At 39.0% G+C, this 51,896-nt stretch overlaps 1 pseudogene; it reads left to right on the forward strand.

The window, feature by feature from the left end:
- Positions 1 to 14,748: 14,748 nt before the first annotated feature.
- On the forward strand, positions 14,749 to 40,926 carry LOC117301792 (annotated as a pseudogene).
- Positions 40,927 to 51,896: the final 10,970 nt, after the last annotated feature.

The following is a 51,896-nucleotide window of genomic DNA, read 5'->3' on the forward strand; positions in this document are numbered from 1 at the left end:
ATACGGGTGATGTTTGTGAGTTGGCCGCGCTGGGTGTGAAAGCAAAACAAGAAACGTCTTGCACCAAGACTAACTACGCACACACCAAACAATGCATCCGAAAACTGTCTCAGTCATTAAAATGCAACACATGTCAGGTCATCAAATAAGATACGTAAAAGAGGAAACAAGAGCGTTGAGAATATTGATCCAGATCCAGATCCAGATCAAGGGCTGAACGACCACGACCCTGCCTGTTTTAAACGCCTTTTTAAGAACTTGTAACCACTCATTTATTCCCTTAGTTTTTGTCTGCTTTATCTTTCAGATAATTACTTGTGCATCAACATGCTTCGTGACAGGACTCATATTGGAAGCAGTTATTCTCCCAGTTCTGTGTTCACTCCAAAGATGTGATCTGTACTGTTGTTTTGTGGACTCGACCAACCACATCCTACTTCTTTTGCTGCAGGAGAGCTCATTGACCATCTTCTGAATTGACTAAAGGCTGTGTGTGTGTATGTGTGTCTTCATGCTCTTGAGGCCATTTTTGACTGATGACACGTAAATTGGCGATGAAAAGATAAATGTTAATTGCAGAGTGAACTGTGACGCAAGCGAAGGTATCGCAAATGCTTCTTAATAATATTATGCCTGTGCGTGGCGTCCTGCGGTTGTAGGCTACAATTCTCAGAGAAAGTAGAATAATACAATACAATACAAACAATAACACTGTCCAAACGTCCATTTCCACTGTCTTGAAGAGTTTAAAGCTTCATTTATTCTGGTTACTTAAATCATACAATAATACTTCATAATGCAAAGATTTAAATAATACCAAGGGTTGCAATTGCAAAGATCTAGAGGGTTGTAGTTAACCGCCTCAGTACAGTCAACATGAACAATACCTGAGGCAAACAAGGGTAGATAATAATTGAGTGAAGTAAACTGCAATGTAAGTGTTTTTAAGGGGCCATGAAAATACCAAGTGTGTTATAAAGTTAATATTACCAATTTAAATATTTGAAGAAAAAAATTAAAGGATGGAAATTGTAAATAAAAAAGTGTTTGTAAACAAATATATTGAACAAAAAGTGTGACAGGTTTGGATTTATTTTCAGCAAGAGTTAATTATGTGTACCCACAGTTATCAATGAAACCTTTAAACTCTCACCATAAAATGGGTCAAATAATTACAGATGCTGGTTAGATTGTGAACAATTGTTTTCACACCAACCCCGGGAGTTAAACTCACAACATGCATGATATAGCATTCACAAACAAGAATTTGTCACAGGTTTTATACAAAGCTGCAGTTTTATCATGGCACTGTCATCTTTAGATTCCATTCCAACCTGTGGGTGTAGAAGATAGTCTGATCCCTCTTCTAGAGTCTTTTTGTGAACAAGGACTCTGACATGCATGCCGTGTTTGCCAAAGGTGGCTGCAGCTTAATAAATATCAATTGTTTTAATGTTGGCTTTGTGAAGTCATGAGACAGCTTAATACATTACAAATTGCCTCTGGCAGTACTGAACCCATTATTAGTGGGCCCTGAACCACCTGACCACAGTGCCAGTCAACTTGTTAATTTAAATCCAAATTTTTAAGATGCAGAGTTTGCAGAGAATCACATTTAAGTGCTCACAATACTTCTTCTTTGATGGCAAGGTTTGAAATGACTTTTCACCCACTTACTACAAAATGAGACCTATCAGTATAATTAGTTTAGAATCGTTTAGAATCAAAAATGTATTAATTTGGATAGTTGCCCCCAAAATAATAAAGTTAAATGGTAACAATTTCCAAGTAAAACCAAAAGGATTTATTTTTTGAGGATGCCCAATGCAGAATCTATTTTTGTTGTTGAATAAATCAAACTTATTTGAAAACAAAAATTAAAAAGAAATTATATTCTTTTTTTAAATTCCTACCTTAAGAAGGGTTTCGCTCATGTGACCTAGTCCTTGCTTTTCGAATTACAAACCTACAAAAACTCATAGTCTCATATCATATGATAAAATTATAGGCATAACAAACATACCATTATTACAGTACCAGTAGGGTCTAACAATAAAGCTTACAACTTGATGCTTTATGGTACAGTGTACTAAAAGTATCATTTTTGTAATACATGCACAAAACAAAGCACAAAGTATGTAATTATATTATGCACAGAATCATGTTCGTACAATACGTGTACATCAAACTTGTATAAACTGAACCCTTGATAAAAACATGTTTATGCTAGGACTACTTCTAAGTTCTAGAAACTAGAAGTATGCTAGGACCTACACAGAACCTTGTCGTACTTGTCATGTCATGATCTACGGTATAACCATGGAGGTAGAAATAGATTTATATTAATAAATATAAACATAAACCACAATTACTTAGTCACTTTTGGTCACTTTAATTTTGAACCATATCAGTGGTAGACCTAAAAAGTTGATGGTGTGAGAAATAAGGAAAAAGTATCATCTGCCACATAAAGTTTTAAAAATGTACAACTACCATGATTGAAAGCTATTCTATTTACGTCCACGTCATTGCTGATTAGTGGCATACAATTACAGATACAATCGAATCAAGACAATGTCACCATTGATGGGCTTTATCCATAGAGCTACATGTATATCTAGACTCTATCTAGACCAGGAATAAGAAATGTTTTTATTTTTTGTAAAACAGTCATGACAGTCCTCGATCATCATGACCTTGGCAATGTTTCTCTGTTTTGTAACAGAAAACAATGTCTTACTTTTGTCATGGAGGTCGTCCATGCTTATGTCGAAGTATTTATCAGCACAAATCGGAGTCACTGGTGGGAAGTTTTGGTTGTTATTTCCGATCCTTCGAGGGTGACTGATGGTTGCGGGAGGGTCACTGATCCGTGTTGCAACTTCTCGCCATTGACCTTGTCAATGACAGTCTTCCGACGCCCTACAGACGTATAGACGGGCAAACCTAAAAACAGTAATTTTATCGCGAAAAAATGTCGCCTTTGGAGTTTGTCTTTAACTACTGTGTCTTGGCACATTCACTTTAGCTAAAGATTAGTTCGTCTATGCCAGAACTATTTATTCTATCAGTCAGCTCTTTCTCGGTCACTCCTGCCACATCCATTTTGCAAACCGATCGATCGTGTACGAACGTTGAACATTGTTTACTTTTTTGAGCGAGGTGCCAAATTTTTCCCACAGTCCTTTGCGCGCACATGCGCAGTTGTTCAAAATTGCTATCTGCAATAAGGTCTATTGTTTACGTAGTTCTGAACATGCACATAATTCTGAGAACAATGGATTTACCCGGTAAGTCTGCTGCCCTCTATCGTCCCAGAAAGTCTCCCATTAGATTGGCTTCATACTGGAAAACGATAAGAAAGTTGGGACGCTCTGAGCGCTCCTCAGCAGCCACCACAGCGGGATTTTGGTACACAGAGATTACAAAGAGACGATCACAAGTTAAAGGCAGTGGACACTATTGGTAATTACTCAAAATAATTATTAGCATAAAACCTTTCTTGGTGACAAGTAATGGGGAGAGGTTGGTGGTATAAAACACTGTGAGAAACAGCTCCCTCTGAAGTGCCATAGTTTTGGAGAAAGAAGTAATTTTCCACGAATTTGATTTCGAGACCTCAAATTAATGGTATTGTATTTATAACGGCAATTTTTTACAAAATTATTTTGTAACATTTTGGTGTAAAATTAATGAAAACTGTTGGCAGATAGCTGCAATTAAATCCGTAACTCTCGATGTCGAGAATTGATAATTTTCCACGAATTTGATTTCGAGACCTCAAGTTTAGAACTTGAGGTCTCGAAATTAAGCAACTAAACGCACACAACTTCGTGTGACAAGGGTGTTTTCTTCTTTCATTATTATCTCGCAACTTTGATGACCGATTGAGCTCAAATTTTCACAGGTTTGTTATTTTATGCATGTGTTGAGATACGCCAACTGTGAAGGTTAGTCTTTGACAATTACCAATAGTGTCCACTGCCTTTAAACCAGGTCATATCACCCCTAGAAATACGCTCGATCTGAACAAGTGCCATACCAACGGAAAGCCCATTTCGAGGACTAACTTTTTTGTAATAATTTCATTGCTGTGACGATTTAGCAGGCGGGGCCAGCTTTGCCAGAAGGCTGCGCCAAAATCTGTCCGCAGGAGATTCTGATGTCCTGCATACTATAAATGGGAACATGACGCGGGATGAAGGAGTATGTTTCAACAGAGGGCGCTATCGGAAGTATTTTGTTCACAGGACAAAATTTCCTTCAACACCGGGATATCGTAGGCCTACCCCACATTGCGATGAATCAGCTGCCACTGGTTTAAGACCGCTCGGCCCCGACACGCTACTAGCTCCACTTTGTCAACCCATTCGTGATCGTGGGTTGTAATTCAGATTCTGTGGTTACAGTTACACATCTTAATCTCTGGACTAAGAGAAACAGAGTCGGAAAAGTAACTTCTGGAGTCTGTGCTTTATTCTGCGTAGCAACGACTTCAAAGGCAATGTCACAATTTCACCGAAGAACGACGATGTTGTGCCTGTATACTGCATTGTTTTTGGCTGTACTAAAAGGTATGATTTGGGCTTCATTTGTTTGTTTTAACACACTTAATCTCCACTGAGTGTAAGTAAGGGTTTTTTAAATATTTTTTAGGTTTTTGATATCCTAGATCAGGTTATTGACCATGCAAGAATCTGTAGACACTGTGAATGAAGATGTAGGAAAATGTTAATGTATAATCTTATACTGTACTGTTGTTGCTTTACTAAAAAGTATGTTTTGAACTTTCAGGTTTTTGTTTCTAAACAAATTCATCTTCAGTGAGTGTGATTGAGGCTTATTAAATATTATTACGCTTGAAATTTTCTAAACAGTTGGATTTTTCTTGTAAGTTTAAGCAGCAAATTTACTGAGATGTCTTTTTTCGTGAACCTTTATTGGAAGAAGTTCTTGCACATTTTTTTTTACCCAGAAAATTCATGGTATTGTATTTATAACGGCAATTTTTAACAAAATTATTTTGTAACATTTTGGTGTAAAATTAATTAAATTATTATCATTTCTCAAAAAAAAACATTGGCAGATAGCTGTCATTAAAATCTTTGTAACAGTGTAATTCTCTTTAAAGGCAGTGGACACTATTGGTAATTACTCAAATTAATAATTAGCATAAAACATTACTTGGTAACAAGTAATTGGGAGCAGAGGGCGCTAGCCATGCAAGTTAAATCAAATGAATACGTAACATAAAAATAGACGGGGGTTCGCATCGCACCCGTGACATCAGTATAACACATTGTGAGAAACAGCCCCCTCTTAAGTAACGTAGTTTTCGAGAAAGAAGTAATTTTCCACGATTTGATTTCGAGACCTCAAAATTAGAATTTGAGGTCTCGAAATGAAGCATCTGAAAGCACACAACTTCGTGTGAAAAGGGTGTTTTGTCTTTCCTTATCATCTCGCAACTTGGACGACCAAGAGCTCAAATTTTCACAGGTTTGTTATTATATGCATATGTTGAGACCAAGTGAGAAGACTGGTCTTTGACAACTACCAGTAGTGTCCAGTTTCTTTAAGACGAGGTTACCATGACCATACTGTTAGAAACATCGAGACTTGGGGAAAAGGCGTCTTTTAGGTACATGTTTGGGGCTACATTTTGGTCCGGGCTACATTTAGGTACATGTTTGGGGCTACATTTAGGTCCGGGCTACATTTAGGTACATGTTCAGGGCTACATTTAGGTCCGGGCTACATCTAGGTACATGTTTGGGGCTACATTTAGGTCCGGGCTACATGTAGGTACATGTTTGGGGGTACATTTAGGTACATGTTTGGGGCTACATTTAGGTCCGGGCTACATTTAGGTACATGTTTGGGGCTACATTTAGGTCCGGGCTACATCTAGGTACATGTTTGGGGCTACATTTAGGTCCGGGCTACATGTAGGTACATGTTTGGGGCTACATTTAGGTCTGGCTACATTTCGGGCTCGGGCTACATTATGGTACCGCACAGGCGTCTCATTTAAAGGCTGATATGTATGCATGTAATTGACTGCATTCGACCGAACAGTTTTTAACGCTGTTGCCATCTTGCATGGTAAAAAAAAGTAAAGTCATAATTAGGGACCATGTAAGAAAACACAATTGTTTGAATCATTCATATACATGTATATTTTATGGATTACGGAAGATCACGACTCGGCTCATTAAGATCAAGATTATTTGTGATCTTTGGCTACCCTATAAACTTAACTCAAAAATCACTCAGGTCCAACAACTATGTCTAAAAGACCAAAAAATTTGTAAAATTAAGCTTTTTAAAAGTGGATTTGTGTCAATTTGCTTTACTTTCTATTTGTTGTACCTTTTACACGCACTCACTATTTTATTGTTTGTGTAAATTCTGCAAATTTGTACTTTGTTTAGTTCTTGTTGTCTACTGTTGTTATTCCTTTACTTGTATGTGTTCTCTTACACACACGAAGAAAGTCTTCTGTATTTTGTATCATTACATATGCTTAATCTTTTTTAATATTGGTCTTATCCTTCATTATTTTTCAATGCTAGTTTCGTTAGGTCAAACAGTGACAGTGAGCATGGAACCACAGTACTACAGTGATCCTGCAACAGATTCGGCAACATTGACGTGTGAATTCAGTATTGATGATGCAACGTACACCTTTTCCAATCTGGAGTGGAGAACAGATGGAGTCTTAGTGGCAGACTTCTTCAATGGTGCAGTAGATCCAACATACTTTAACTATTGCGTATCCTCAGGTGTCTGTGCTATAACGAGTACCAGTAGTGAGAGTTATTTCACCATTTCTTCTTTGGATATGACTAAAAATAAAGCAACCTTCAGCTGCCAGGTGACTTTTGGAAAAGGTGCCGATAGGAGGAATGGTCAAGACAGTGCATCTTTAATAGTGGTCGGTGAGTAATTTCACTCTGTACATTTACTGTGATACAGTTTTGTAAACATATAATTATTATGTCATTATTGAACAATAAAACTGAGGCAATGAAGTTTATCATGAAAAATCGATTGAAAATTAATAAAATACTTTTTTTTTGTACACGGCAAATCCATTGTACACTTGTACATTCACTTATAACACATACTATTATACAAATATTGACTGCCTCGAGTGCTATGGTTAAAACTATGACTCCCGAGGTGATCCCCGGAGCGTTCTATTTTCCCGAGGCGAAGCCGAGGAAAAATAGAACGCTACGGGGATCACCGAGGGAGTCATAGTTTTTAACCATTGCACGAGTAAAAGCAGTCAATATTTGTTTTATAACACCCCAAACATTTCTAACTACTGTACTATTATTATTAAGTTACTGACCTGAATGCTACAATCCACGGACGACGCGAATACAGATTGCAAACACTTTTACTGTGCTGCATGTAGTGTCGTGCAATCCGAAATGGTTACAGACTATTAATTTATCATTCTCGTACACGCAACGGACGTCTGGGTACTGCACGCTGTGTGCTAGTCTTCGGACTAGCGCATGGCAAACCGACGCACTATCACACGGCCGTCGTCTAGCAAAACTAAGACATGTCATGTGACGCGCTCTAAACCAATGAGCAGGCAGAATACTTGGAAGGGGTGTTATAAACATTAATATGACATCCATGTATAGTATGTAACACATTGATTTGATCTCTTCTGGATTGATATGCAAGTCCAGTGGCAGCAATAACGAACGATCCAGAAAATTGGCAATGATACGCGATAAATGCGACATCCAGAAATCGGAGAAGAATTGTCGATCCATTAATACCGCTACTTATTTATTTTGTACAATTAATATTCTAAGATATCCACATTAAAAACAAATCTATCCCTCGTTTACCCAACGTATGGAATTTATATAATCATCTTCTAACATAAGAGCAGTTTTATGCACTCGTTTCATCAGTGTAATTATGGTACACACAAAAAGTCATTTTATACACAAAGCAAACCGTTGTTTATCATGCTGTGATTTGTACATACATGTAGAAACTTGGTTTCTTTATTTTGTGCATTATTGTATTTTCAGTCCCAGCAACCACCATAGTCATGTTAAATGGAAGCCCATCAGATTCATTTTCTGATGGCAGTGAAGTAGTGCTAAGCCTTGGTGTGGCCAGTCACATATTCCAGTGCGAAGTTTCAGGCATCAACCCACAAGCAACATTCACCTGGACAGTTGGTGGTAACCAGTTGTCATCAGACATTACAGAAAATCATGTTGTTGACTCGGGCACTGGCTTGACAACGAGTACAAGTAAAGCCACACTGAAACCAGACCCAAGTTACAATGGTAAAGACCTCATTTGCGAAGCAAAGAACTATGAAGGTGATCTTGGAGTTACGTTTCGCTTGCGTCTCAAAGTGGCAGATTGGATACATTAATCTTACGAAAGATATGCAGGTTGAAAGAGACATTGAGGAATTTGAAAACTCGTGGCTTCATTATGGTTTACAAACTCAATTGTTATCAAGACTTTTACCATACTTTTATTTCTAACCCTATGTTTTTTAAGCACTGTTTGATCATCTTTCGTAAAAATAAAAAAATAAAAAAATCAAACATAGATTTAACAAAAAGAAAACAAAAGATTCGAGTATGATTGGAACCCACAGCATTTGAATTGCTAGAGCAGATGTCTTACCACAAGACCACCGAACTTGTGTGTTTTCATTGTGCCCACATTACGCCAATTAACAAAGCCTCAAGCCAAATCAGGCCGCGTGGAATTTCTGACCAAACGACCGTCTGATCCGTCTGATAAATTGTGTGGAACAGCCAGTCACAAATTTGAATTTGCGTATCTAAGATTTTCCTTAATCTTCTCAAACAGATCCTTGTGCTGGTGCAATGTGAATGGTGGGAAAATCGTCATCTATACCAATGACTCAAGCATGTCGATGTGTGAGTGTTCTGCCAAACTCGAAGGGGAATTGATTAAATTAAATTTCAGAATTTGTATCTACTATTCTGTTGTCAACACCAGGGCCCAATTTCATGGCTCTGCTTACCGTAAGCACAGAATCGGCGCTTACGGAAGCAGGGAATTATGTGCTTGCGAAAGGCGTATTTCACGGGTTAGCAGCGAATTCAGGCTTCTGCGCGTACTTCACGTTACTAGCCCGGCATTCTACGCTTACAAGGCTAGCGCAGACATTTGTCGCTTGCACGTAGGCGGGGAATCGCGATCGTAAGCGCAGAATTCGGTGGTAAGCAGAGCCATGAAATTGGGCCCAGTAGGTATAGGGATAGTGGTAGTTCAACGCAGCTCTTATCAGAACTAAGGGCTCAAAGTCTGTGACTCTTCACAATCAAGGTCGGGCTTCATTGTGATAACCAGGGTGTTCATTGCAGATAAAAAGTTATGTTGATAATTGTGATCTGATGTTGTTATAATAATGGTTGGACTTTTCCATATAGCTGTACACTGTCTGATGATGTAAGGGGATTTCCCTTTATATTCCCTCGAATCGACGACATTCTCATCGCTTTTTTGAAACGTTTTCTGCACGTAATTTGCACACATGAGCCGTGATAAACTTTTAACAAAGCGTGAATATCATGCTAAGCTGCCATAAGCAAGCTGCTAATTTTTATGCATTATTCCTATTCCAATAAGCAAGAGCGCACTGTTTATACATGTGTATAAGTACAAGAAAGGCCCGACCATTCACAATTCAATATTTTTTAATGACACTGTACACATTTGGTAATTGACAAAGACCAGTCTTCTCTAAACATATGCATACAATAACAAACCTATGAAAATTTGAGCTCAATTGGGCTCAATTGGTCGTTGAAGTTGTTCTAAGCAACAATAAGGCGGATACCAGCCACAAATTGAACATAATATGACATGGTATTTTGGCCCGTAACCTTATTCGGGTAAGCATGATTGGTCGTTGAAGTTGTTCTAAGCAACAATAAGGCGGATACCAGCCACAAATTGAACATAATATGACATGGTATTTTGGCCCGTAACCTTATTCGGGTAAGCATGATTGGTCGTTGAAGTTGTTCTAAGCAACAATAAGGCGGATACCAGCCACAAATTGAACATAATATGACATGGTATTTTGGCCCGTAACCTTATTCGGGTAAGCATGATTTTGTTGTGCTTAGCTGCTGTTGTGCTTTTAGAGGCTCCTTGAAATTGTGCCAATGTGTGAACAAAAGAAAACGTCTTCAAATGTGTAGGTTCAAGTGGCATGGTTAGCTTGTTTGTGCGTAAAGCGCTCGCCTCTCACCAAGTGCAACCCGGTTCGATACCTGGCTAGGGGCCGATTTCACGAAACTTTACGCAACTGCGTAAGTCCACTTGCGCAACGTTTATGGCGTAAGTTGCGCCTTAAACGTTGCGCAAGTGGACTTACGCAGTTGCGTAAAGGTTCGTGAAATCGGCTGCAGGGCCATATGTGAGTTGAGTTGTGCGTTGGCTCTCTGCTGTGCCACAAGGGTTTTCCAGACCATCCGATTTTCCTCCCTCGGGGAAAAAACCCAAACAATTTCGATCTTGGCTGTGCTCCGTGGTCATAATGGGTTGATGTGGCTGGCAGCCAAAGGCGCCCTTGCATGCCTGCCTCTCGAACACGTTCTAGCCGCGTCCTTCGCAATTCAGCTCTTAGCTGCGAATAAGGATGGTTAGCCCCCCCCCCCCCATTTAGGTTATGAAAAAAATGCAATACTTTCCCGCACTCTTAATTATACTTGCTAATACAACTGTATTTTTTTCACAAGATAGTAATTTGTGTTGCCGTTATTGTCATAACCAAACTGTAAAGACCCATTTAAAAAGTTTCCGTATCCCGCCAGCACTTTTCATCCTCAAATTCCTTTTACAATGATTGAAAAGAAATGACAGGATACAGAACGTTTTCCCTTTACCAAAGCAAAAAACCATTAATGTGAAGGTATTTTGTAAATCTTACTTTAAAAGAATGCTTGGCCTCTTCTAGGTCCCTCACAGCTGAACATTAATGTCCGTAATTTGTCAGTCTTTACTCTTAAAAAAACAACTCGTCGGTCCGCCATACCACTCTTGCAAAGAGCCATAATATGGCAGCTCTTTTGTATATAGAGTAAAAGACAAGTACTTTTATCTCGATTTAGCCTGAAGTACGCTCAAATTTTAATCAAAATGAGTGACATAGATTGACTTTCATTTTCAAATGAGCAAAACTTACACCATTTGGTCAAGAGAGTGAAATGTGTACTCTCTTAGAACTACAATAGGAGAATAGTATACAAATATTGACTATTGGTAATTTCTCAAAATAATTGTTAGCTTAAAAACTGACTTGGTTTACGAGCAATGGAGAGCAGTATAAACATTGAAATAACGTAAAAGTTGTTTTGAAAAGATGTAACTTCTCATTAAAAATTAAAAGGCTTCAGGCCTGAAGCGTTCTTTATGAATTATTAAAGCACGCAAACTTTGTGCAACAAAAGTGTTTTTGTTTTATTGTCTTGCAGATTTGACGACAAATAGTTAAAGAAAAAATGTTCGTATAATATTTGTTATTATGAAAGTTGGGTTACACCAAGTAAGATGTTGATAGTATAAAACATTGTGAGAAACGGCTCACTCTGCAGTGGAACAGTTTTCGAGAAAGAAGTAATTTTCCACGAATTTGATTTCGAGACCTCAAGTTTAGAAATTGAGGTCTCGAAATCAACCATGTCTCGAAATCAATCATCTGAACGCACACAACTTCGTGTGACAATGGTGTTTTTTTCTTTCATTATTATATCGCAAGTTCGATGACCGATTGAGCTCAAATTTTCACAGGTTTGTAATTTTATGCATATGTTGAGATACACCAACTGTGAAGGCTAGTCTTTGGTAATTACCAATAGTGTCCACTGCCTTTAAAAACTATCAAACAAGACAAAGGGATACAAGATATAATCTGGTAACAAAATATGTTTTAAAGGCAGTGGACACTATTGGTAATTACTCAAAATAATTATGAGCGTAAAACTTACTTGGTGACTAGTAATGGGGAGAGGTTGATATTATAAAACATTGTGAGAAAGGGCTCTCTCTGAAGTGACGTAGGTTTCGAGAAAGAAGTATTGTCCACAAATTTGATTTCGAGACCTCAGATTTTAAATTTTTAGGTCTCGAAATCAAGCATCTAAAAGCACACAACTTGGTGTGACACAGGGTGTGTTTTTTTGCATAGATCTCGCAACTTCGACGACTGATTGGGCTCAAATTTTCACAGGTTTGTTATTTATGCATATGATGAGATACACCAAGTGAGAAGACTAGTCTTTGACAAAATACCAATAGTGTCAGTGTCTTAAAGATAGAACATGCTTTGTTTTTGAAAGGGCAAGGGCACAATGCATAATCGCCTTGGTAAAGGGCACCGTATGAGAAAGTTTCTATCGGAGCATCTCGAGGGCACCAGGGCAATGACCAGGGGGCATGGAGGCAATTGCCTTCGTTGCCTCTTTAGAGTATCATGCCAGAACCAATATTTGCTCAAATAGACATGAAAAACCTGTAACAAACCAAGAGTGTCAACTTATATTTTATTATGAAGGAAGTCGTACCCGCAACAGCAATCATTGACCTAAAAATGAATCACAATAAATAGTGACATAGTTTTCGAGAAAGAATTAATTTTCTACGAATTTGATTTAGAGACCTCAGATTTAAAATTTGAGGTCTCGAAATCAAGCATCTGAAAGCACACAACTTCGCGTGACAAGGGTGTTTTTTCTTTTCTTTCATAGTTATCTCGCAACTAAGACGACCAATCAAACTCAAATTTTCACAGGTTTGTTATTTTATGCGTATGTTGAGATACACCAAGTGAGAAGACTGGTCTTTGACAATTTACCAATAGTGTCCAGTGTCTTTAAAAATGTTGTTGTGTATAGACGTATTACGGAGCTCTGGGAAGTGCCATCCGACATGTTGAGATCCTGACCCAAAAAATATATCCAGATGACGACATCCTATAAACGCAAAGAAGTCGACAAACCGAGAAAATTATGTTGGGATGTCGACATCCTAAAATTAGGATGGCGTTTTCTGTGATAATTAATTTGATCTCGGGATGTCGACTTTCTAAAATTATGGTGTCGTCTTTATATGATAATTTATCTCGGGATGTCGACATTCCAATACTAGAAAAAATGGGCCAACAACTCTTGCTAAAGAAACATGTCGAAATAATACCATTGCTATCCATTAAGACGTTTTGTAGTCACTTTTGTCGGGAGCGAGGAAACTAGCAAAACACACACAAAGTCCCAAAGCTGGGACATCATTTTATGCATGAGACAAATCTATGTATGGATATTCTTTTGAATATTTTGATTGCTCGTAGATTCATGGTTCGTTGGATATAAGTGGGTGGTTTGGGGGACAACATACCTTTATCCTTTTGATCATCATGAGCGCTTGGAAACAGAATAACTGTAACTTCAAGGGCTGATGGCTGCACTTTTAGTACTGAACTTGTGGTTTTCTTGTGTGCTGTCTGTTACTCAGATTTGTTGTTAAAAATAACGTTATTTGTTTTAAAACTTATGGTTCGATGGACATAATGGCGAAAACAAACTTTTATCCTTTGGAACCGAATCATGTTATCCAAGTTCGTCTCACGTACTTGTAGTAGTAAGGTCAAACGTGAGGCCACAGAACGATATTATTTTAGCACGTACGCACGTAGGCCTACATCGTGTAGTTTATAGCTATGAGCAGTTTGCTTATCAGCCATTCTATAACCTTTTAAAATAAAATGAGTAAATTAATAAGTTTATTTTTTACCTAAAACGAAATTGAAGTATCCGAATTGACTTCATACAATTCGAGTGGGACACGAGATTGTGCCCATTTTCATGTTTCTTTTACCGTAAGCACAAAATCGGCGCTTACGGAAGCAGGGAATTCTATGCTTACGGCAAGGGTATTTCACGGGATAGCTTAGAATTATGATTCAGTGAGGGTAAAATAAGCAAAAAGGATGTAGGATAGGCCTAATTAAAACCTGCACGAAACAGTTATAGGTCTGATGATTGGATTGATTAAGTGTTACATCCAAATATGATGGCCAAATGTATCTTATGGGGTATACAAATTATTATGTTGGATATTTTTAGGAGTAATTGTTTGGTCTTGTGCCGCATAGTATCATGACCAAATTGTTATTATTGTATTAAATTATTGTAATCGATCTGACTGATCAACTTTACCCCAACCAATCAATAACATAGAGCTGCTTGTAAACACAAAAAGTAGGTCTAGCTATAAGCAGAACAAAGTTATAATACCAGAACAGGGATACCTGTTATTATCTGCTAAGCCGCAGCGAGCTCTCAATGCACTCTCCAACAATCAGTCAATAGAGGGCGGTATTTACAATCCATCAAGAGATTTGCAGACGAACACGCACGAACCAACTTTTAAGTGTCCTCTTTCTTCATTCTGCACTCTTCCTATAACATGTTGTGGAAGCGGTAAAGTATTCGAATTGACATTTAAAATAGTACAGAGAGAATACTGAGGTGCTTTTGGGGTGGACACTTCATCAGGAAACTGAGATGCGAGAGCTTTTGGGGCTGATTGTAAAAGAGCGAGCAAGGATGTTGGACTTTCACAGCGTACATACAGTGTGCCATGCTGTGTGTATGTGTTTGTTGACATGAATGTTTTCTGTCACTGGACACCACCTACTACTACTAGACCACTGTTACTGTGACCATGGCGGTAGAAATGAGTGTCACTGTGTCAGCTGATCAGTGTCACGACAAAGCCCATGGACATGATGGGGTGACCTGAAACCTAAGACTCTAGGGTAGGAGTAGAAGTTGACGCACAAACCCACAAGCTCGGCCTCCCCCCTCAGAGCTGCGCATAGTGCTACAGAGCTCCACCTTGCAGCAGTGTAGTAAGTTTGGTGTTTTTTATCAGTTGTACTTGTAAAGTTGTAGTTGTTTGTTGCAAAACATACTCTCCTCAGCTCAGTAAAGACCCAACACTTCTTTCTAAGATTTAAACACATGATAGAGTACAAGTTTCTTGTTAAAAAAAAAAAATCATTTTATTAATTAGTTTTTGATTGTAAACAATTTTCCTGTAGTGTTATACTATCACTATCAGAAACCCATGACACCATGTATAGCACTGTCAGTGTCATTTTTGTACATGCACTTTTTCATTGAACTTCTTTAAAGGAACGCGTTGCCTTGGATCGGTCAAGTTGGTCTTTGAAAAGCGTTTGTATTCATTTGTTATAAAATGCTTTATGATTAGAAAGCTATTTTTAAGCCATTGGACCCTTTCGGTTCAGAAAAAAAAAATAAAAGTTCACAGATTTACAAATAACTTACAGGGTTTACAGAAGGCAATGGTGAAAGACTTCTCTTGAAATATTATTCCATGAAATGCTTTACTTTTTGAGAAAACAGCAAAACAATATAAATTCTCGTTAACGAGAATAACGGATTTATTTTAAACACATGTCATGACACGGCGAAAAGCGCGGAAACAAGGGTGGGATTTTCCGTTGTTTTCTCCCGACTCCGATGACCGATTGAGCCTAAATTTTCACAGGTTTGTTATTTTATATATAAGTTGTGGTACACAAAGTGTGGGCCTTGGACATCACTGTTTACCGAAAGGGTCCAATGGCTTTAAAAGTAGAATATAATGATCCACACAAGCATCACTCGAAATTGCATGGTTTTCCTTTTACCTCGTCGACAAACACGGTCGGCCATTTATGGGAGTCAGATTTTTGACTCCCATAAATGGCCACCATGTTAGTTTGCAAGGTTTTATGGGAGTCAAAAATCTGACTCCCATAAATGGCCGACCGTGTTTGTCGACAAGGTAAAAGGAAAACCATGCAATTTCGAGGCAAATGTGTGTGGATCATTGTATTCTACTTTTAAAACACCTTTCTAATGATGCATTTTATAACAAATGGAAACGATTTCAAAGACCAACTCGACCGATCTAAAGCAGTGTGTTCTTTTATAACAAACTTGCTGACAGACGTCTATAAAAAAAAATATGCAGTGAGTATATTTACGGGCTAGGTGCTGTCAGGGATAACTATCCAGATGGCGCCACCACTTTTTCACTAATTTTTAAAAACAGGGATATCTCAAATTCCATCAAAACTTTTAAAAGTGCATCCAGGCCAGGACCAGGGGCAACAGAGGAAATGGCATCCAAGGCCTCTGTGGAAATCAAGGCCTTTGGCAATATCATTTTATTGCGGTATTATTGTGATATCATCCAGCGCCAGTGGTAGCCACGGTGGGCGGTGTTGGGCGAGACTGCCGAGGACTCACAACTTTAGCCCGTCATTCTGAGCACAAAAAATGTGCCGCACAGTACATATTTCAAATAATTGTCCACAAATTATTGATGATCTGAGATACAACTAATGATAAGAAGTATCAAATGTCGCAGAGAAAAAACGGGGTCAAAAGGCCATTCAATTTGTTGCATGGCCCTGTAACAAAATTAAATTTGAAACTGGCATCAAACCTGAAGCTTGCACTTCAGCAAAAATGGCCCAACTCAAACTGGTCTAGCTACATGTACAGCCCTGTCCACCGCTTTTGTCATGTTTGAGAAGTATTAAATTCAGGACGACTATGTTTTGTCATTTGTTATTCACAGATACAAGACATCATGGAGGAGACATTGCCACCAGTGGTTGCCCGGGAAAGGTATTTCTTAGCCGCCCGAACTGGAGACGTCAAGGGCATCAAGGACAGTCTAGAGAACAGTGCCAAGCATAGACAGCGTCGATGCTAATGGGCGCTCTGCACTCCACATAGCGATAGCAAATGGAAATCTGGGTGAGTAAATGACTGTGCAGTGTTGTAGAAGGTATGCAGGGAACGATTTCCCTTTTATAGCTGAGCAAAATGCTTCACAGCATGTTGCTTCTCCAAAAACAGGATTTGCTACTCAATGTTTGCATTCAGTGTGCACAAAATAAGTGCAGTCTAAATTGATTGCTACATGTATACATGTAGACGATGTGACCTCTGATGTCACTCGAAAACCATATCGTGATTCGCGCGCGTACCGCCGGGCAAAACCTTTGTGTTTTGACAGCCAGCTAGAAAGTATAACACAATCTTAACATGACTACGCGTGCCCAGCGAAATATGACAAGACCAGTGCTTTGTCAACAGAGGGCGGTTTGAATGAAGCATAGGTCACATCGTCTATACAAAAGTGCTGGACGAAATCGTCCCCTGGTACAACTGAGCTGGGGCTGCTTTCAGTTTGTGTGTTCAGTTATGACAAAAGTAAATGGACGGACCTTGTCCATGTAGGGAGTAGGGTGAACACCAATCTAGACCAACCAACTGTAGTGCTTAGGGTTAGAGTCAGGGCCCTACATGTACAAAGCTGTCGGCTTTATAATGAAATCTCTGATCTCCTATCAACACTTCAGTCCCCTGGGCCAAATTAAGCTACCTGCTAAGCACACAAATTTGCTTCCCATGAAATTTCTTCATTGATAAAAAAAAAACAGGATTACCAACAAAGTTTCCATTTGTTGCATACTGCTTGTTACTGGTATTTAGCTGTTGTTTGCTTACAATCCAAACATTATTATCTCACAACTTTGACAACCAATTGAGTTAAAGTTTTCAGAGGTTTATTACTTTGTGCATGTTGAGATCAAGTGAGAAGACTGGTCTTTGACAATAACCAATAGTGTCCAGTGTATTTAATACTCATTACATGACTAATATACACATCATGACTGGCAATGAGGTAACTAGTGTATGTCTATTCCCCCGAGGGACTTTGAATGACCAGAAGAGGGACCTATTTCCTGAGGCTGAAAGCCGAGGGAAATAGGCCTCTCTTCTGGTCACTCATAGGCCCAAGGGAAGAGGTAGGTGCTTATTTAAGTTGCCCTACATTTCGTTAAAGGAACACATTGCCTTGGATCGGTCGAGTTGGTCTATGAAAAGCGTTTGAAACTGTTTGTCATCAATTGCATGGTTTGAAAGATGTTTCCCACAATGTTTTTTTTTTTTTAATGCATGCAAGTTGCTTGACACACAAGGCCTGAAGGCCACTTCAATTATATTTTCCAGAGGCTGTGCCACCTATACTCCTAGGGCTGAAACAGGGTTACCCCTTTCACAGTCCATACGCAAGTAGGCTTGGGTATCATCAATTTTAAGCCTGGCCGGTAGAGCAGAAAGCACTACCACCCAAATTTTATGTAGCTAGTGTCACGACCGGGATCCGAACCCACACCCTGCTGATCAAACACCAGTGCTTGAATCCGGTGCTCTTAACCGGATTTGTGAGATTTATGCTAACAATTGGTTCAAGTAATTACCAATAGTGTCTAGTGCATTTAATCAAAATGTTTCAATTAATTTATTCTTATATATTTGGTTTGCGGGAACACCATGATTGTATCTACTTACCAGGTAGAGTTTGTCCTTAGACGATGACTAGAGCAAGCTAGTCGAACTGTTGAGACCAATGAAGCGATCCAGCCTGTCAATCAAACTGCGGGTTCACCCATTTGACCAATCACAGTACTGTTGATACCAATTTAAGAACTCACTCCGCAGTAGTGCAGTTAATTATGATCCTATAAAGCTAAAGTAGTATAGTCCGAGCCAATTTTCTTTTCCTTCCGCCCGGGTAGTAGTTAAAAAGCAGGACAGTTCTTTCCAGAACGGAGAAGTCTCCCGAAGACAAGAACGCTGCGGTAGTAGAATAAAGAAAGACAGTTCTCTAAGAACAAACTTTACCTGGCAAGTAGATACACACATGGTGCTACTGCAAACCAAATATACATTTTTACTCACCATGCATTAATTGCCACAAATCCTATTGTTTAAAACTGAAATATCAATGATATTATCTTCCTGCCGTCACAAGAAAAAAAAAAAAAAACTTCTTGATGCTTATTCGTAGGTTTGAAGTTTATTGTTAACATACTCACCATCATATAATAGCCTCTGTTGTGTATTCTGTTTGTCTAGTCTGTCTTGTGTTTTCTGTCTTCTGTGTAGTATTTTATGTTGTTTGTCTGTCAATAAGTTAAGGCACAAAAGCCTCTGCCTCACCCTAACCTAGTTGTTGTCCTACTTTAAGCATGCTTATAAGCTTCCTAATATATATAACTATCTAAATCATTGTAAACTTTCATATCATAAGATACTAAGTAATACTGTAAACTACTCATAATTTGAATATAATGATTAAACTTTGTAAAATGTGTAAGTGTACGTGTAGGGCAGCATGGAAATAAATGTGTGCAAAAAAATAATAATAATAATAACATTGAGTGATTATTTTGTTACGTTTGCAGATTATGACGGTCCTGTCCCACCCTGATGAAGACAACCCAATGAGTAGTGAAGAGACTTCACATTCACCTCTACCTAAGATACCACGCGCCCTCGATCTGGGATTGCAAAAGGTAAGGAAGTAAACATCCCTTTCTACTGTTGATAATGGCCAGCCGGTTGTTAGCAAAACACTTGTGTTAAAACAAATTTATTATTGTCTGTCATTATTCGTTTGCTGAAGTATCTCTATTATGATTTGTTTCCAACAAATTCAAAACATATTTTGGAATATTTGTGTATCATTTAGAACTACAAACTGTGGCCATCTGTTTTTGATTTGCACGCATGGCTTTCCCAACCTCGTTGGGCAAAAAACTTGGGCTTTGACGTTGCATTAAAAAGGTCTACATCGGGATCATGTGAATGCTCTGTCGCAGAGTGGACAAGCACACTGGACACAAGCTCATCCATGTCGTGGCCTAGCGGTTAAAGGGATGGTACACGTTTGGTAATTACTCCAAACAAATATTAACTTAAACACTGACTTTGTAACGAGCATTGGAGAGTTGTTGATAGTATTAAAACTTTGTGCAAAACGACTCCCTCTGAAGTAGCATAGATTTTGAGAAAGAGACAATTTCTCACGAAAATCATATAAAAGACTTCTAGCCAGAAGTCTTTTTTTTATTTCCTTCTGAAAGCACACAAATTCGTCCAACAAGGGTGTTTTTTCTCTCATCATTTTCTCTACCAATTTGTTATTTTATGCTTATTTTGGGATACACCAAGTGAGAAGACTGGTCTTTGACAATTACCAATTGTTTACCTTCCCTTTTAAAGGGCACTGGTCTCCTCATCAAGCTCTGGGGTTTCTGATCAGAAGAGTGTGGGTTCAAGTCCTAGTAGTTTACCTCGACGATCTTGTGTCCCTGAGCAAGACACTTATGTAACCATTATTGCTTTGTCCTTTGGATGGGACAAAAGCCATTGGTCCTGTGTGTTGTTTAATGCACATAAAAGAACCAAGTGCACTAGTATTGAAAAGATAAGTAGTTCGCCCCCGTTGTTCTTGATTTGATTGGCAGCATATTGCGTCGCTGCATTTTGTAAACCATTACATGGTGCTATGTTAAAGGAGTAGGTCTTGTAATTCTAACGTAGTCCACCTTGCTGGAAATACTAAGGGAATCAATGTGTGGTGAAGAGGTTTTCTGGACTGGTTCTTGATAATTTTACCGAGACGATCGTTGAGGTAAATTATAAAGAACCAGGGGTGGATTTCACAAAGGTAGTCCTAACTTAGGACTATTCCTAGGCAATGCTAAGAGATGGGACCAGTCCTAAGTTAGGATGAGTTACTCGGACCAGTCCTAAGTTAGGATGAGTTACTGGACCTAACTTAGGACCAGTCCTATCTCTAAGCATTGCCTAGGACTAGTCCTAAGTTAGGACTACCATTGTGAAATCAACCCCAGGTCCCGGCGGGTTTAAAACTAGTTGAAAACCGATTCAACACACTTTGATTCCCATTCATAAATACCTTTTCGGTAAAAAACATCAACACTTTTTTAAAAATAAATGCAAAAATTATAATTGTTAAATGATTTCTTTCAACACAACACCCCTCCAGCTATGAAATGGTAAAGACCTCAGCCGCCCTCAGGTAAACAACTCCTTATAAGGGAATGCTGTGCGCGTATCGCGTGATGTGGCACAACTTTTTTAGCCATTGCTCTCGACCAATAGGAATGAAGAAACTGTCTTATAAGAATAGGTGCAAGCTCGCGTGTCACGCCCATGTTTCATCACTTTTTACTGGTGTTATATCATCCGTTCAAACAACCCCTCGTGATGCCCTCTCGACCAATCAGAATGGATAGGTATTTATGAATGTATGTTAAAGCGCCTTCAGCAGGACTGAGTGATGGATATGCCTGCTAAATAAGAAGCCACTCTTTTTTTATTATTGTTATATCGCATGCATGTGAGTGCTTTGTCGCAGACTGGTCTGGTTCATCAAACCAAAACTCTGGTGTTGTCAGCAGCAAAAGGGTAATCGCTTTTTCACTGTTTTCTCGTGACCCATATGGCCAATCAATTTGATACGTGTACTCATGTGTAGTTTTGTCAGTTTTGGACCACATAAAGTGCTTACATGTACACTACCAGCTTACACTGCCAGTAACTGTTTTGTTAGCTAAAACCAATTCGGTACATTGTTCCGTAATTTGTTTTGTATTTTCCAATTTCTTGCCCAGTTCATCGCTCATCCAAACTGTCAGCAAGTCATCATAAGCCAGTTCTACAAACGACTTCTCTTCGTCAGAGACAAGTCTGTCGTCTACCGAACTTTTCTCTTTGCTCTACTCTTTCTTCTCTACCCCTTCCTCGCTGTACTCCATGTTTACTCCGACAGACAGAAAATAAAAACCTTCGTCAGAATTCCGTAAGTATTATCAATTATATCTGAAAGTCTTTTGGGGGTCTTTTATACAGTTTAATAGTAATATTTATAATAACAATTTGGGAGGGCTAATCATCCTTACTCGCAGCTAAGAGCTGAATTGCGAAGGATGCGGCTACAACGTGTTCGAGAAGCAGGCATGCAAGGGCGCCTATAATAATAATAACAAGACTTGTAATGTGCACATATCCACCCTGCTGGGTGTTCAAGGCGCAGTAAAACCAAAAACAAAACAAAAACAAAACACAACACAAAGAAAAACAGACACAACAAAATTAGTAATTGAAAACTTGTGACATAATATAAGTTTTGAGAAGAGACTTGAATTTTGCAGTACAAAGACAAGATCGAAGATTAAGTGGTAGAGAGTTCCAGATGCATGGCGCGGCTGAAAAAAAAGACCTGTCACCCCATGAGTGTCGAGACTTGGGTTCAATGAGGAGAAGCATAGAACTTGATCGAAGATTCCTTGATGGAGTGTAAACTTGAAGTAGTTCAGAAATATAGTGGGGAGCCTTGCCATTAAGAGCTTTGTGGACAATGAGCATCAGCTTGAAGATGATTCGTTGAGAGATAGGGAGCCAGTGTAGTTGTTTCAGAATGGGGGTGATAGAACACTAGGATTTTCTAGACAGTGTCACAATGCGGGCAGCAGTATTTTGGCTGCCAGCCACATCAACTTGATTTTATTCCTGGTGGAGGAAAACCGGATAGTCTGGGAAAACCCTCGTGGCACAGCAGAGAACCAACGCACAACTCAACTCACATATGGCTGGCCGGAAATCGAACCGGAGTCACTTTGGTGAGATGCGAGCGCTTTAAGCACAAGCCAACCATGCCACCGAGGAGTTATATTGCCACACCCTTTTAAAGCAAACGTAATGATTTCATGGTCTGGCCATTCCAAGATATTAACGCAGAGTGCAATCAGATCCCCCTTGTGCATGCCGAAGATTACTGTACTAATAATTCAATGTATGTTTTTCACCCTGCCTACAGCATTGTGATGTTCATCATGTATCTAGCGGCTGATCTGACCTTCGTGACCTTACTAACCTGGGAAGCGGTTAACGATAGCGGAACGGCTCACAACCTCAGCTTCACTCGGCCCTACAACGTGGCTGCACTGCTCTGGATTCTAGGTAATATCATTTATTCTGTTTGTCTGTAAATGTCATTTGTCATGTTTGTTGAAAGGGTTTTGATACTTTTTGTTTTGTACTATCAACAGCTCTCCATTGCTTGTTACCAAGTAAGTTTTTTGGTAACTATTATTTTGAGTAATTACCAAAGGTGTCCAGTGCCTTTAAAGGCAGTGGACACTATTGGTAATTGTCAAAGACTTGCCTTCACACTTGGTGTATCTCAACATATGCATAAAATAACAAACCTGTGAAAATTTGAGCGCAATTGGTCATCGAACTTGCGAGATAATAATGAAAGAAAAAACACCCTTGTGTGTGCGTTTATGTAGATGGTTGATTTAGGGACCTCAAGTTCTAAATCTGAGGTCTCAAAACCAAATTCGTGGAAAATTACTTCTTTCTCGAAAACTATGGCACTTCAGAGGGAGCCGTTTCTCACAAAGTTTTATACTATCAACCTCTCCTCATTACTCGTTACCAAGTGAGGTTTTGTGTTGATAATTATTTTGGGTAATTACCAAAAGTGTCCACTGCCTTTAATAACTAGAGAATTGAACGTGCTTGTCAACATGCAGGGAAAAGGTTTAAGCATAATGCTTTTGTGCATTTCCCTGAGACAGAAAACATTGAGTGGGGGGACGGGGGATGGGGGAGAGAATGTTTATTGTTAGGGGGAATTGTGGGCATGGAATGGCTTTATGTAACGTTAGGAATGGGTGGCCCAGGGGAAACATTTTGGCCGGGATTGTACAGGAAAGAGATTTTTCAGTCTTTTGGCTGAACTCAATCTTTTTTATGTCGACCTGGTGAAGAAAATCAGACAATATTTGTTTCCACAAATAGAGAAATCCTGCTCATTTGTCTACTTTTCTGGTGCTTTGGATACTGTTTCCAAAGGCTCCTTGGAATCTATAACCCCAGGGGTTACCAAACAGTAGAAATGCCAACATTTCAACATACCTTTGAATTTGTATCCAAGTTTCAGACTTTTTCGCTAGTAATGACTCTCACCCCTGATTGTAGCAACGATATAATCCAGTACGGACCGAGTTTGTCATAGGCGAACTCGGCTGTGTTTTTTATGGGTGCGTTCAATTGGCTTGCCTAGGTCTATCCCGGTCTGCCCCCGGTACGTTCAATTAACTCGGACGTCATTCCAGGGGCTTTCCTGGGTCAGCCCCAAGTGCCCTGCTTGTGGGACGGGTCACTTGGGGCTGGCCCCAGGTGCATGACGTCACCACAAGAGGGTGAGTGATCATTAGTTTAGCGCAGGGCAGGGGCTCACTTGATTGAGCACTGCGGGGTCGACACAGGGAAGCTAATCGAACGCACCCAATGTAGTTCATAGGAAAATGATAACTCAAGAAGCTCAACAAATTTCTGAAAAATCAAACTGTAGTTAGACACATATTAGTTTTAAAAATACTTTAGACAATATTTGAAGTGGTTATATAATTGTGATTAGAGATAGAGACCAGAACATCACTTTTCCTCTAGCGACTCACACCTGTTATCTCCATGTTATTCCCTTTTCAATGACAGTGGATCATGCACAAACCTGGAGGGGCTGCTGACGGCCCTGGCAGATTAACTGCTCATCCATTAAGTTTAATGACCTAAGTATTTCAACTTAAACACACCTACTTTACGAGTTTTTGTAGCCAAACTCAAAAATTCTTTAGTTTCCCTTAGACCAGCCTTACATCTTTGTAAAATCAAGCTCTCGTATACTTTGTAAAATCAAGCTCTTGTATACTTTGTAAAATCAAGCTCTCGTGAACTTTGTAAAATCAAGCTCTCGTATACTTTGTAAAATCAAGGTCTCATATAACTCTTACTCATTACTTTTTAAAAACTTCATACAGACAATCCCGTTTGCAGCAGATGCCTTGATGACGACCACCGAGGGCACTGTTCGTTTCAGGAGATCCGCAGAGCTATCGTCGAGAGAAATTTCACAGATGTCAAATACGCTGAAAATGGCAACTACGTTATCGGTGAGATCGACAAAACAGAGATGCAAATCAATCAGACGACAAAGGGACAGATCAAGGAGCATGTGCGGAGGTATATGAACTATACGGCACGACGCCGAGCCGGAGGGCGCGGGGGAACGTCATACAACACCATCGATAAGACCCTATTATTAGCTGACTTTGACAACAAAACTGAAGACTTCCTCAACCGGACCTGGGATCACCCGCAGATCATGGGGCGAGCTATGTTTGCCCTGGCGACTGCGTTTATGGTTCTGCGCATGTTACCGTATTGCGTGATCAGCGATCTGATTGGTCCACTGCAGATCTCCCTCGTTAGTATGATAATCAGGACGTTCCATTTCTTTTTTGTCGTTGGGACCATGCTGGGATCGTTTGCTGTTTTGCTGGATTGACGTTGACGTACTCGCACTATGTGGATGAAAGCAGAATCGGCAGCTTTTCAAGGTAAGTTTAATAACAGGCAGTTACACCCAAACACATGCTTCATCATCATCATCATTTAGCCTGTGTTAAAGGAACACGTTGCCTTGGATTGGTCGAGTTGGTCTTTGAAAAGTGTTTGTAACTGTTTGTTATAAAATGCATGATTAGAAAGATGTTGTAAAATAAGAATACAATGATCTACACAAATATGCCTCGAAGTTGCGTGGTTTTCCTTTTATCTCGTCGACAAACACGATCGGCCATTTGTGGGAGTCAAACATTTGACTCGGATAAATGGCCGACCGTGTTAGTTCGCGACGTAAAATGCAAACCGTGCAATTTTGAGTGATACTTGTGTGGATCATTATATTCTACTTTTAAAACATCTTTCTAACCATATTGCATTTCATAGTAAACGGTTTCAAATGCTTTTCATAGACCAAATCGTCCGATCCAAGGCAACGTGTTCCTTTAATCCAGTGTAAGATATAGCTCTCCTCATGTAAATACCTAGCTTTTAATCAAGGTGCACGCGGCAGCGGCACCCCCAGATATCAAGCATGAAAAAAGACCAGCGCGAGTGGCGAAGGTGTGAAACGCCTGCAGGTATAACTCGTTTATCTGATCAGTTCATATGCACTTTCTGTGTGTTGCCCTCGGCATGTGACTTTGCAGTGCACCAATATTTGTGTGTGGGTTATGGGCGTGCACGCGACGTGTGAACAATGGTGATTGTGTCTTCTTATTGGCCACTTCTCATCACACTCATGCATTGTGCGTTACATTTCTCCCACCAAAATCTGTGGCAAAAAGTAAAGAAAAACATCATGCCACAAAACGAGTTGCTAAAAACTTTGTTGCTCGCGCTGGTAATTTTTTGGTGCTTGATATCTGGGGTCGTGCTTGACATCTGGGGGGTGCAGCGTGCGCCTTGACTAAAGGCTAGTAAACACCGTTCATTTCTATTTCTTGCAGTTCTGGTCCATGTTGTTCCTGCATAAACCCTGATGTCATCTCTCCATCTTCTTCTCTGTCTACTTATTTTCCTTTTCCCTGTCCTTTGGTTGCCAATCCATTATTCTTGTTGTCCATCTCTTGTCATTTCTTTGGGCAGTTTGCTCAGCCCATCTCCATTCAGCTGTTTTATTTTTGTCCTAATGATGTCTCTTACTCTTTTCTTTCGTATTTCTGTGCATTTCTGTGCATTTTATCCTGTCCTTAAAGGAACACGTTGCCTTGGATTGGTCAAGTTGGTCTTATGTAACCATTTGTTATAAAATGCATATGATTAGAAAGATATTTTAAAAGTAGAATATAGAGATCCACACAAGTATCATATTTATTTTTGTCCTAATGATGTCTCTTACTCTTTTCTTTCGTATTTCTGTACGAAATGTTATAAAATTCTGTTATAAAATGCATATGATTAGAAAGATATTTTAAAAGTAGAATATAGAGATCCACACAAGTATCATATTTATTTTTGTCCTAATGATGTCTCTTACTCTTTTCTTTCGTATTTCTGTGCATTTTATCCTGTCCTTAAAGGAACACGTTGCCTTGGATTGGTCAAGTTGGTCTTTGAAAAGCGTATGTAACCATTTGTTATAAAATGCATATGATTAGAAAGATATTTTAAAAGTAGAATATAGAGATCCACACAAGTATCACTCGAAATTGTGTGGTTTTCTTTTTACCACGTCGACAAACACGGTCGGCCATTTATGAGAGTCAAATTTTTGACTCCCATAAATGGCTGACCATGTTAGTTCGCAAAGTAAAAGGAAAACCACCCAATTTCGAGGCAAATGTGTGTGGATCATTGTATTCTACTTTAAAAACATCTTTCTAACCATATGCATTTTATAACAAACGGTTACAAACGCTTTTCAAAGACCAACTCGACAGATCCAAGGCAACGTGTTCCTTTAATTGAGATATACATGTACATGTACGTAGCATTTGCCTCTCCATTGCTCTTTGTGCTCTTCAGGCCTGAAGCCTTATATTATTTGAGAGTGTCATTACCTTGCTCTTTTACAACATGTTATTAACTATCAACAGCTTTCCATTGCTCGTTACCAAGTCAGTTTCTATGCTAACAATTATTTTGAGCAATTGCAGCTAGTGTCCACTGTCTTTTAGATGCCCACAGGACATGGGATCAAACTGTGTTTTATAAAACTGTTTTTTTTTTCTTTCCACAGTATTTTCCATTCTTTGATTACCCTGTACTGGTCAGTGTTTGGTATGATGCCGATGACTGAGTTACATCTACCCCCGGAAGCTGTAGTCGCAGAAACGTCCGGCTCTCTGCTCTACGCTTCGTTCTACGTCCTGGTCATTATTGTACTCCTCAATGCTCTGATTGCTGTATGGAGCAACGTTTACAACGAAATTGAGGTACAATAAATAACTACTGTGATTTACATTATTGATATTTATAATTAATCATTTGGGGGGCCTAGTCATCCTTACACGCAGCAGAGAAGCTGAACTGTGAAGGGCGTGGCTACAACGTGTTTGAGCTGCTGGCATGTAAGGGTGCCTCTGGCATCTAGCCACAGCAACCAATATATGAACACGGCGGCGGAGCACAACCAGAAATGTGTTTGATTTTTCATGAAGGGGGAGAAAACTGGAGGGCCTTGAGAAAAACCCCTGTGGCATACATGGCATATGGCATAGGAGAGACCCAATGCATAACTCCTCAAATAGGACCTCAGCTGAGAATCGAATCAGGGTCACATTAATAATATCGAAGTCTTATATAACGCACATATCTACCAAACACAAGGTACTCAAGGCGCTGAGTGTATACAAACTTTCAGAAAGATAGGTAATTGCAGTGATGAATTCTGAGACCCAATTATTTAACACCTTATCATGGTTTACAAGGTGCTGCGGCGCATACAGCAGCCACAGCCAGGAAGACCGGGGCAAACCCCTTCTCTTTTCGATAAAGTGCACTGGGTTCTTTTACATGCGTTACACAACACATGGGACCAACTGCTTTACGTCCCATCCGAAGGACGAAGCAATGGTTAAGTGTCTTGCTCAAGGACACAGTGTCACGGCTGGGGATTCGAACCCACACTCTGCTGATCAGAAACACCAGAGTTTGAATTCGGTGCTCTTAACCGCTCGGCCACGACACTTCCACATTAGTGAGAAGCCAGCTCTTTACACACCAGTGGTCCATATTGTACCACCCAAGTTGGGTGTCATGGCCGAGTGGTTGAGAGTATCTAGCTCTTGTGGTTAAGTCATTGGGTTCGAATCCAAGTCATGGCACGTGTGTCCTTGGGCAAGATGCTTTACTTTAAAGGCAGTGGACACTATTGGTAATTGTCAAAGACTAGCCTTCACAGTTGGTGTATCTCAAAATAAACATAAAATAACAAACCTGTGAAAATTTGAGCTCAATCGGTCATCGAACTTGCGAGATAATGATGACAGAAAAAACACCCCTGTCACACGAAGTTGTGTGCGTTTAGATGGTTTATTTCGAGACCTCAAGTTCTAAATCTGAGGTCTCGAAATCAAATTTGTGGAAAATTACTTCTTTCTTGGAAACTATGGCACTTCAGAGGGAGCCGTTTCTCACAAGGTTTAATACCATCAGCCTCTCCCATTTACTCGTCACCAAGAAAGGTTTTATGCTAATAATTATTTTGAGTAATTACCAATAGTGTCCACTGCCTTTAACTGCTTCTCTTCATCCCTAGGGGTAAGAATGGGTACCTGCGATGGTAGAGGTTGAATTTGTGTATGAAAAAGTCTTTGGAGCACTACTGTTGCCCAGGTTGTATACTCCCCAGGGAGCTGAGAAATATTAATGGAATGTTTATTGGCTCAATGACCAAGGCAAGAATGTCCAGTTGGCCACGACAAGCCATGCAAACTTAAAATCTCACTTAATTTTTTGTTTTTTTGCGATCAGGAGAATGCGGACCAGCAGTGGAAGTTCTCCTGCACCGCAATGTGGATGACGTTCCTCCAGGATGACCTACGGGTACCTCACCTTTCAACCTCCTACCCACGCCCAGTGCCTTCCGGCGAATCTTTGATCTGTTCTCGAAGCGGGGTCGCTGGGCTGAGGTTGCTGTTGAGGAAATGAAGCCGATTTACGATGATAAGTGGCTACGGACAGAAGGAGTACGACTATTTGTAAGTTTGTTTTAAAGTTTTAAAAAGGCACTGGTCACTAATTGGTAATTGTCGACGACCAGTATTCTCACTTAATGGTGTATATTAACATATATAGGCACAAAATAACAAACCTGTAAAAATTTGAGCACAATTGGTCGTCAAAGTGGCAAGATAATAATGGAAGAAAAAACACCCTTGTCACACGAAGTTGTGTGCTTTGCTTGATTTCGGGACCTCAAAATCTAATTTGGAAATTTACTTCTTTCTTGAAAACTTTGTTACTTCAGAGGGAGCAGTTTCTCACAATGTTTTATACTATCAACAGCTCTCCATTGCTAGTTACCATCCAAGGTTTTTATGCTCCTAATTATTTTGAGTAATTACCAATAGTGTCTACTGCCTTTAATTGCAGTGGTGGTAGGGTAAATCATTTTATTTTGGTTTTTACTCTTCACAAATGCTTGTGATAATGAAACATTTCAAATCATCCAAATGATAGAAACTGTATTGAAACCACAACCCCGGCATTCTAGATTAGAATAGGATTCGAACTGCCTCTAGCTACCGGGCTAGTCTAGTTGGTAAGACACTGCTCTAGAATTGCAAAGGTTGTGGGTCTGAATCCCACCCGAGTAATATGCCTGTGATATTTTTTCACAGGACTCAAATTAATAATCTTTATCCCGGATGCAAATTTACCATCTACACACGGATTGGGTGGCACAGTTGGCTTGTGCGTAAAGCGCTCGCCTCTCACCAAGGTGACCCCGGTTCGATTCCCGGTCGGGGCCATATGTGAGTTGAGTTGTGCGTTGGTTCTCTGCTGTGCCACAAGGGTTTTCCAGACTATCCGGTTTTCCTCCCTCAGGAAAAAATCAAACACTTTCGATCTTGGCTGTGCTCCGTGGTCATAATGGGTTGATGTGGCTGGCAGCTGAATGCGCCCTTGCATGCCTGCTTCTCGAACACGTTGTAGCCGCGTCCTTCGCAATTCAGCTCTAGCTGCGAGTAAGGACGATTAGCCCCACAAATTATTATTATTATAGAGTAGAATAGCCGGCGCTGCTCGGGCCGACCTCGGCTCGAGAAGTTGTGACCACAAGTTTTTGAATGTTAGGAATTTGTTCGGGTTGTAGGCCAATGGTGTTCAGGTGGCTTATAACCTGTTATGGTGTAGCAGGGGCCTCCACCCTTTCAAAAGAGTCCAGAGGTTGTTTTGGTGGAAAGAAGGCAGAGATAGGAACCTCAGGTCTTCACAGAGTATGACCAGTGTGCCGTATTTTTAACTGCGTGAGGGCGCTCCCAAACATATTTGTATCACTTCTGGATGTGTATGCATTTATACCCCAAAAAAGTTATTAAAGACTGGAACACGTTACTACCACAGACATCTAATCAATCACCAATCACAGACAATACGCCATTTAAAGGAGCCGTTATAATCCACCTCTAAATCAACTTAAAATGCGCCGTATTATTTTGACCATGTGAGGGCGCTGTCAAACTATCACTTTCTGGGTATTACTCTTTCATACCCAAAATAGTTATTCGAGACTGGAACACATTACCACCACACACATCTTATCCATCAAGACAATAAGACATTTAGAGAAGCCTTTATAATCCACCTCTAAAGCAACTTAAAACTATGGCGCAACAAAAGTGACAGAGCGGCGATTAAAACATATGCAGGACGAATCGCATATACCCCTGGAAGTGATACAATAATAATTGAGAGCGGCCTCATGCGGTCAAAAATATGGCTCACTAAACAACAAATAAAGACGACTTAGCAGGGTTGTTGTGCTACGTATGGTGCGAGCGCACAAGTCTTTGTTGGACAGACGTACTGGAAAGTGCACACTAAGACAATAACACACGTAGGCCATTGAGATGGAAAGTTCAACTTGTGTTTTAATTCTTACAAATTATACACTTATTACGTTTAACTCTAGCTTTCTCTGATTTTGTAGATTGACGGAAGCAAGAGATTTAACAGAACACTTGAGGAGCAAACAAATTATGGCGTAAGTTCATTTTAAAAATAGTAACAATAATTATGTATGCCTATGAACCTTCTGGTTTTAAATGACTGTTTAAGATTTCATCGAAAAACGTTTTGCCTTATTCAACACCATAGCCATTACCATAGAAATATTGACTGCTACAATATAAGGGCTGCTATAACCTGTGACCACCGTTAAAATTATTGCCCCTTTTATATCTCAGTTTGGCATGTACACTTTAACAACCCGGAATATGATAAAGGTTGTCTAACAGAGAAAGGTCACAGTTCGCACCATGAAATGGAACGATAGACGTACAAACATACGTACAGTACACGAGCGACCTTTGAATACACGGTGTTGCGACCGTTGCGTTATTTTCAGGGCAGACACAGTTGATTGCTTGACAGAAAAAAGGGGCCCAGCTATTTCCATGACTCCACTTTTAATCAATCAGATTAGAGAAGTCAATACATGAGGTATATTGACCCAATTCACCTGACGTCATCACCAGAGTAATCTTGGATGCGCCATTTTGGTGGTCAATGTCAACGTGTGTTGTTCAGAGAAGTGCGCATCTTAGGTGACGTGGCGATTACACGTAAACCTATTGACAACCAACATAGTGTGACATCAGTCGCGGCGTGTGACGTGTGAGCAAAGTGGCAATAATAGATAATATTGAATGTTCAAAGGAGTATGAGTGTTTCCTGTGTACTGTACCTTTTGTTTGAAATGTGTGTTTGGCACCCCAAAGATATTGTCTTTGGGAGGCCGCCAACATTGGGCATGTTGGGCTGGATAGCTCAGTTGGTAGAGCGCCGATACATTAATCAGGAGGTCATCGGTTAAAGTCCAGCTCAAGTAAATTTGTCTTTTTTTCAAACTCAGACTAAATGTTTGTGTAATGTGTTTGTTTGAAACCCGCAAATAAAGATATTGTTGTTGGAAGACCGGCAACATTTTGCTGGATAGCTCAGTTGGTAGAGCGCCGGTAAGTTAATCCACAGGTCATTGGTTCAAGTCCCACTCTAGTAAATTTTATTTGCTCACACCCAGATTATTAATAAAAATAACGACAATCGGTTTTTATATACTTACTTACTTGTACGTATACTTGGTATACCATGTATACTTGGTTGGTTAGTTCTTTTTCGCTGTTGGGCAGAACTCTCATTTGTCTCTTGAATGTAGCCACATTTGGTGCAGAAATTAGTGACTCTGGCAAACTGTTGCCAACTCTTACCACTCTATTTGAGAAGAAGTGGCCTGCCAATTTTGTTTTAGTACTTCAAGTATACCATGTATACTTGGTTGGTTAGTTCTTTTTCGCTGTTGGGCAGAACTCTCATTTGTCTCTTGAATGTAGCCACATTTGGTGCAGAAATTAGTGACTCTGGCAAACTGTTGCCAACTCTTACCACTCTATTTGAGAAGAAGTGGCCTGCCAATTTTGTTTTAGTACTTGTGACGAAAAAAATCTTTGAATATCCTCTTAGTTCTTTGTGGAGGAGGGAGTAAAACTTGTCAGCCGGTGCCCATTAACATTTATAGGTTTCAATCAGGTCTGTTTTTGTCCTCCTCTCTTGCAAAGATTCCAACTTAACATCTTCGTTTGCACAGGCGTAGGCATCTTTTCTGCACCTTCTCTAGTTATTTCATAACTTTTGGTTAATGGGCTCCAGGCAGACGAAGCATACTCTAGAGCCGGGTGGATGAGGGACTTAATATAAGATGGTGACTTTTTCCTCGTCAAATCCGGGAAGCATCTTCTGACCATGGCAATCTTCTGTCAAGCCTTTTTCACAATGTCTTGGATGTGCTTTGTAGGGAATAGGGTGTTACAATCTTTGATACCCAAGTCTTTCTGTTCCTCAACCTCCTGTAGATAGACTCCATTCAATGAGTAATGGTAGTCAAGGGATTGCTTGATGCGAAGAACAACACATTTCTCTGCGTTAAATTCAAGCAGCCATAACTTGGACCATACAGCAAGAGAATTTAAGTCATTCTGCAGGGTGTCACAATCTGTAATGTCATTTATTTTACTGTAGACTTAAGTATCGTCAGCAAACATATTTGTGGTGGTGGATACATAATCGGGAATGTCATTCACGTAGAGCAAGAGCAAGATAGGTCCTAGGATGGATCCTTGTGGAACTCCGATTGTTACAGGTTTCCAGTTGGAGACTCCATTTCTGAGTACGACTCTCTGTCTACGGCGGCTCTGGAAACCTTCAGTATAGGCTGAAGCATGGCGTCTTATACCAAGATGATGAAGCTTGTACAGTAGATGCTTGTGGGGCACTGTGTCAAAGGCCTTTCGAAAATCAAAGTAGATTACGTCAACACCAGGTTTTTTTTGTCGTGTGCTACAGTCCAGTCACAGAGGCATTAAAGAAGCTGCGTCACACAGGAGCATTTAATTCTGGAAGCCTTGTTGCTCACAGGAGATACTATCATCAACAATGAATTCCATAATGTTGGTCATACACAATCTTCTCCAAAATCTTCACCACCTGACTTGTGAGTGATACTGGCCTGTAGTTGTTGGGACTAAGTCTTGAGCCTTTCTTGAAGAGTAGTGTAATGTTCGCATCACTTCAATCTTGTGGAACTACGCCGGAAGTCCATCTGGTCCACAAGCTTTATTCAGGTGAAGCTTCTGTAACTCTTCACAAAGTCTGAAATAAAGGAGATGTCATACATACAAGTTGGCAGTGGTGTCCATCTGGTCCTCAAGCTTTACTTATGTGAAGCTTCTGTAACTTTTCACATAGTCTGAAATAAAGGAGATGTCATATACAAGTTGGCAGTGGTGTCCATCTGGTCCTCAAGCTTTACTTATGTGAAGCTTCTGTAACTTTTCACATAGTCTGAAATAAAGGAGATGTCATACATACAAGTTGGCAGTGGTGTCCATCTGGTCCTCAAGCTTTATTCAGGTGAAGCTTCTGTAACTTTTCACGTAGTCTGAAATAAAGGAGATGTCATACAAGTTGGCATTGCTGTCCATTCGATCAACAAGCTTTATTCAGGTGAAGCTTCTGTAACTTTTCACGTAGTCTGAAATAAAGGAGATGTCATACAAGTTGGCATTGCTGTCCATTCGGTCCACAAGCTTTATTCAGGTGAAGCTTCTGTAACTTTTCACATAGTCTGAAACAAAGGAGATGTCATACAAGTCTTTAGAAAAAAATTGACACAAATTTATAGAATCGATGTACCCCCAGAGGGTTCATCATTTTTTTTTCTTTTTTTTTTAAGGAGTGCCCCCTGAAAAGACAAGCATAATATCCCATAGGGATAGCTAAGAGCTTGTTTCAACAGACCATTCCACGTTAAAAAAAGAAAAAGAAAAAAAAAAAAACCAAGAAGAAGAGAAAGGAGATAATGGTTTTTGGACTATGCCTCACTCACTAGAAAGTGATGAGAGACACAACAACTAGCATCACCTGCAATCATAATTGCCGTAAAACAGGACGTTACTTAAGGTATTTATTTACTCTACATTTGAATGACTGCATGCCCTGGGTAGTAATGTCTGAGATAACCGATGATGGTAGGCTGTTCCAGATCTTCACAGCTGCAGGAAGAAAAGCCCTGTCAAAACTTCTAAGAGTTCTTGCTGCAGTCATACCCTGAGGGACCGGGGATTGTAGAGAATATCTGTTGAGTAGCAAAGATTGCCTGGTCAGTCGAGCTGCAGGTTGCCTTACAGGTGGGACTAGCGATTTCAGCAAGGTGGGGCACTTGATGCACTGCATCCTATATAAACAGGAGGCTGCTGCAACATTTCTTCGATGGGATAAACTCAATTCAATTATTTAAAATAAGTGAAATTAAGTGGAATTAAGTGAAATAAAAATAATAATATAATGCAAAGGATACAGAGCGAACCAATATGAAACATTTACAGAAGACAGAAAGGCTTGTTTTAAAATGCAAGACAAATAAACAAAAATTAAAAAAATTACAGTCAAAATAAAAGCAGTAAAAAAAAAAAAAAAAATGAACAATTGAACTCAAAGTGGGTTGGACTAAAATAATAGCATGATAATAAAACTAAAAAGGAGGTGGTAAAATAACAACAATTAGGACGGAGTTTTAATGGTCTGGGTTTACCGTCTGAATTTCTTCTTCCTAGTCAATGCACCGCCTTTGGTACAATGTCAGTTCCCCCTATACTTTTGAATAATTTGTTGCATGCATCCAAATCATTCATATCTGTACTGAGAACAGAGTCAATTATCTGGTCATCATCACTTCTTGTATTGGCTACATCATGCTCAGGTTAAACCCTCTGATAACAGCATTTTTCTTACGCTTCGCTCTTCCCTCAGGCTCTTTCTGCATCAGGTCTATTCTATTTGTGAGTTTAGCAATATCACTGTTGAGTCCACCTAACATCTTTGTGGCTGCAACTTCTACATTCAGATCTTCCAAAACAGCTTTGTAAGCTTTACTATCCAAACTTACCTGTTTACTCATTAATTTTTGTAAAGCGCTTCGGGACTTTTGTGTGAAGCGGTATATAAGTCACACGATCCAAAACCTGTGACCATATGTCACCAATTTTCTCGGACTTACACTGGCTTCCGGTTAGACAGCGGATTGTGTACAAAACCCTGCTTCTGACATATAGCTGTATCCATGGCCACGCACCTACTTATTTGTCAGAACTTATTCACAAATACCAGCCTTCTAGAAATCTCCGCTCCCAATCACAATCTCTTCTTGCCTGTTCCTCGGCCTCAACTAAGTCTTACGGCCAACGTGCATTTTCCACGTCTTCTCTTACTCTTTGGATCAAACTCCCCCGTAACATCAAAGATGCACAAACTCTGGATTTATTCAAACGCCTTCTCAAACTCACTTGTTAAACTCTAACTAATTTTGTTTATCTTTCTATTTTGACTTTGTACAGCGTTTTGGGACTCCGTATATAATGCGCTTTATAAGAACGGTTTACTATTATTACTATTATTATTGTCGTCAATCTATTTACAATTGATGTTTTCTCCTTTGCAGCGAGTCATCGCTCGCCTTCTTGAGCGGTATGTTGCAGAGAAGACTGCTGATGAGTGTAGCACCACGGCCGAGGTTTCCAAAGCCGACCTCCGTAACTTGAAGAACGATCTCATTGCACTCAGGTAATAATAATATTAAACCATTCTTATACAGCGCATATCACAGTGAGATCCCTATGCGACGGCTGTCAGTATTTCCTACAAGTTATATAATATCAAAGTCTTATAGTGCACGTATTTACCAATTAAGGTACTCAAGGCTTTCAGAGAGATAGGTTATACCCTAACCTGTGAAAGTTTGAGCTCAATTGGTCGGGCGATAATAATGGAAGAAAAATTACCATTGTCACACAAGGTTGTGTGCTTTCAGCAGATGCTTGATTTTGAGACCTCAAATTCTAAATCTGAGGTCTCGAAATCAATTCCGTAGAAAATAACTTCGTTCCCGAAAACTATGGCACTTCAGAGGGAGCCGTTTCTCACAATGTTTTATATCATCAACCTCTCCCCATTACTCGTAACCAAGTTGGGTTTTATGCAAAAAGATATTTTGAGCTATTAATTATATAATATTGGATGGATTTGAGGGGGATACAAGAATATATTGCACGAGCTATGACAATATTGCACGAGTCGAAGACGAGAGTGCAATATTGTCATACATGTAGCTCGTGCAATATATTCTTGTATCCCCCTAAAAAAAAGCAATCCAATATTATTATTATTATTTATATCAGGCTGAGGAATTGATCAAAGCAACATTATTTTGGCTCACCTGATTCCAGATTTTCAAATTAAATTTTACTATGGTTTCTTTTCTATTTCAATGTTATTGAAAATCCTGAATGCGCCATACTGTGGGCAATTTCACTGTGCGTTCCGTGCGTTTTTATATATAACTTGATGCTGTGCGTTATGCAGTGAAAATGCGCATTTTATGCGACGTGACGTTAATACACGTAAATCTAACTTACCCAACATGGTGAGCGTTGCATCAGTCGCCGCGTGTGACACGCGTGCAAGTGTTAAAATGCCCGGATGGAGCAATATTGAAGCAATATTGCTCCATCCGGGAACTTTTACTGACACAATACTGCTGCCATCCGGGTACTTTTTACGAAAGCGTTCAATACGCTGATATATTTTTGCCTCTGGAAGCCTGATATAAATAATAATTACCAATAGTGTCCACTGCCTTTAACATGGTGCTAAATCAATCACAAGATATGTGTGTACATGTATATGTAGAGCTACATGTTGAAGTATGAGACCTATTCCTTTATGTAGCACCATGTCATGTCACTTGGTTCTTTTACGTGCATTCAAATGTTATATATTAATATTAAAGTCTTATATACATATCACATACATATCTACCAAACAAGGTACTCAAGGCGCATAGTACATTTATACAAACTAGAAAGATAGGTTATTGCAGTGATAAATTATGAGACCCAAATAATGTAGCACCTTACACAATGTTACAAGGATTTACAAGGTGCTACAGCGCATACAGCAGCCATACCGGGGAACACCGGGGCAAATCCTTCTCTTTTCGATAAGTGCACTGGGTTCTTTTGTGGAAGTGTTGTGGCCGAGCGGTTAAGAGCTCCGAACTAAAACTCTGGTGTTTCTGATCAGCAGAGTGTGGGTTCGAATCCCCAGCCGTAACACTTGTGTCCTTAAGCAAGACACTTAACTATTGCTTTGTCCTTCGGATGGGACGTAAAGCCGTTGGTCCCATGTGTTGTGTAAACGCATGTAAAAGAACCCAGTGCACTTATCGTAAAGAGAAGGGGTTTGCCCCGGTGTTCCTGGCGGGATTGGCAGTATATTGCGCCACAGCACCTTGTAAACCATTACATGGTGCTTAAGGATTAGGTCTTATATCTCAAAGTTCGCCCCACTCCTTGCAGTAATAATACCTGGCGCTTTGTATCCTTTGGCAAAAGGCGCGTTATAAATATGGTTATTATTATTATTATTATTATTATTATTCTTTTACATGCTTCACGGCTGGGACTCGAACCCACATTCTGCTGATCAGAAACACCAGAGTTTGAATTTGGTGCTCTTACCGCTCGACCACGACACTTCCACGGCTTTAGGTCCCATAAAGGCATTAGTGTAAAGACACTTTTAAACTGTAATTGCTTCTTTCCACCCAGGAGTAAATGGGTACCTCTGAGGGCAAAGAGATGGTTCTTGTGATTGGTTTAGCTTAGTTGCGCATAATATTTGTTGCACCGGCTGTAATACTCCTCAGGGAGCTGAGACGGTTTATGGAATGAAGAAAATGGCTCAGTGACCATGGGTTATGATGTTGGAAGCCCTTTGAGTTTGAAAATCATAATAATAATAATAATAATAAGACTTGTAATGCGCACATATCCACCCTGCTGGGTGTTCAAGGCGCAGTAAAACCAACAACAAACAAAAACAAAACAAAACAAAAACAAAACAAAGAAAAAACAGACACAACAAAAATTAGTCCTTGAAAACCTGTGACATAAGAAGACATTGAGAAGAGATTTGAATGTTGTGGTACAAAGACAAGTTCTAAGATTAAGTGGTAGAGAGTTCCAGATGCGTGGCGCAGCTGAAGAAAAAGACCGGTCTCCCCATGAGTGTTGAGACTTGGGTTCAATGAAAAGAAGCATGGAACTTGATCGAAGATTTCTTGATGGAGTGTAAACTTGAAGAAGTTCAGAAATATAGAGGGGAGCCTTGCCATTAAGTGCTTTGTGGACAATGAGCATCAGCTTGAAGATGATTCGTTGAGGGATAGGGAGCCAGTGTAGTTGTTTCAGAATGAGGGTGATGGAACAGGATTTCTTAGACATTGTCACAATGCGGGCAGCAGTATTTTGGAGGCGTTGAAGACGGGAAATCTGGTTGTTAGGAAGACTGTAGAGAAGAGCATTGCCATTGTCAAGGCGAGAAGTAACAAATGCATGAAGGATCTTTTCAGTGGCACTTTTGTCCAAGTACTTACGAATCTTACCAATATTCCTGATGTGGTATGATGACAGACGAACGATGTTGTTGATGTGTGGTTGAAGTGTCATTGATGAATCAAAAATAACCCCTAAGTTCCGAGCTTGCAGCGAGGGAGCTATCTGAGCATCACCGATGGAGATGTATGGCACTGAAACCTGAAGCACGATATAAAACCCTTTTATTGTTATTTTTAATGTTTTCATCAAACCTTTTTTTCTTCAGATATGAAACCTTTCTGAAGCTGTGCCAAGTCCACGACCAACTGGTGAGCACGTCCAACGACTGCATCGTCATCAACAAGCAATCGGACATCGTACCGGGCATCTCAGATAGAGCTGACATCATCAGCTCAGATCTCTTTCACAACTTGGCGAACACACTGGACTTCCAGTCCTCCCTGGCGCAGACAGTTGCCAAGCTCCCTCCTCCCCAGTCGGCTCCACCTTCACCCCCTCCCGACGCTCCAGCGCCACCTGACCTTCCGGCGCCACCTGACCTTCCGGCGCCACCTGACCTTCCGGCGCCACCTGACCTTCCGGCGCCACCTGAACTTCTGGCGCCACCTGACCTTCCGGCACCACCTGAACTTCTGGCGCCACCAGTGGCCGAGCAGACTCAAGAACCAAAAGCATCAACGATGGCAGTTGCCTCTGCGACAAGCTCTCCTGGTCCAAGTCGGCCAGTTTCTCCTGCACCTCCAGTATTTGAAAAAGGGGTGAGGAAGATCGTCGTTAAGCTCGTTAAACAGTTTGAAACTGGGCAGATCAGTACGAGAAATACAGTGACCCGAAGAACATCATTACCGGTGCACTCCTTAGAAATGTTTTACTGAGGACAATTCTTGTTGCTCTGGTCTTTGCCTTCGTGTTTCTGCAACCTCCAGTATTTTAAAAAGGAGAGAGGAAGATCAGTGTTAAGCAGTGTTAAGAAGAAATATGTATTGTCATCTCGTTACTGAATAACAACTTCTTGATTTGTGCAATTCAAAATTATAGATGTTAAAATGTATGAGAGAGATTGGCTATCGCCATCTCGGATCAAGTTCGAGTGCGCACATTTTAGTCGACTTCTGACCAGCAACATACATGCGTAGCGACGCACTCTCTTGAACGACTCGTTTGGAAGCCTAGTCAACTATCAGTACCATGGTATTCAACACTAAATTGCCTTGTGCGGTGATCGCTATAGTGTCACTGGTTGCCCTCTGCGCTTCGCACATGTGAGAATGAAGCAGGCTATTGGGACCAGTGAATAAACCAGGGCCCTGAGGCTGGTTCAAAATGGTCGACCAATAGTCGACCAATGGTCGACCACAATAGTCCATCAATGGTCGACCACAATAGTCCACCAATGGTCGACCACAATAGTCGACCAATGGTCGACCACAATAGTCCACCAATGGTCGACCACAATAGTCGTCCAATGGTCGACCACAATAGTCCACCAATGGTCGACCACAATAGTCCACCAATGGTCGACCACAATAGTCAACCAATGGTCGACCACAATAGTCCACCAATAGTCGACCGCAATAGTCCACCAATGGTCGACCACAATAGTCCACCAATGGTCGACCACTATAGTCGACCAGCCTGGATTCGAGTCAAAATAGTAAACCTTTATTCATAAATACCTCAGACATGTTCGCCATTCCTATTGGTGGAAAGCGTGTCACGTGGGGGTGTTTAAATGGTTGATAATGACCAGCTGGAGCTCTGTTTATAACTGGTTGTTTTTGGATACTACACGCTAGTCTTGGTGCAAGGGGAGACGTTTCTCGGAGCTGTTGGTGAGTTAGCTGCGCTGTGTGTGAAAGGAAAACGAGAAACGTCTTGCACCAAGACTATTTACGCGCACGATTGGATTTCTGAAAACTGTCTCAGGCATAAAAATGCAACCCACGTATCAAGGACGTTGGAAAAGGGACAAGTTTTACAGAGTTTCTTACTTTATTACACTTTTTAACCAAAGCATTTATGAATGGGCATAAAATAGTAGTAACTCGTTCTTAAAAGGCAGTTTAAATTCTTGCAGGATCATGGACGTGCGATGAAGGCCTGAGCCGAAGGCGAGGGCCTTTATCACACGACCACGACCCCACCAGTTTTAAAGAACTTGTCGCTACCTTTTATTCCCTTTGTTAAACCATGGTGCACACTTGAACTTGCTCTTGGTTTTTACACTGTCTTGTGGGAGTTTGCTGATTTCCCCAGGACGGGATATGTTTTAAACAAAAAAATTACCAAACAGTTCATCTTCTCAACTCTTAATGATTATCAATAACTTTATTATCAAAACAAATTATCTCACATTTCAATATTTATTATTATGATGTGGTTTTTAGTTTGTTGTGAGAAGTAAATTTTTATTTGTAAAGTTGAACATAGTGAACATTTTGTATTATATGTAGATCGGATGTATATTCAAATCAATTGTAAAAATGTTTGATTGTAAAATAGTACCTGTATATTAAAGCAATTGGACACTTTAGGTACAGAGTGAAAAATAAAAGTTCACAGATTTACAAATAACTTACAGGGTTTACAGAAGGTAATGGTGAAAGACTTCTCTAGAAATATTATTCCATGAAATGCTTTACTTTTTTAGAAAACATTAAAACAATATCAATTCTCGATGTCGAGAATTACGGATTATTTTAAACACATGTCATGACACGGCGAAACGTGCGGAAACAACGGTGGGTTTTCCCGTTATTTTCTTCCGATGACCGATTGAGCCTAAATTTTCACAGGTTTGTTATTTTATACCCAAGTTGTGATACACGAAGTGTGGGCCTTTGGACAATACTGTTTACCGAAAGTGTCCAATGGCTTTAATTCAAAAGATCTGTTCATACTTATTATCACTTAAAGACAGTGGACACTATTGGTAATTGTCAAAGACTAGCCTTCACAGTTGGTGTAACTCAACATATGCATAAAATAACAAACCTGTGAAAATTTGAGCTCAATTGGTCATCGAACTTGCGAGATACTAATGAAAGAAAAAACACCCTTGTCACACGAAGTTGTGTGCGTTTAGATGGTTGATTTCGTCACCAAGAAAGGTTTTATGCTAATATTTATTTTGAGTAATTACCAATAGTGTCCACTGCTTTTAATTCAAAAGATCTGTTCATACTTATTATCACTTAATACATTTTTATTAAAAATTGATTGGTAGAAGTTTGAAGAGCGGCCTAATCTTATGAAGCTGCTCAGGCAGAAAATAGTGCTTGAAACTTTTAAGAATGTTGGTAAATAAGTCAAAGACCAGGGGCCAATTTCATAGAGCTGCTTTGCTTAAGCGTGTAAATAGCCTGCTTATTTTACACAAGTTACTGGCTGAAATTTCATTCCATATACATTGCTTATTGACTGGTATTTAGCTGTTGTTTACTTTAATAGCATAACAATTGAGTGGAGTCTTGGCCTGTAATCTGGTTTTACTAAGCAAGGAATTTTTTTGCTTAAGCAAATATTTTTGCTTAAGCAGTTCTATGAAATTGGGCCCTGGGGCAAATTGTTAAGCGCTGTTAGCAAATATTCCTGTTTAAAAAAAAATGAATATTTCTCTGAAGGATTGGTACTGGTATGAACTTTAGAATCAGTGAGCTTTCAGATGGAAATATTTCTCTAGAGGATTGGTACTGGTATGAACTTAAGAATCAGTGAGCTTTCAGATAGAAATATTTCTCTGGAGGATTGGTACTGGTATGAACTTTAGAATCAGTAAGCTTTCAGATAGAAATATTTCTCTGGAGGATTAGTTCTGGTATGAACTTTAGAATCAGTGAGCTTTCAGATGGAAATATTTCCTGGAGGATTGGTTCTGGTATGAACTTTAGAATCAGTGAGCTTTCAGATGGAAATATTTCTCTGGAGGATTGGTACTGGTAAGAACTTTAGAATCAGTGAGCTTTCAGATGGAAATATTTCTCTGGAGGATTGGTACTGGTATGAACTTTAGAATCAGTGAGCTTTTAGATGAAAATATTTCTCTGGAGGATTGGTACTGGTATGAACTTTATATTCAGTGAGCTTTCCATTCGGGAATTTTCCCCTTTTAAACACCTATCCAGCTTTTTTTTCTAAGCAAAACTACATGGAACTTCTTATTGAGAGTTTGTAGTGTTGTGTATTTATATGTTGCTACAGTGTTTCCATGGAAATTGATAATTTGTAGAGTATTAGAAGTGCAAATGGTTTTACTCAATTTTTGTCAAAGGATTATAATAAATGTTCGGTCAAAAAACTTTAAAAATGCAAGGGGTGTCAAAATATTTAAAGGGGTGAGTCCAGAATTTTAATCAAATGTTTGTCAACAAAACAAAAATTAGCCTACTACTAAAGGGAAAAAGAAATGTACAAATATTTGATTCAAATGCTGGACAGCATTTTAATAAAATGTTTGTACACAATATATTTTTTGGGGTTCAAATAATATTGACAAAATTACAAGGGGTTTATTTAGTCCAGCATTTGGGTGAAAATTGGGTTAACAAAATTATGAAAATAGGCTGGTCAGCATTTACATAAGTTTGAGTCAAAATCACAATGAAAACAGAGCAATAGCAGCCTTAAAGACACTGGACACTATTGGTAATTGTCAAAGACCAGTCTTCTCACTTGGTGTATCTTAACATAATTATGCACAAAATAACAAACCTGTGAAAATTTGAACTCAATCGGTCGTCGAAGTTGCGAGATAATAATTAAATAAATAAAAAAAAACGTTGTCACACAAAGTTGTGTGTGTTCAGATGCTTGATTTCAAGACCTCACATTCTAAACCTGAGGTCTCGAAATTAAATTCGTGGAAACTTACTCATATCTCGAAAACTACGTCACTTCAGAGGGAGCCGTTTCTCACAATATTTTATACTACCAACCTCTCCCTATTACTCGAAAGGTTTTATGCTAATAATTAATTTGACTACTTACCAATAGTGTTTACTGCCTTTGAGTGTTGACATAAAAAAGTACATGATCCTAGTTCTAATCTAAGTTTATAACAATTGCATTTAATGTGTTTTTCACTCATTAAATTTGAAGGGTGAATTTACCTGAAAAGCTAAAAAGGTTAAAAATGTTACTTGTCTGTTTGTTTGCATTTGAATTTCTTATATATTTGACTTTTCAATCATAATTTATATATAAATTTTATTATTAAAGATGCTCTGTCAGATTTTTGGCCGATTTGACCCAGAAAATTTGATTTAAAATTAAATAGGTATTTTGATGGGAGTCGAGAAAGTTACAAGCTTTCATTTGAGCCATTGCTCGAAAAAGTCCGCCAATTATTAGTAGCAGTGAAATTAAGTGCTCAAAATTAGTTTTTGTCGGGATCCTGACAATGTATCACATGACCAATTCTTATGTGTTTTATAGGAAACGTTTTAAATTTTTGTCATGGTTCCTGACCATTAAAAGTTAAAGTTAAACCTTTTTTCGTTAGAGCGGGTGATGCTCTTTGAAATACCATTCACTTAAAAAAATCTATTTTTTAATGTTTGGGGCAAAAAATCTGACATAGCATCTTTAACTCTATATTGTCCCTTCATAAAAAAAATTAATAAAGTTCCCTCAAAACTTCTTGGCTTTGGTATCACCGTTACCATTATAGGGTGCGTTCGTTTAGCTTCCCCGGGTCGACCCCGGTGTGTGCCGTTTTCTTTTTCCAGGACGAACGTGTGCAGATAATTACCCACGTTCGTCCTGGAAAAAAAACCGCCACACACCGGGGTCGACCCAGGGAAGCTAAACGAACGCACCCTATGGCTTGTCCCAGGGACGTTTGTGATATGCAAATTACTCACGTGGTGTGCTCGCGTGCTACCTTTCACCCTTTTGCAAGACAAAATGGCTGAAGGCTCAAGAATTTTGTATCCGATGTTTTTCCACATTTTGCACGCAGTTAAGTCGACACAATAACTACAACAACGAGAGAGGTGAGTAGAGTTTGCTTTATAGCATTCGTAGAATACTACATTTGTTTCATTATGAGTTTCTGAAACGGTAAAAATGAGGCAAACATAAAATAGACCTTGCCGTTCGAAATGGCGGCAGTTTCGAGTCTACACATGAGGCCGACATGCTACGTGACACTATTGGTAATTTACTCAGAACAATTGTTAGCATAAAACCTTACTTGGTAACGAGTAATGGGGAGAGGTTGATAGTATAAAACATTGTGAGAAACGGCTCCCTCTGAAGTGGAGTAGTTAGAAAGAAGTAATTTTCCACGAATTTGATTTCGAGACCTCAGATTTAGAAGTTGAGGTCTCGAAATCAAGCATCTAAACGGACACAACTTCGTGTGACAAGTGTGGTTTTTTTCTTTCATTATTATCTGGCAACTTCGATGACCGATTGAGCTTAAAAATATAAATTTGTTCTTTTTCAGAATTCGTGGAATCTGAATGTTTCCCTTTCATCAGAAGTGTATGTTGATCATTATGTTACCTCTCCCTGCATCTTAGCAGTCTTTCAAGCCACAACAGCAGTCACTGATGAACAAAGCCTCAACCATTCTGTAAGGCAACCAAAATGTATGTTTCTATTACTAGCTGTAGGGCCATAATAATTTATACCAACACATTTGCCAATATTTCTCTCATTCTGTTTTTTTCTCCAAAAAATAAGACCCACATTATTTATGACTTCTTCTTTTTTTGTGGGGCCTCCGAAGAATCAGTTAAATTTCTATTAAAAACTTTCATTTAGGTCAGCCCTTCTTCCCAGTGAAATGTTCATACTTTTCCCTCAAGAGCCAGACATCATGCCTGTATTACAGTCTAAGCATTGGCAATTCGATACTAAACTACCCTTGAGGTTATTACCTAATATTGTGAATGAGGTTTTTTTTTAGTTTTGCATCTGATTCTAGTTCACCAAAAGGAACGATTACACTGTATTTCTGTACTTGCGTACTTGCAAACATGGAGTTACTGTTCATGAATAATATGTAATTCTGAAGAAAAAAAAATAGCTTAATAATTTTGAATGTATCCTACTAAATAGCAGTACAGTTTATCTGATTGTTCTGATTATCATTTTTGAGTAGTCCAAGGCGGGGTATACTTGCTAGTTAAAATTAATTACCATGAAAACTTTAGAGCACTGATCATGTTGATGTTAAACAACAAAATTGTTGGAAAAACACCCCATGTAAAATGTAGTTTTAGGGAAAGTGCTAATTTTTATTTTTTCACCCCAACAAATTTGAATCTGAGAAAGGCTTCAGGCATGACGCCTTTCTCATGCATCTTGAAATCACACAATTTTACGCATGGAATGTGGTTTTAGGGAAAGTGGTAATTTTTTCCCCCACAAACATTTGAATCTGAGAAAGGCTTCAGGCATGAAGCCTTTCTCATGCATCTGAAAGCACACAATTTATGCATTTATTGACCACATCAAGTGAGGAGACTGGTGTTTGATAATTATCAAAAGTATCCCTAACGTTCATTATTTTCTTAAGTTACTTTTTAATTAGTTCATCAACACTAAGAATGGGAATAGTGGATCATCAAAGCTTTTCATAGAACCAAAAATTGTCCAAATATCAGGATTCATCAGAAAATAATAAGCAAACCAGACTAGACTGTTTATTTGAATTTTCAAGACTTTATTTGAGCAAACTTTAAAAGGTTTCCAAAGAAAAGAAAGAAAACAATGACATCAATTAGTGCATCCACACTGTTAGACATTACCCCACCCACCCCAACCTCAAGAACTTGATTATGACTATGTTGTATGTTATGTTTCCTGAATGTTTTAATTAAAACAATTTTTGTTTTGGGGGTGCTTTGGCACTCTTATTGCTTCCTTACTATTCATTTGATAGTTGCTTAAATTGATGGTTCGAAATATGCCAGTTGATGTATACATGTAATTACTTTTTGAAAACCTCATTGAAATTATTTCAAAATGTCCTTTTTTGTAATGCCAAGTGCCACAATTCAAAAATTGTATTTGTAAAATCAAATACAGCTTTCAATTCATACTTGTTTTTATTAAAAGTATTAAAAATGTGTGTTTAAGTTTCAAAATTCAACTTGAACCCCCAAAACCAGTTAAGCATTTATCCGAGAAGAAACATCAGCTGGCAAATGACAATCATAGCTAAGAAATATAAATGATCAACCAAGGAAGAAATGTAACCTGTTTTTTTCAAAAAGGAGTCCACATGGCTAACAAAAAACTAGTCTCATGAAAACATGAATTAACTGTTTGGTGTCTGCAAACTTGTAAAATAATTTTTTGTGCTTTTTCTTCATCTTACAAGAACTCAGAATATTTACAGAATCAAAGAGTATTTTTTGTTTCTTTTTAAAAAAATCAAATTAAATTGGACTCCTTAATGTTTTACAGGTTGCATTTCTTACTTATAAAGAAGGTACAACATTGGTATTCATATACTGCATATAGAGTGCACAAATTTGGACAAAAAAAGCATTATCTCAAATTGCAGCGTTTCAAAACAAATTTCTTTATTTATTGTTGAACTCAATACAGTTTTTACATCAAGTGGACATTTAGATGAATGTTTCCTTGCATTTAAGGTAATGCATGTTCACTAAATTTCCGCATTTAACTTAATTCACAATAGCGTAACTACCAATGTTGTATCTTCTATAAAGGCCGCATCTTATAGCTTGTTCTGTGACTTTATAATCTCAATCTTGGAAAGTAAAAAATGGCTAAGTCCACAAAAGGACACAGAAAGCCAATAATTACCAAGTGTTTTTGTCCAAAAAATGACTAAGTCCAAAAAAAGACTAAGTACAAACATTGACTATGAGTTTCTGCTCAAAAAATTACTAAGTACAAACAATGGCAAGTGTTTGGGTCAAAAAATGACACAGAAAGCCAATAATTAGCAAGTGTTTTTGTCCAAAAAATGACTAAGTACAAACATTGACTATGAGTTTCTGCTCAAAAAATTACTAAGTACAAACAATGGCTAGTGATTTGGTCAAAAAATGACTAAGTCCACAATGGGACTCCATTTTATTGTTATTTAAAGTCACAACAAGCTATAAGACGATACCTTTAATAAGGGGCTGAATTCCATTTTGATGTACCTAGCTATATAATCTAATGGTAATTTGAATTTGACGCCTTGTATAAGTGTCATGTGCAAATTTCTAGTTGATTACATTGTTGGTGTACATTACTTTGGGATACAGTCTCTTCCGCACCCCTATAGGGGGTGCACTTGGTTGATCAAGATTTTAATAATAGGGGGGGTAGGGCCAAACTTTTTACGCAGTTAATTTCGAACCGTACAACGGCACGAGAAATATTTTTGGCTGACTTAGTCTATATAAAAAAGGCAATTTTTAAGGGATTTTTTTGATTTTTTTTAAGCACCACTGAACTGTAGAAGCAGCAGAGCTGCGCAAACGTGTGTGCCGATCGGTGTGGCCAACTACTATCTAGAAAGTGAAGCGACTTAATGATCTAAGTATTAATGGAAAGAAAGCATTTTATTAAGTTAAATCAAGTTAATGTTTCATTGATAGTCTGTTTTACCAATGTCCTGCCTTACATGATTGACAACTAAAAAGATTGTTTTTTAAAAGTCCGAAGCCAAAAACAAACTTAAGATTTTTTTTTTCAAAGTCCAAAACAAAAGTCGGAAAGGATTCAGTTGCCCGTTAAAATGTTTGATGAATCTGTATCAAGTGTACCATCGGACGTCTCCCCCTGTTCGGGCAAACACGTCGCTAAGTTCTTGGAGTAAAGTTTCAAGTTTGAATTTCGGTTGAAGTGTAAAAGGACGCTTCCACTCCATCACTGATTGAGTCCTGTACCATCAGAATAACGAAGACTTCAACCCAGATGATGATGCGCTGATCAGAGAAACAAGATTCCAACATGGCGGCTGAACTTGAACAATTTTGTGAATTTTTGTGACAAGCACAAAAAACAGAACTAAAATACGCATGTTCTTTTCAAAATTAACAGCATACTCAGGAATGTATTGGTTTCACTTGCATTAGAAGTACTACACTTCTTCATAAATTTTGTTTCAAATCAATCATAAGTTTTGGATTTGTTAAAACATCGCAACATTTTAACAGTGTGTGTGATTACACGTTCAAATGAAGTCAAATTTCAAAGTCAAATTTCAAAGTCAAAAGTGAGGTTATACACAAACATCAGATTTGCATCTTCATTGCATTGAGTATCATTACAGGAGATATTGTAGATGACATTGGGTTTATGAAGGATAACTAGACTGAGAAAAAAAAACTCTTAAAAAAAACCCTAACCTGTCTCTAAACAAATTCTAAACTCCTAAGTACAACAAAGTTTCAATTCCTACGGAACTACAAATTGCTAATGAAGTCCCAATAAAGTATTGAACATCTAGGATCAACAACTACTCCTACTGATTAACTTCATGTAAGCCTGCAAACCAACAACTGCATGCTAATGATTTCCGCACCAATTTTAAATTACAATGTTTTTGCATAAAAATGAGTCTGACGTCGATGTCGGAAAATTAAGGTTTTATCGGTGACGATAAGATCCTAGGTTAAGTACAACAAAGTTTCAAATCCTACGGAACTACAAATTGCTGATAAAGTCCCAATAAAGTATTGAACATCTAGGATCAACAACTACTCCTACTGAGTAACTTCATGTAAATCTGCAAACCAACCACTGCAAACTAATGATTTCGTACCAATTATAAACTGCAATGTTTTTGCATAAAAATGAATCTGACGTCGATATCGGAAAACTAAGGTTTTATCAGTGACGATAAGATCGCTGATAACTTGGGTGTATTTTCCATCTAGAAAGACACCTGTGATTCTGTAAACAGTGCATGACTAAAGTAACAAAGTGACGTCTTATTTAGATTACCTATTCCTGCTGTGTCTTTTTGGCATAACAAAATCAAGCTAACAAGCAAATTGAGAAATAACTAATTGAGTTATTTGTTTAATAATTCTACACTAATACTGGACTAGTGTTTATGCTTCCTATAACTACCTAGCCAGGTTATTTAACTGAATAAGCCTACACTAATACTGCTAATACGCTAATAAACACCTAGTTTGATCCATTGTACACTTCGCTGTTGTACATGTTGAGACATTCTCATGTTAACCATAAAAGAATTAAAATAATTGATGGACATCGCACACAATTTGTCTCGTTTCAAAGAGATCTTAAAAAAAAAAAAATACAATTGTTGTACTGACAAAAAACTAGTAGGTTGCATTTGTTCCCAACAGTTCTACGGGTTACATATCTTAAACTTGCCAACTCTTTTTAGAACCTGTCAAAATATTAGTGTCTTTGTCACTTTAACAGCCTAAATAACTAGAGAAACAAGATTCAAATATTGCGGCTGAACACATTTTGTGAGTGTTTGTAAATCGCCTGAGTGTCGTCCCCATGTTCAGCTGGAAAAGGGTTAACCAGTTGTAAAAACTTTTCACAATTATCAATAACTAATACCCTGAAGGATTGAAAACACCTACTGCAGCTAAATTACTACGTTTATGAAAAATGTATACAAATCATGCACACCACAGTGGCAGTATTTGTTAAAAAAGCAATGTCTATTGGTCAACATCATTTTGTAAATCATTTCCTCAACTGATTGTCGTTAACATACCTACTGTAGAATCTGTCATAAAGCTGACCACTCAAAACCTACAATGGACAACCTAGTTAATTGGTCACTGAAATAGACCAATAGTTAACGTCATAGACTGAATATTGTCAACCAGTTCAACAGGGGTTTTAACTAAATCTAAAATCTAACACTATTCTAACTGACGAAGGAGTGTACATACAACCTACTGTGGCTGAGAATTGAACCGGTTACAATTACCTAATGCACAACGGCATCTATCTAAGCGACGATGTTTCTTCTATAAAGGACCCTGTTAACTTCCTACACAATCCCAATGTCATCTTTGATATCTCCTTTTGATACAGTCAAAACTTCTTAACACAAGTGAAACCAATGTAAAAGCCTGAGTACCTGATTGAAATGTGAATAGCCATGTTCAGAATCTCGTTTCTCCGACCCTCGCACCAACATCTGGGTAGAAGTCTCCGTCATCCGTCAAGTTCAGAGGCTCCCTCAGATCAGAAGAGGATGTCCAGTGTAGAGAAGTTGCTCAAAAAGTAGACCCATTTACACAGGAACAGTATAGAGAGACGGGTACCAACTTAGGATAACAAAATGATCAGGTAAAAATGTGCAAAAAAGTGCAATGGTCCTCAGTCCTTGACACTTTTGATACAGGCCCCCAAAGACTTCAACAGGAACCAACTCCTTTCTTTCTTAGGT

Source organism: Asterias rubens, chromosome 17 (genome assembly GCF_902459465.1).
Source record: "Asterias rubens chromosome 17, eAstRub1.3, whole genome shotgun sequence".
In the NCBI taxonomy this organism is placed as follows: Eukaryota; Metazoa; Echinodermata; class Asteroidea; order Forcipulatida; family Asteriidae; genus Asterias; species Asterias rubens.